General features: G+C 32.4%; 2 protein-coding genes across 2 annotated transcripts; one reads left to right on the forward strand and one right to left on the reverse strand.

Annotated features, from left to right (window-relative positions):
- Positions 1 to 5713: 5713 nt before the first annotated feature.
- LOC139491909 (uncharacterized) lies at positions 5714 to 57932 on the reverse strand. Its single transcript, XM_071279843.1, has 5 exons — positions 57813 to 57932; positions 23183 to 23765; positions 17137 to 17306; positions 7391 to 7608; positions 5714 to 6287 (listed from the first exon to the last, which is right to left on the reverse strand). Exons 1-5 carry the CDS (start codon positions 57906 to 57908, stop codon positions 6113 to 6115), a joined length of 1242 nt encoding a protein of 413 aa, XP_071135944.1. The 5' UTR covers positions 57909 to 57932; the 3' UTR covers positions 5714 to 6112.
- Positions 57933 to 63243: 5311 nt separating this feature from the next.
- LOC139491919 (beta-1,3-galactosyltransferase brn-like) lies at positions 63244 to 64699 on the forward strand. Its single transcript, XM_071279851.1, has 2 exons — positions 63244 to 63354; positions 63553 to 64699. The coding sequence occupies exons 1-2, from the start codon at positions 63290 to 63292 to the stop codon at positions 64532 to 64534; spliced, it is 1047 nt and encodes a 348-aa protein (XP_071135952.1). The 5' UTR covers positions 63244 to 63289; the 3' UTR covers positions 64535 to 64699.
- The last annotated feature ends 7390 nt before the right edge of the window (positions 64700 to 72089 follow it).

Below are 72089 nucleotides of genomic sequence, written 5' to 3' on the forward strand. Positions count from 1 at the left end.
CAATTCTCCCGGGTGAACCCAACCTTGGTTTATTCGATCGTCACTAATCAGTCTTTTGCAGACGAAAAGTGCGTCTGACATACATAATGTAAGCATAGATTCAAAAAAAAATATAAAAACAAGGTGTGGTATGAGTGCCGATGTGACAACTCCTCACGTAAGACCAAATGACACATAAATAAGCAAGTACAGATCACCTCCCGGCTTTCAACAATTAGCAACACCCATACCACATAGTCGGCTATAAAACACCATGAAAGCACAAATTTTAAAACAATTTAAATCAGAAAATATACAGCATTTTTTTTATGTACAAAAATATTAGTTTAAACATATCTATTCGTCATCATTACAAATATATCATCATACAAAATACACAATAATACTAGGATTCAGATTCAGATACAACTCCAATCAGCGATTACATAAATATAGCAGACAATGTTACAACGACATGGAACAACAATAAATAAGGAACTCTATAACAAAAAAAAAAAAAAGTAGAAAAAAAAAATATTTGAAAATAATGAATATACAACAAAAGAAGAAAACAAATTAGAGAAAATCGGAAGAAGAAGGCAAAAAAGAAAAAAACCCACCTAAATACTACACAATATCAATATATTCAAGTTTGTGAAAATTGTGAATAACAATTTAACTTGTAAATCTCTTGCACTTAAGTAAGAATTTTTGTACTTTTCCAAAAATATCTTTGTGTAGGTCAAAAGTAAGAGCTTGTGATCCAAATTAACTAAATGTAAGTTCGTGTTTAGTGTGACTGGATAATCAATTGAGAAAATAATGTCATTACACAATGTGTCATATTTTTTACCATGCAATAAAAAAGCTGTAAACTCGATTAGACCACACGAGCAGTTTGAAAAATCTACTAGATTTCAATACTTGACCCATTATTGAACCAGTGTAGTAAAAATTATGGTAGTTATCATTTGGGTTTTTTATTTGAATTTTAAAAATACTTATAGACGTAGAATTTCGCATTTGATCTGGTAACTCATTCCACAACTTCATAAACGGACAAAGAAAATAATCGGAGTATACATTAGTTCTTGTGAGTATTTCCGAAGTATTTTGAAGCTGACGAGTGAAATGATTATGTAAATTACCTATTTGATTTGGAACCAAGTTTGGTAAATACTCTGGAGTTTTCTTATTCACCATTTAATAAAACATAGTGAACTTGTGTTTTTCACTTTCTTTCTGAAAGTGTTTCCATACCCGTGTCCTCATTAAGAGTCTGTACCTAAGTTAATTTTCTTTACAAAAACATAAACGAAAAACAAAAATGTAACACATAAAAAACTACAATCATCGAATTACAGGCTGTTGACTTGGGACAGGAACATACATACATAATGTGGCGGGGTTAAACGTGTTTGCGTGATCCCAACCCTCCCCTAACCTGGGACAGTAGAAAACGGTACAACCTAAGAACGAACTATTAAAATCGGTTGAAAGAAGCTTCACTCAAAAACACAGAATGGACGTGACCGGCTACTTGTACATCCCAACAACAAAAAGACGTTTAGTACAGCTTTGAGAGAACTTGCGGTTATTGACAGCTAGTGCAAAGCCAATAACAACTTACATAAGAAAAATGATGCATCTAAGACCAAATTATCATCATTTCACATTCAATATGGGAAATGCAAATACAGAATATGGTGGGATTAAACATGTTTTGTTTTTTGCATTAAGGTCAGTTTGTTTAATTTTACCATCACTTGATGTGCTCCACGAAACCTCGAGCTCTTTCTAAATTATTAACATCTATTTTATCAGCAATCAATGACGGGCTTCAAAGTTATTGTGAAACTGCCTATTCTAGAGGTGGATGAATCAGATGTGGATACTTAAAAATTTCAAAGATCTTTTAGAGTACATACAATCTAACTCTCTTTCGTCTTGTAATAGTATTTAAACATTTGACTTTTCTACACTTACACAAGTATTCCACATTCCAACTAAAAGACAAATTGAAAGAGTTGGTATTGCTTTGTTTCATAAAAAAGAATGGCAAACGCAGATACAAGTATTTTGTCTTAGGGAGGGATAAATCCTATTTTTTAAAGGATCACTCTGATTCAAACAAAAAATTCTCTGAAATTGACATTATCAAGATGTTTGATTTCTTGATTGACAACATATTTGTTACGTTCGGAGGACGTGTTTTTCAACAGACTGTCGGTATTCCAAATGAGAACAAATCGTGCCCCTCTTTTTGCAGACTTGTTTCTCTATTATGCTGAATTCATACAGGAACTTCTTAGGAAGAAAGATAAGAAGTTAGCAATATCCTTTAACTCTACTTTCCGCTATATAGATGATTTTCTTTCACTAAATACTTCAAAATTTGGTGACTATGTTGAACGCATCTATCCCATCGAACTAGAGATAGGATACTACATATACAGTTAAGTCGGCCTCATATCTTGACTTACATATAGAAATTAACAATGAGGGTCGGCTAAAAACAAAACTTTACGACAAAAGAGATGATTTCAGTTTTCAAATTGTGAACTGTCCATTTCTAAGTAGCAATATTCCAGCAGCACCTGCATACAGGGTATATATCTCCCAATTGATACGATATTACCGTGCTTGCATTGCCTATCATGAATTTCTTGATAGAGGTTTGCTGCTCACAAGGAAGCTATTAAACCAAGAGTTCCAAATGTTGAAGTTGAAATCATCCCTTCGTAAATTTTACGGGAGCCATCACGAGTTGGTTGACCGTTATGGAATAACCGTTACACAAATGATATCGAATATGTTCCTTACGTCGTTACTACAATCCCCTTCCTTTTCATGAATGTGACACTGAATTAGACTATCTACCGGTTTTGTTATCACATAAGCATCATGACGGGTGCCACATGTGGAGCAGGATCTGCTTACCCTTCCTGAGCACCTGAGATCACCCTTAGTTTTTGGTGGGGTTCGTGCTGCTTATTCTTTAGTTTTCTATGTTGTGTCATATGAACTATTGTTTGTCTGTTTGTCTTTTTCATTTTTATCCATGGTGTTGTCAGTTTATTTTCCATTTATGAGTTTTACTGTCCCTCTGGTATATTCGTCCCTTTTTTACAAATGTACATGTTATTATAGTAATTTGTGTGTTTAATTTATCAGTCATTGAAACAACCACGATGCATTTATGATGTTTACATTGTGTTAACTTAATGAAATAGCAGCATCTAAGTAAATTGGACAAATTTGAAACAATGAGGCTTCAAATTAAGAAGTTACCTATTTTTTAAAGAATTTAATTGCATGAAAGATAGGCGAAACATATCATAAGGACATTCAACCTAATGAATCGAAATTAAACTGACAAAAAACCAGTTATATAACACATACCACAGAAGACTTAAGTCCGGGCAACAAGAACAACACAATAATCGACAGTGATATCATGTGTTCTGAAATAATGAGCCGATCTTGCTTAAAATATGTCACCTGTCGTGTTGCTTTTTCAAGATAAAAATAAAATCTGAGTTTGTAGGTCACGTTAAGGTAGCACAATACAAAGATTTTTCATCCCCAATTGGACATCTTTAAACTGATGTAATTCCACTCATCTTTCTTTAAATTTTATAAATGAGGTACCAAAAGAAAGAAGAAGGATTAATCTTTTAAATTGTGATAATTTCATTTTGACATAATTATTACATCATTAATTGTTATGTAATTAGTTGCCATATTGTGATGTCTATACTTGAATGAATTTAGCTTCTTTGTTATTCATAGCATCCAAAAATATTTTATAGATTCTTGTACAACACAGTTTGACCTCCAAAACATTGTCTCAGATTTTTCCTATTGTATTTCATTCTCTCATAAATCTTCAATGAAGTTTGCAACATCAATTCATAAGAGACCACTAAATTCAATTGGGTATAAAATTTGTTCTATTGATGTTTTTGGAAATCTGAGACACAGTTTTAGAGGTCAAGCTGTGTTGTACAAGAATATATAAAATATTTTGGGATGCTATGAAAAACAAAGAAGCTAAATTCATTCAAGTGTGGACATCACAATATAGCAACTAATTACATAATAATTAATTATGTAATAATTATGTCATAATGAAATTATCACAATTTGAAAGATTAATCTTTCTTCTTTCTTTTGGTACCTCATTTATAAAATATAAAGGAGGATAAAATGAATTACATCAGTTTAAAGTTGTCTGATTGGGAGTGACAAAATCTTTGTATTGTGCTACCTTAAAAGTGTACGGGATTGTCATAACGACAATTTGTAAATATCCGTCGTCATCTGCGAAACGGATATTCTATTACAGTCAACCAACTTGCAAAATAAAAATACAAAGTTCAAAACTGGACAGCTGAAATCATTTCTTTTGTCGTAAAGCTCTGTTCTCAACCGACCCTAATTCATAATTGTCTAGATAAAAATCAAGGTATTAGACATACTTAATTGTTTTTGATTTATTAAATATTTCAAGTTCAACAGTATAAATTTAAATGAGTTCAACATAGACACCAACGTTGAATTATAGCGAGAGGACATCATCTATATAGCGGAAAGTGAAGTTAAAGGATAAAACCCCATTCTTTCATTATCCATAAGAAGCTCATGCATGATATCAGCCTAAGAATAAGACAATAAAAGAAGTACAGTTGTCTCCGAATATAATGCTCGGCCTTCAAAAGGAACAAATATGTTATGAATCAATAAGTCCATCATCTTGATAATGTTACTGTCAGCAAGTTGTTTGATTAATTCAGAGTGATGATTTATGGAGGACGATGCATCCCTCTCTAAGACAGAATACTTGTATGTACGTTTGTCATTCTATTTTTTTTTTAAATTCCACAGATCTTTTATTTTGTCTCTTAGTTTGGAATAGGGACTACTTTTGTTCAAGTAGAAACATTCAATTTAATACTACTTCAAGATGTGAGTCTCAGATTGAATGTCCATAACGATTCTTTGTATTTTATAAGTATCCACATTTGATTCATAATCCTTCTACATTGGGTAGTTTCACAACAAGTTTGAAAACCGGCTTTGATTGTTGATAGCATTGATGTAAATAATTAAGATATATTTTGCAAGGAGCACTTGGACGACTAAGCAATAGTGCGTTGTTTGTGAAGACGCCTGTGTAATTAAGGTATCCATTACAGTGAAGGAAGACGTAGTCCTTCATCTTTGCCTGATGCTTTAAAAAGTAAATAATGATCATCATGCATACATGAATTAATTATTTAAATATTTGAGGAATTACAAGAATGTAGAAAAAAACCAACACGATTCCGACCAAACACTGGGTGATATCAGGTGCTCCGGAGGGTAAGCAGATTATATAGAGAATAATACATGGCAAAATCCGTATCATATGCCGTGTCATACCGAGATACCAATATCACCCAGAGGGCCTTTAGGACCGAGGGATGATATTGGTCGAGGGTGATACAGCATGTTATACGGATTTTGCCATGTTTTATACGCTTTATCATATATTTCAACAGGAGAGTATATATGAACAGCTTTCTGATCCATAGCACCTGAATAACCTTCAGTTCTACTTTTGTCTTGTTTTACAAGCTTTAAAAGAACTGCTAAATTACTCATCCGAAGCACGTCGGTTACCTTACAATATTTGCGTGCTGTTGTTTTAAAAATATTTTGTTTATTGTATTTTTTGTGTGTTTTGTATGGTATTTCATTGAGTTCTTTTTTTTATAGTTGCATTTCATGATTTCCAAACAATGACTTCATTCAATAAATTGCGTCATGCCCGAATTTTAGGACCCATTTTGAGGACAAAAAATTCTGAAGAAGCTTGCATAAATTAAAACGCAGTTCAGAGTCAAAGGATCCCTCATTCCAGAAGTCCTTTTAATTTTACTTAATCTCTCTTTTGCAATGTAAAAATAAGAATCGAGTCGATGTTAAAGTTTACTCTTCGGTTTTATTTCAATATATATGACAAATGTTAATACGAAACCCTCATATATAATTTGCAGCATGCCCAGGTCTGTTCAAATCTATAGGCATCATTTTAAACAGTTAACCAAAGAATTTAATTTAATTTAATAACCCTTCTGCATACTAAAAATCAGAGGATACCAATTAGATTTTTTACGGCCATCACATTCATGAGCAACTTTGACATCAATTTAAACATCTTCTTATCTATAGTTGGAGTTAAATACATGCAATATATCCACTTCCGATCATGTGGACATTTTCTATAGTGATGTAAAACAACATTGTGGGATGTGAGGAGAATTCTGAAAGGAAAAAAACATAATGAAAAAATTATAATTATTACTTATTATTTATTAATGCTATTCAGACAAGGAATTGGGCTTCCTATAACATTTTCATCTTCATATAGACATGGTTAAATTTACGATAAAAATATCCATCTCTTACTTCTTGTGTCGCACCAAACATAACATGAGTCGTCAATGTATATTCGATGTTGTTAACAATGATTTCATAACGAAAACTGAAATGTCCATCGCAATGATAAACTCTTAGTCAGTTAGCTATGTCTATCTTATTCATTTATTCGCGCTAATTCTACTAAAAATTAATAATTAAGATCCATCATTTTATTACTACCACTGGGTCGATGCCTCTGCTGGTGGACTGTTAGTCTCCGAGGGTAACACCAGCCCAGTAGCCAGTACTTAGGTACTGGCATGAAAATACGGATTTGTTGTGTAATTAAAATTTGCTGTTACAAAATATTAGAAAATATTATAAATCTAGGAATGTATCTCCCTCATGCAAAGCTCTGATTCCTTTCACGGATTTGGCTATACTTTTTGGACCTTTTGGATTATAGCTCTTCATCTTTTATTTAAACTTTGGATTTCAAATATTTGGCCACGAGCTTCACTGAAGAGACATGTATTGTCGAAATGCGCATCTGGTGCAGGAAAATTGGTACCCTTAATGTTATTACATCTGATTATCAGTTTATTTTTACAATCGCCATGACAGTGCACAGTGTTTGAAAACGCATCTATCACATTGAATTTTACATATTATTACATAAAACATAGATATATTTATTCTGCCTCAGATAATGACCACATGTAAGACAGGAAAAATGAATGATGCAACATGTGGATTATGATTTAATAATCCTCAAGAAACACATTAAATCACCCCATACTTTTTGGTAGCGTTCGTATTGCTCAATATTTAGTTTTCTGTGTTGGTTGTGTTTTGTGTACCATTGTGTGTTTTTTGGTCATTTTGTCTTTGTTTTGCAGTAGATAGTCAGCTGGTTTAAGACTAGTGAACTTGAATATCGCATCTTTCGTCCCCTTCTTTTGATCTAACATTAAATGTGTTCGCGGATTTAATTCACGAAACATACCTTTTGTATCCAGGTTTTGCATGGACATAATGTGTATTCACATCCTGAGTTCTTTTTGGGATGTACATTGTTTTAAACCGCTCATATCGAGGACTAGTTCTTTTAATGTATCGACTTGTTAGTAGTGGTTCTACTCCCGAAACTCCCCAGTCCGTTATGAAAAAAGATACATTGAATGTAAATGCTGCAGCCAGCGGATACAATGGCAATAATTCAGACTGAAATAGAGAAAAATATAAATACTAGTAGTCAAGTTATAAGTTTACGATTTTAAATAAATATCATAAATGAATAAAAAAATGTTATGCATTACATTCATTACAGCTTACCTATCTGTCCTGGACAACGTTTTTAAATAAGGACCAAAAGTAAGTTTACGTTTGTTCAATTTTGAGTACATCCATCAAGTGAAAGTAATAGACACTAGGGTAATCATTAAACGTGTTATTTGTTTTTTAAAGTTTCAACACGCATTGATAAAAATATATGAAAATACGGAGTACTAACACGGCAATAATTTTGTATATAATAGGTTTCCGTTAAGAAAATTATTGTAGACCTACTAAATATGTATAACCACTTATAACTTGCATCTAATATTATGAGGTACATGTAGCTAACTGTAATTCTTAGTATTCGAAGTATCAAAAAATGTCCGCCAATTTATATTGAGCTAATGATCGTCACCGCTGGAAAAAAATCACTTCCTGTCTAACCAATTCCAAAGATTACCATAAAACAAGTTCTGATGAATTGTGTCCAAAAATTCAAAGTAGGTGGTCACAAAGTATATGAAAAAGTGTTCGTTTGTGTATTCTTTTCGTTGGGTTCAGCCATATGTTTCTTTAAAATTACGTTTGAATATTTCAATATGTACAATGCGTACATCTTCGAAAGTTCTTAGCGATCAACGCTGAATAAAAAAAAAATCAAAATATATACCTCGACATGCTTTTAACAAAACAATGAGTGTATCAATCCCCAAATTTCGATGAGCCATCATGATTTTTTAAATTGAAGGCATAACAGGTACAGATGTTTTTATGCTGCATCTTCTTGTTAAGACCATAGTCCTGAGATTTAATTTACACGACAGAAACTTCCATTGAAAACTATAGTATTCATATTGATTGGAATAGAAAAGGTTGACCAATTATTGCATACTAAAAAACAAGTTATACTGTTGAAAAGCTCTAAAACAATTAAAACTCGGGTAAAAAGAAAAAATATATGCATATCTCAGGACAAATCAGTCCTGTCTTTTTATATGGTCATGTCCCTTGAAAGTTATACATCAAACTTCAGGAATAACATGTACAGTTCTTCAAAGAAAATAATAACAGCATGCAATTGATGATGCAATACTCGCAAATGCATTTCTGTTGGTGTCATATTTTGAATGGGAAATTGAAACCGTCTCGACTGTAAAAATATCGTTTCTCTTATTCGCATGCTGTTTCACATTTCTCGATCGTTGTGAAAAAATCCTTCCTCTAATGTTTGCGCTTTTTTAACATTTCCTGACCGGTGTGAGAAAAAAGATTTCTCCTCACTAGTGAAAAATCTGTTTTTGGCAAATGATTGGTTGAAATTTATAATTGTGACGTTAAAATTTCTTGCTTTCTTCAGATTTTTTTTATTGTAACGTCACGAAAAAAGGTGACCTTGCTTAATGACGTCACATCAAAAGTACACAACTTTCCTTAAATCTTTGAAAAGGAGAGATAAAAATCATAAGAGAAACAGCTACCACCACTGCAACTCGTGTATTACGATATTTCTCCACTCTCAACAGTTAAATTTTAATTATTTAAAAAGCTCGGCAAGCCTCGCGCTTTAAATATTGAATTTGTACTGTCTCGATTAGAGAAATATCGTAATACACTTGTTGAAGGTGTAGAATCTATATTTCTCAACTTTTTCCTCGTGTTTTAAATTTTAAGATTAAACTGTTTCGAGTAGATAGATATTGTTACACACTTGATGAAGTGTTTGAATCTAAATTTCAAACGATATACAGAGAACAATTTTCTCTCCTATTTTATTTTGTCTGTTGATCTTTTTACAATGTAGATAGCTTTACAGTGAGTTGACTGTTAGTGTTTCTCTCCACCAATTGCAACTCATTCAAAATTTTGACCAAGTTGCAATTTGTTTTATTAAACCAAATTGTTCAACTGGTCAGAAAATTGAACACATTGTTCAGTCAAAATGTGAAAGTGCAAGGTGATAAAATAAAAGATACTTACAATCCTATAAGACTTTAACTCCACTTTAATGATGTTGTGACAAAAATTAGTTTATCAGTTTGTATAGTTATATTATATTCATTTCCATGCTGAAGGGGAACTGTTTATTTTGAATTGCTATTAAATTGTCCAAACTAAGCTTTCATATAGTTTTTCTTTCTAAAAGTATTCTATATTTATAAGAATCAGATATCATTTTAAATAAAACATCATATATTCAGTAAAATATGTGTGAAATAACAATATGCTATTGATAAATTTTCAGGGGAGATAACCTAAAATATTATTCTTTTGAATAAAGACTTTTTGAAAGAAAAGTTATTATCTCCCCCATGGAAACTTCCAACAAACATATATTGCAATTTTACACATATTTTACTGAATATGAAATGTTTTATTTAAAATGATATCTGATTCTTATAAATATAGAATACTTTTAGAAAGAAAAACTATATGAAAGCTTAGTTTGGACAATTTAATAGCAATTCAAAATAAACAATTCCCCTTCAGCATGGAAATGAATATAATATAACTATACAAACTGATAAACTAATTTGTCACAACATCATTAAAGTGGAGTTAAAGTCTTATAGGATTGTAAGTATGTTTTATTTTATCACCTTGCACTTTCATGACTTGGCTGTGGTTTTCTACAGCAGTTGGTTCAAATTTCTGACCAGTTGAACAATTTGATTTAGAAAAACAAATTGCAATTTGGTCAAAATTTTGAATGAGTTGCAATTGGTGGAGAGCAACACTAACAGTCAACTCACTGTAAGATAATGATATTTAAGTAAATGTTAGTCAATATGCCGGTTATGTACATTTGTGAGCTCAATTTTGATCTGAAGAAAACGTTGGGTATACCATTCTACTAAAACAAATCTCTTATACAAGTGGGGTAAAAGATTTTATAAGGACATTCAAACTCAAAATCGAAAATAAAAACAAAAAGTCAAACAGACAAACAATAGTACAAAACACACAGCATGGAAAAGGATTGACTAAAACGAACCCCAACAGAAACTGGGGTTGTTCTCAGGTCTTAAGTAAGGGTTTTTCAGATCCTGCTCTACATGTGGCACCTATCATGTTGCTCATGTTATAACAACCCGGTAATAAATCTTATTTGGTAAGTCATATCGTTAAAAGGGAACGGGATAGTAGTTACACTATAAGGAACAAATCCGCTATCATCTGTGAAACGGATATTCCAATACGGTCAACCTTCTCGTGACAGTATCCGTACAATTTACAAAGGGCTGATTCCAACTTCATAATTTGGAACTCTTGGTTTAATAGCTTCTTATCAAAGAAAACATGATAGGAAATACAAACCCGGGAATATCGTATCAATTAGGAAATATATGTACTCCGTATGCAGGCGCTGCTGGAATGTTTCTACATATAAATGGAAAGTTATATAGATATGTTAATATGTCAGTGTCATTAGTGCCTCTGCATAAGTATGACAAGTTTAAAAAAAGAAAAATACAATTAAAAACCAATTGTTCAGAGAACAATTGCAGGTCTTTCCACAAAAACCATGTATTTTATTATAAAAGTAGTAAAATTAGGTTTTAAATGTCATTACAATCGTCAAATGATATCTTATTGTACGCTGATTCCAAAAAGATATGGTTTCTATACAATTTGTATAAATAAGGGAGGTAATTTGTTACTTCCGGCAGTGATCTGGAAGGATTTTTTCTCTATGGGCCCAGGGCCCCTCAAAATTAAATTCAAGGGGCCATTTTAAAAAATAATGGCCATGTTGTCAAATGAATGGGCCATTTGAATTGACTACAGTGAAAAAAAATAAAAAGTGTATATCTCGGCAAAGAGATGGTGGTACTTACCTTTATGATTCTAAATAATATCATGGATATTGTGCCTGTGATTTTGTTATTTCAATTTCAAAGAATGTAAAATAACTTCTTAACCAGACAATATTTAAGATAACCTTTATTTACAATGTTTCTACTGGTGCTGTTATCTTGTTCATGTTCATGGTTTTTTTTACATTAAATTTGGGTCTTCGTCGATACCATACTTATTCCCGACGTTCCGTATTAGAGGACATTTCTTGTATTTCCTCTGCACTTCTTGAATTATAATTACTTCATTACGATGACAACAATAACAATAGAGAGTATCATTAATTGATAAAACAAAACAACAAATCGCTGAAGGCATGTTTACAAAATGTCAATACAAGCCAAAGACCAAAAAGTGACAAAGACAGTTAGTCGCCTTTTATGGAGACAAAAACCATATTCATAAAAAGGCTTTGGGGTTTTTCAATCGAAATAATAACAAGCTGAACTAACTTAAAATATAATAATTAGAGACAAATCTCGTCTGTACTAGCCTAATTTCACAAATTTAAAGTTGTAAAAAATCATATCATGAATGATGGTTCATTACGTTTTTTTGGGTAATCAGTAACACCCAATGGTTCTATTTTTCTATAGGAAAACACCCGAGACGTCCCAAAAATATATAGGTGCTCCTATCATTGGAGGAACATTACACAGTTGTGTACACACACATGGCGGGACGGAACACGATCGGAAATCCATTTGACGATAACTAAACGTATCGAAACGAAGTGAAAAATATCGTGCGCCACGTGGGCGCTTACATAAGTCACTCTATGCGCCATTTCTGGTCGATATGCGCTATAGGCGCAGGGCGCACGTCCTTCCCGATCACTGCTTCCGGTTTGAAAAATGTTACTTCCGATACTATTTAAATATTTACTTGACACTGATTCCAAAAATATCTGGTTCTATATACTTTTATACTAATCAAGTTAAAAAAATAGTTACTTCCGGTTTAAACAATGTCACTTCCGATTGTATTTTTCAAGGTTAAATGGTTTGAAACCTATTGCCAACAGTCTCATGGCTTTATCATGTATACATATGAGGTTAAAGCAAAGGTCAAAATCTAGAATGTCAAAATTAAGCTATTACCTCGAGAATAATTTCAAGGTCATAAACCAAGGACCTCAAATCTAAAGACCATTATGTTTGGTTAATGAGTTATATCATCATACGTGTATTTTTACAAACAAGAGGGGAGAAAATTCCCTTTAACGTTCAGCTTACCCTTGAACTCAAAAGTTTCATGTTACGACATGTCGCAAATAAAAATTTTGTAAAATATTTTTTGTCGATGTCTTATAAGGTTTTTAAAAATAAGTGAAAATAAGCCAAAATCTAAATTTAGAATATGACCTTGACATTTGACCTTGTCCTAATTTTCCTTTGTTTTGGACCAAGGGGGCCTCAAATCAAAAGATCTTAGGTCTCTATCACTTATGGTTTACAAGATAGAAATGCATATCACTTATATCAAATGCATTACGGGCAATAACTCTCATATGGAGTGTTCATATCGCTTCGGTCTAAATAGGAAAAATCATGCGAAGGATATAACGAGCAATTTGAAAAATAAATTTGTCGCTTTCTTTTGCGGTTATGGAGAAGATGGTGTGACAAGAAAAATAGTGTTCGGGGAGATTATTCTTACAAAGAAACTTGTTCTGTAAACAATGGGTGAAAATAAAAATCGCATTAACTGTATGATACTATATACAAAATATCTAAGCGACATATTGCGAAAAATGATACGCGAGAACAAAATTAGGCGGAAGAAAATAATAATAATAATAAAAACAGAACAAATACAATAGGTCTTTCCACAGAAAATTGGAAAGACCTAATTAAACTAAAAAAACTTGTTACTCTATAACTTAGGGAAAATTGTACATTCATTCCATTTTAAAATATATTTAAAACTAAAAAGAAACTTATACATAATCTCATAAAATACAAAATTACAAAGTTTCATTACTTTAAGATAGATATAGGAAGATGTGGTATGAGTGCGAAAGAGACAACTCTCAATCCAAGTCACAATTCATAAAAGTAAAACTTGACAGATATCACATTCACAACAGTCAGGTATACATCGTAACCAAAAATAGTGGTCTTCCTTATACTGTGGTTTCAATGCTTTTTGTTGAATACAAATTTTCGTACATTCTTGGTAACAGCGGAACCACGAATTTAAATATCAAACGAATTACTAACTTACTATAGGAAGATATGCAGATTTCCTCCATCCGCGAAATTAACTATCCACGAAAATCGGTACCAACGAATATAAATTAATCCACAGTATGTGTTGTTTCAGACTTAAGAATATGATTATCAGAAAAATAAGGGGTATATTTTTAATTATTAATTTTTCTTGACTTCAAACATACTTTATAAGATTATATATTACAAGACAAAAATATTGTGAATAAACATACATAAACATACATAACCACATTACTTTAAGTGCTTTTTGCTGAGGTAATTGAATAATAATTTCGATTATTTCAACAAATAAATCGCATTTAGAGATACAGTCAAACATGCTTAAGATGGTATGATACTAAACCCCTAACGGGAAGGATTGTGCCTGATGTACATATGATGAAATCATAATCTTTCAGTCAGTTTAATTGAAGTCTGGAGCTGGCATGTCAGTTAACTGCTAGTAGTCTGTTGTTATTTATGTATTATTGTCATTTTGTTTATTTTCTTTGGTTACATCTTCTGACATCAGACTCGGACTTCTCTTGAACTGAATTTTAATGTGCGTATTGTTATGCGTTTACTTTTCTACATTGGTTAGAGGTATAGGGGGAGGGTTGAGATCTCACAAACATGTTTAACCCCGCCGCATTTTTGCGCCTGTCCCAAGTCAGGAGCCTCTGGCCTTTGTTAGTCTTGTATTATTTTAATTTTAGTTTCTTGTGTACAATTTGGAAATTAGTATGGCGTTCATTATCACTGAACTAGTATATATATTTGTTTAGGGGCCAGCTGAAGGACGCCTCCGGGTGCGGGAATTTCTCGCTACATTGAAGACCTGTTGGTGACCTTCTGCTGTTGTTTTTTATTTGGTCGGGTTGTTGTCTCTTTGACACATTCCCCATTTCCATTCTCAATTTTATTAAGAGACAACATATATCAAACAAAATTCTGTCTAATGAGGGATTAATTTAAGATTTTTCTAGAGAGTAAATACGTAAATTGAAGTTTACTTGAAAATAATCTATCTATAAAACCACGTTTTTGCCTACCAAACAGGTTTCATTGTATTGCTGAACAAATCCGTACAACAGGACATATCCGTAAATAACTGATCGTATTTTTGAAATAACGTAAACGAGTCGTTTATTCCCGAATCCTTGCATACAGCAGAAAAGATGTATTTTATCGTTTTGTAGAAATATCAATCAAGAACAGAAATTGTAAAAAGCAATTACGTCAAAAAATGTAACTAAGATATTCTTTTGATGATGCTACAAATATAATACAAGTCATAAACCTTCTCTGGGATTAACTTCTATTTCCACATAGATACCATTCTTTGCTTGAAAAGCCTTGGCCTAATTGTTCTCAATTGTGAAAAAATGTTTTTCTCATGTTTGTGTGAAACGTTAGTCTTGTTATTTTAGTCGAATTGCTTAACAAATCATTTACTGCACTTGCAACATATAATAAGGAGTATTTTAAAATTTGAATGAAAATGAGACATTTGAGTACTTTTTTAAACTAATGGTTCCTTATATACTACTCATAAAAGTGGAATTTGAAAGGGACATTGTAAACGAAATATATCACAATACTCAAAATTATCATTGTTCATTCTTTATCTAAGGAAGATAAAAGGAAAATATGTTTGCAGCAGATGCAACATGGAAAGATAAACTTCATAGAAAAATGCCTTACAAACAAAAGAAACATGGGAATACATATTAAAGATTATGGCCACATTCAACGACCTGTTCTTGGATAAATATCTATAATGGTTATATTTAAATGTGTAGTAGAAACCTTACACAATGGAGTTCCAATTTCATGCAGATATCATGAAGTGGTAATTTTGTGTACTGTGGATTCATTATTATTCGTTGGATACCAATTTACGTATCTTTCGTGTCTATAGACGAACCACCAAATTAAATATTCAACTTAATAATAATTTTTTTATAGGCTTGTAAGCAGACTACGAGAAAACCACGAAATCATAAATTCACGAACATGCAAGTTTTCTTTGATTCTTAAAAATTGGTACACACAAAAAAAAATAAGTGAATTCACAGTAACACAAGTCCAGTTTTGTGTCAAAGAGTTTAACAATATCAAATATATACCATTATTGATAAACAGATTAATATACCCGATAATTCAACAACCGAAAACGAAAATTTATTTTCCAAAGCATGGGAATCACGCCCGGCACGACATTGCCAATGAGACAACATTCTATCAGATTCAAGATTATGCACGAGTTAGTTATAAAGGCAGTTGCAGTAACAGGATTCTGAAGAAGACAATTTTACAATAGCTGGTCAATCTATTTACTTGTCTCTGGACGTTCAACATCTTGTTTTCGATAGACAGATTGGCCTTCGACAAATGAAAAAAAAATTGCTACGCAACCTTTCATTGTTTTTGGTTGTCATATCTTCAATTGACTTTGAATAATAATCAACCCATTACAGTTACAAGTCATTTATTCATATCCCGCGAACTTGAAAGTCCGTAGACAAATGTATTCTGTTGATATCAATAAACTCATCTTAGATCCTAGGATTAAAATTTTATTATTTGCTCCAGACGCGAGTTTCGTCTTCAAAAGACTCATCAGTGACGCGCGAATCAAAAATAAAGTACGAAGTTGAAGAGCATTGAGAACTTAAAATTCCTTACAGTTTTGTGTTCGTGCAATATCTATGGTTGAACTTTTTGATCGTGTTGATGTTGTTGTTGAGTATCAAATTAGATGGTGTGGTGAAGTGATACTTTTGACGAAGTAGAATCCTGACTATATATCAAATCAAAGAAACTGATTTATCAAATCAAAGAAACTGATTTATCAAGTCAAAGAAACTGATTTATAATGAACGTTGTTTGTATATAATAAAACTTATGTCATTGTGCATTCGGTATTGGATGATGGATATCATCTTTAAGAAGAATCGAATGCTTCTTTTTGTAATATCATTGGGATATAAAATCGTTGACTAAAGCATATTTTGTATGAATCGATGAAGCGCTGCTTTTAAAAATGTGTCCACGGTCAACGCTTTTACAACCCTATGATAATACTTAAAGAATCGTTCCTTTACTTATAATTACATTTTTCTGTTATGATCATGAAAACAGGATAAAATTCAAGTTTTTCTTATATTTACATGTGCACTTACATGTGTGGAAACAAGGGTCATCATGAATGTTACAATTCATTTTAAAATGAAGGTTAATTTACATTATGACTCGAGATTGATGTTAGACATACAAAACAGCGTGCTATAATGAAACATATATCGAATGTTATTATTAGGTAGTTTGACGTTTACATCAAGTAACGAAATTCTGAGAATTACATACACAGTAAATTTACCTTTTTAAAACATAATTGACATACCTTTAGCATGGTTTTGTATGATATTAATTCATTTTGCACAATGAATTCGTCAAAATCGATAATCGCAACTAATTCATATCCTTGAAAATATGCCTGACATGTGTAAACAGCAACCTGTTCATCATGAACGCTTTGATCGAAGTGCCAATTTGTTGACTCAAATCCACGATCTAAAATCATAGTATAATCTGAATAACAAACTGCGAATGAATACATGAGACGTTTAGTATATGGGTCATTATCAAAATAACATGTAAAACTATGTTATTGGGTCTTTTTAAGTCACAGACATGAAAATATATCAAAACAACACTTGCATATGTTAGAGATGAATGTTTTGTGATACACAATATACAGTTTACAGTATGAAATGTTATAAAAACATCCTTAATGTTTTCTTAAACCCTTGAAGATAGCCAGAATTAACTGTTATTTTTTACTATAAATCCTTTCAGACTTGAAATAGGAATATTATTCATATCATTTGTTATTATGATTTATCACTTTTTATTGCATTTTGATACATACAAACATGTTTTAATGATTTAGGAGGTGTATGTTGGTTTTATAATAAAAAAAATTCACCAAAAGGAAATGTAACATTTTTTAAGTCAATGGTGTAACCAAAGGACAAATTAGTAGGATAAGAGTTATTTTTTGCAAAATTTTGGCATTTACAACAGATTCTCCCTTAGCAATGTTACATTTGTACCTGTAAGCATGTTATGCAAAAGAAAACAAACAATTATGTTGAAGATTTAGTGAAAAAATCGTAAAAGTAAGTAAAGCTTATATCGTAATTGGAAATCGTGTCCATGGTGTACCCTTTATAAAAATCATTTTTTGAAAACATTTCCTTAACTTTGAATAATGAAATATATTGATTATAGAAACATGCACCAGTAACAACATATAGAATAGGGGAATGGAGCACTTGTTTCGTAACTGAATCTTAAAATACACCTTAAATCATTGGTGTTACTGTCAATGGTGAGACCATTTTGATAAAATAACACCATTGACCAGTTTAGTAACACCACTGAATATATCATGACAATCAGCATTGTTTTGTGTTTCTTTCATTTTTAAAGTCATAAGAAACGAGTGACGGGTGAAAAATAATGTTTATCCAGTTCTTGAACCAATGCATGTATATATCATAAACTTAGTCCTCTGTGCACGATTTTATCATTTTTTACGCAAATATATCGTATAATCGTCAATTTTTTTTCTCTCTGTCTGTTATGATTTAACAAATATGGCTACTCATTAAATGCCGTGTTTTGAAGCCGACGTTTACCGATTGTCACCTTATAGTAAATAATCAAAAAAAAGCATGGGTATTTAGCACGTGTTTAACATATACAATCAGGTAATTGTTTATTTTAATGACAGATTCATGCGTATTGCTATCACCGGATTTTTACGAAGAGGGTCACGCTTAGGTCACTATGCATGCAGAAAATATGTCGGCGAATTGCTTCCTGGCAGCAAGCAATTAAAAATAAGTAAACTTCTTCTAAATGTGGACGAATTAAAGAATTTTCCTCATATTAAAGTATATGTACATAAGTTGTATAATGAAAACTATCCATTTAGTTTTAAAAAACATATGCATATTTTTTTTCTTATTTGAGATTTCATATGACTTTAACAAGCGAAACATCATATTATTTATGAAAAACAATACTTATTTAACAAAGTTTTAACAATATCATGTATTACATTTACACAGTTTTCACAAACTGATGTATGCTGGTAACACCAATGACACTATTTAGTAACTATATTGACATTTTTAATTATGGATGTTATGTTATAATTTGAGATTTTTTAGCCTAAGAATTATTTTTTCATCTTTTTCTTTTGCCCGGTGATTTTGGCTTTGTGTTCAGTACTAGATAAAGGTAAAATTTGAAATGTGATGTCAATGGTGATACGTTTGTGTCATTGGAGTTACTGAAGGGTCAGTGGTGTTACTATATAAAAATGCTACATTTTTTTAATGTTTATTCATAAATGAAAGTGTTTTTAGGTCGTGTACAAAGTAGTAGGTATATTATTATCATTTAATCTTATACAATTCACATATATTCAGTTTGAGTGTATTTTTTTAGTATTTACAACGGCCATAATTAGGACAGCCAACTTTTTTACGACAATGTATTCTGAAATTTATGTTTAAATAGAATGCACAGCTATATGAATAATGTCTATAAGTCGTAAGTTAAACCTAAACAACAAATTGGAACAGTTGCTTGATGTTAAACAATAATATTTAGTACCTAAATGTATGCTTTAAATTGGTAACACCATTGACACGATTCTATCAAAGGATGACATAAAATTGTTAAAATTGAAGAAACTCTTCATTTTTCCCATTGCATATTTCTATATATCGTTGCTACCATACTATAGAATAGCGGGACACATTTAAATGTTTTAAACAATGACCTCATTTTTCAAAATATTACCTCGTCGAAATATGCACTTGTTTTGATAATGACCCATATCACTACGACAAATATAGATTCTGATAGAAGGCAGTATAAAAAACAAGTGTAAAAAAAAAGTTATGACGCAGATATAAATTATAATGTGATGTAGGAAAATGATAAGAAAAATTACCATACCCTTTAAGTTGCAAATCAATAAACTTATTCAATATTGAACCTTTTTTAAAATAATGTTAAATGCATTATTCAATGAACAAGTTGACATAATCTGGATATCTAAGTGTAGAAATGTCACTTGTAATATCAAAATATCTTACCACATAGTTTCAAACAAAATAAGGTGGTACCAAACACATTGATAAAACTCAATTTGGCTCGTTTAATTTTTATAAAATGTTAACAAAATATTTACTTTGACCACACATTTTATTGATAACCTGTTATTTAAATATATAGCAGTTCAACGAAGATTATTTTTATTATTAAGAAGCTTGGTATTGCCTTAAAAATAAAATGTAGTTAGAAGTTTCAGCTTATTTTTACATAGTTATTTCCAAGAAGTTTTAAGATCCACCATTAGTCCTTACCCTGAAAAACACATAACTTAGAATTTCATCTCGAAAATGAACGTTTTTTTTCAGTTTTGCATTATATGCAAGTAGATTGAAACCCTAACAAAAAATGAAAGACAAAATTGCAAACTATGAATATTAATTTAAGACAGAGTAACATTTAATAAAATTAATGACAGACTAAAATTTTATGACATTAATGACAGATTAACATTTTATGACAATTATGACTGAATAACGTGTTATGACCATCTGCAAGATATTATTTTGACGAACAATAATACGTTTTTGTTTTCGTATTGGTGGTTCTGAAACAAGACCTTATTATACCTTTCACGGGAAATAAGTCAACTAAGATTTTAGCTCTTTCAAACACGTATGTGTGATGTTAAAATAAATCACAGACCGCAAGGTAAGCTTCTGTTGAATTGAATTCAACATCATTTGCAGTTTCTGTTTTTGTAAAGCGAAACTTTAAAATTGCCTTCCATAAAGAAATTGTGATTAACTATTGTTTTATAACCCGCTATCGCAACCAATTGTTGATTGTTCCAGTGTTGCTAAAATGTACCTCAAACCTTTGGACTTTACCTTTTAACTGTAATCCGTCTTTCACTGTCTTACTCTTTTATATTATCTCTTTTTTAAATGTTTATCTTTTGGTGTTATATTATGATTTATTTTTTATTTTTGGGTCTGCCATTTGTTTACTACAGAAATATAAAAACTTAAAGTTTCTAAAGAAATGAACACTTTTTACTTTTAAAACTGTAGTAATTAACTTTGGTTTTACACATATAAATAAAGCACATAAAAAGTACTGATAATCTATTGGAATATAACATATTGATAGTAGTACAGTTAACATGTAGAATGAATCAAACCGCGATAAAGCTTCCTATTAACTATTTAACTTTAACAAGATGTATATAGAAAATATCTAACACTGATAACATGGATAATGTAAACATTGACCGGAGATTTGAGAATTTATATGTCTGTGATCTCTCATAGATAATTACTTTTAAATTAACAGATTAAAGATAGATACTTTACTACAGAAACTAAACTTGCTACAATTCCCTTTCTATTATTTCTCTCTTACTAATTTATATTTTTACTGATAAGTGTCAGCCTACTGATTGCCCTTATAGAACTCATGCAGATGTCAGTATAATTGTAATCTCCTAGTTATAGCAGTAAAATTATTAAAAGGGCAAAATTGAAAAAAAAAGAAGAAAAAACATAATTAGGAAGGAACATGTAGCAAGTCTATACAGAAACGTATGTTTAATCAGAAATAGTCACAAATGTATTTAAAAATCAGTCTTCATACTTTTTTAGGAGTATCAACTGACATGCACTAGCTTATATCAGACGGACCAAGCATACTTTTGATATGTTATATAGTAAAAAACAATAGTTTTGTTGAGACCATTTTTTTTTAAAAGTGGGTTATAAAAATCACAAAAACACAATACCGTTTTTAGTAAATTGAAAGAAATAAACGTTTAAAACGTTTGAATCAAATATAAATGGTGATTTAACTAGTGTAACAACATTATTATTTGGATATGTTCCAGACCGTATGAGTATTTGGACCGTACGCGTACGGTCTGGACTGTATGCGTACTTTTTCAATATACGCATACGGTCGGACCGTACGCGTACGGTCTGACTCATATTAAGAATTTGGTCAAGTTTATTAGATACAAATGTATATAACAGATCAACATAACTTATATCTCAAATTAACATAAAAAGTGGAATAGTTATTGGATATTCATTAATTACAGCCCAGTATGCTAATTGAAATTGAAGTTATCGGAAGTAAACATAATGTGGGAGGACAATTGTTTTAGAATATTTAGGAACTTTACAAAAAATGCATAGGCAAAGGAACATGCATGAACAAAACATGTTAATGTTAAAAATATATGACGTTCCTTGTGGAAGCAAGTGTCATCTTCGGCCAGAGTAACAAAATAGGATTCACGGATATAAAATTAAACAAAATTTAATTATTTTAATTGTTCGCTTATTCACTTTATCCATCTAATTGTAATAATACCAATTTGTATAACTAAAAATAAAGATTTTGATAAATGTTTGTTAACATTTAACCCATATGATCCCAAAACATGTATGGTCAGCTGGACCGTACGCGTATACTCATACGGTCCGACCGTACGCGTATGGTCGGACCGTACGAGTATACGTATACGGTCCGGACCGTACGCGTACGGTCCAAATACTCGTATGGTCGGGAACAGATACAATATAACTCTAATACTGACTTAATTGTTTGAATACGAGATTTGAAGTGAAAAACGTACGTTCAATCTTGCTTGGAAATCGTTTAATATTAGTGTTAAATAATATTAGTTTATCTGAAACTGTCACATATAAACTGTACAACATATTGGTTTTCTTCTTTTGATTTGTCGCTAATATGACTGTATTAGATCTGTGAGTTGTTCTGTTTCAATTCGCAGCTATAAGCTATAGCGATGGCAGTCATTTGGTAATACACACTGCTCAGGCCATTTACTTCACGTGTGTGCATTGAAATTGTTTATTCATATTTATTTTGTTTGCTATCAGTTAAGATGTCATTATTAGAAATTTTAAGACATTTAATTTTCCTAAATCCTTTAAAAAAACTCAAGGTAGAAACAAATACGAAAAGAATGGCATGAACACAAGACGAGAATGTCTGCATCGACATTGCCAGTGCATCTCTTAACACACTTCCTTTTACTATACTTATTTTATACTGACCGCTCACCTTTATCAACTTTTGATGGTCTCAGTTAAATCCTTGTTTTTTTCTGTTAAGACTTAAAATGATCTGAAAACATGTGTAAATTTGACGTTTGTATTTGGTTTATGTAAACCATAATACCATTATCAAAAAAAATAATATTCTGAGATAACATATTGTTTGCAGAATTTTAATTGTACATTTAAGGGTAAATCTTTTCCTTTATCGACAGACAAAAGGATATATGATATTACCTGTTTTCCCTGGTAGTTCTATTGGATAGGGCAATATTTTCAATAAACCTTTTTGTTCGTAGTACCTAAACACTTCCAAAGCTTCACCATTTATGTATTGTAACATAACAACAACAGTATCTACTTCCTTCATTATCTGGTATTCAAACCATTCAATAAGATACGAAGGGTTCAGATAATTAAAAGCAATTTTCGCACATACACCTGCACCATGTAACATGACTTCGGGATATATGACCGACGTCACTGTAAGACATGAATCACAAGAGTTTCCATTTACCACAAGTCCTATATGTACTGGCTTGAATTTAATGCTCCTTACTGAGCACTTATATGTTTTAGCTATGAGTTCAGACTTCATCGATCTGTACCGAAAAATGTCTTTGACAACTGCCTCTGATCGATGCACGCTAAACATTTTGTCTCCAAATATACAGCATTCAAAACTGGATTGGTATGTAGAACCATCAAGGACATTAATCACAATATATTCAACCGATTTCCAGTATGACCTTGCTTCAGCTATTGCGTTAAATATATGCACAGTATTAGAAAGAGTATCAGAAGGACAATTACCATCTTGCTGTAAGAAAAATACAGATTTTTTCTTCATTTATTAATATTAAATAAACACTTCTATTTTTGTTTTCTCATGTTATATGAGTTAACAATTGTCAAAGAATATTACAGTATAACAATGTTACTATGAAACAATTGGATGTTAATAGTCTTTAATCAACACAGTTATGTGACGTCACTTTTTTCACTTTTCGCGATGAGGCCTTGACTAAGTAGGGTAAGTATATGTTTTGTGTTGGTCTTCGTAATGTATCCGGGTTTTGTTTTCTGTAATTAGTCAATACTTCAGTTTTATCATGTATATCTTTTATATTCATATGATAAAATTTACTTTTTGTTATATAATAAATTGTTCTAAATAATAAGGATGTTCTTATCCAAAGCAGAAAACCCTAGTCATATTTGGCACAACCTTTTTGAACTTTTGATCCTCAGTGCTGTACAACTTTGAACTTTTTTTACTTTCGAACTTTTATATCTGGGCGCCACGATTGAGTCCTGTGTAGACGATGCGCGTTTCTGACGTATTAAATTTTAAACTTGATGCCTTTTGTTAGCTATTATTCATGTGTTTCTTTTTCTAATATGTTCTTCTATTTATTTGTATTGTAGTCCTGTTATGTTATGATGTCATTTTAATGTTATATTTAACATTGCCATTAAAGTGCGAGGTTTGACATGCCACAAAACCAGGTCCAACCCACCATTTTTTTCTTTAAAAATGTCCTGTACCAAGTCAGAAATATGGCCATTGTTATATTATGGTTTGTTTCTGTGTGTGTTACATTTTAACGATGTGTTTCCGTTGGGTCGTTTGTTTTCTCTTATATTTGAGTGTGAATTCACATTACTATAATACGTGTCACGGTACTTTTCTATCCCAAATTCATGTATTTGGTTTTGATGTTATATTTGTTATTCTCATCGGATTTTGTCTAATGCTTAGTCCGTTTCTGTGTGTGTTACATTTTAATGTTGTGTCGTTGTTCTCCTCTTGTATGTAATGCGTTTCCCTCAGTTTTAGTTTGTTACTCCGATTTTGTTTTTGTCCATAGATTTACGAGTTTGAGCAGCGGTATACTACTGTTGCCTTTATTCAAACATAGCTGACGTGCACATACAATGTACGCATAACGTTATACTAAAGAATTTCGGCAGAGTATCCACACAATCTGATAAGAGTAAATACCTTGTAACCATTACCAGCTCTAGTCAATGTTAAATGTTTTGGAAAAGGAAGACAGAAATCATCAGTGTAGAAAGAGTGTAAGTATACTCAAACTAAAACTGTAACGATTCTGTTAAAATTGTCAAAAACGAGTTTGAGGGATTTTAATTATGGATTTTTTTATGCTTACACTTGAAAACCCGATAAAGGTAACTATTTTGAATATGATATGACTGTCATATAAGTGAGAGGTTCCGCGCTATAAAGCCTGGTTCAATCCACCATTTTCTACATTTGAAAATGCCTGTACCAAAGTCAGGAATATGACGATACAATTTTATAGAAAATTTAAAAAAGTAAAAAGGATATACATCATAAAATACCTTTAGAGAAGTTTGAAGAATATTTTAAGAAATGAAATTCAAACCCGGAAATACAACCGCGGGATTTACCAGGCCAAAATGCATGCACTATTTTCGATGAGCTCCATTAACGGAAAAGACGAACAAAAATTAATACGAGACAAATCTACAGGATACGATAATATGATGAACGAGTACATTATTATGAGTAGAAATTTCATTAAACCTGTGTTGCGTAAAATATTTAACTGTCTTTTTACAAATGGAATTTTTCTTGAACTGTGGGTAAAAGTATAAATATCGCTGTATAAAAAGAAGGTGACGTTAATAAGCCTGGAAACTTTCGAGGAATATATCTTGTGTCCCACTTTTGGAAAGCTGTTTACAACTCTCACCAATGCTCGACTTACAAAATGGAGTAGAAACCATGATGTACTATCAGATGCCCTGTTTGACTTCTGACCCGGTTATGGTACAACTGACGACGTATTCACTCTGAATTCTTTAAATTCAAATCTTTGAGATCTGTTGAAAGGTTTTATTGTTGTCTTGTAGACTATAAAACGGCTTTTGATAGTGTCACACATATGAAATTACGGTTACTTACAAACCTGCTCGTGCATTTTTCGTTGTTCTTCAACGAAAATAATTATCTAAGAAACCTGGGACGATCTCATTTCACAAAGGATTTCTATTGTCTACTTATTGTACCTCGAACTTATTTACCCAATGCAGATCTTTAAGTTGAGGTTCAATTTACTTAAAGTTAATCGGGCATGACAAATTAGATACGCCCTCTTAAAATCAGGGGGTCCGATATAGGATCGGGAAAAACACCCAGCAAAATACCTTAATTTACAATTTAAGAATTTGTTTGATTCAAAGTGCTTTTGGTTGCTTAAATATCTCCGATCAATAATCAGGCGGTATTTTGTGGAAATAATTATCTGTCCCGAACAAGGAGATATGTTGGCTGCAAAAGGAATTTATTTATAAAAAAAAGTCCATATCTCATTTACTTATAGTGGCCGTTTTTGATTGTAAATTCATGACGTTTTGTTTATGGCATTCGTCTATCGTGGAGAAAAAAGAGGGAAGGAGGGCTAATACCTTGACTTACGAGTTCGATCATTGTGGTTAAAATCTATTCTATAACGGCATCCGTTTTACCTCTAGCAAACGCTCTGCCTTATTTTAAAAAGTGCCACTCCAAATTTGTAACATTTGCTTCAGATTGATCCACTTTGAATCTAGTCGTGAATATGCATAACATATTTGCCACTTGACACAAAGGATCAATAAATTAATCAGCTTCATTAAGTGATCATAATCATTTGTCCTCAGTTGATTATAGTCTCAAATAGTTTTGCAATTTTTATATATTACATTATTATTTACATTTGAATTTTATGCGTAAATCTTAGCATTTCTTCCCTCATTTTTCTCTTTGTATTTAATCTTTTTTTTTAACATAAAAAAACGTTGTCGTATTACAAATCAGGGGTTACATTGTATAATTTCCAGCAAAACTAATAAGGTAGGGAACAGAACAGAAAAACAATCTTCATTGAGTGGCAATAACTCATATATTGAAGCGTACAACGACGGCTGTCTCGTCTAGGTGACAACATTTGCTATTTCAAGTTTATTTATATCTCAGACTGGTATGATAGTTGTCATAAAAGCAAAAAAAATAAAATGATAAAAAAAGGTTGACAACAATTTATAAAAAGATTCAACTTATTTTAGGCGATTCATTTTTTGATATTGTCTTGCTAATCGATTTTGTTATATTTTTTTCATCTTCTATTGTTCTAGCAAAAGTCACAAAAAATGTTTTTAAAATCAGCCATGCGACTTTTTTGAAAAGATTTAGCTGACCTTTCTTGTTGTTTACACATTTCAATCATTCAACTCGTGCGTAGATCGTCTTTCCTTCTAATGTTTTTAAGGTAAAGATAGCGTGAAATTCTCACTGCACCAGGCATCGGATATACATGTACATTCCTCTTGTATTTTGATCGGACAAAGCTGCGTATTTATATAACCAATAAGCCACACATAACCAAGAGTATACTGTGGGACTGGAGAGATCCAGAGATGTCAATATTTCTATACCCAAGCGAATCATTTGGTTTTGAATAAAAGGAGATAAAAGTATACATTAATGCGACAGCAGCCAAAAGACACAGATAAAGAAAATTATTTAGAGTCAACATTCGGTCTTTTTTTAATAGAAAGATGCTTTTACAGAATAATAAGCCCAAAACCGACCCATGACTAAATTATAGTTATACGGAGTTAATTCTATAATATTTTCCGTCAAATATTATATATCGAAAAGGCACATTAGATTTAATATTATTTACCATCAAAGATATCCCAACAATCAACAGTGTTTGGTTGAACAGTTTCACCTGCCATATTTTAATTTTGATCGGTGAAATTTTAAAAAGTTGTAATATAAACCAGTAAAAGAAAAACACTTCACTGTATAATAAAACGGTAAAATAAATAATGATAATGGATGATGACCAGCGGCAAATAAAATCAATATTCAAGACGATTACATGTAAATATAATAAGAGTATTAACCCCATTTTTTTCTAGACTGACAAGTTGAGTCGTTTTGTTTTTATCGTGTAAGTTCAAAAGATATTAGTTCGCAGGAAGAAAGGTCACCCGAAACGGACACATTTCCGACTCTGAGTCGGCCAGTCTGTGCTCTTACTCTATGATGCGACGTGTTTAGCGTTGAAATAGAATATGAATTAACGTCTTTGTTTGACCCGTTCGGGATTCGAACAAATGACCTTCCGCTCTCCAGGCGAACGTCCCCACACGAGACCAACCAGGAGAGCGGTCGTGATCGGTAGTACAAAATATCATACCAAAAACTAAAGTACAATACACAATACAGTTTCACAGAATTCTCACAGTTACCAAGGCGAGCTAAAGGTACATGTATCTAACCTAAATTGGATGCGTGAAATGATATTGTAAACTACACGTTAACATGGATGATCGACTTCAGGATAGATTGTATGGATTAACGCTCTCGGCAAATTAAAAGCTCTTTCACCTATTATTTGAGTGGTCTGCTTATTGCCAGCTGTTTCAAGTCTTAATTTCTGCCCTTATTCAATAAACCCGCATTTTCCAGTGGTATTTTAAAGTTCACGTCCAACCTCACTCTCGACCTTCTATTGTACGACCTACCTATTGTATTTAAAATTTATGTGTTATAGTCATGAACATGCATGAAATATTTGCTACTGGACCTAAAGCAAACAACAATCAATCAACTTAATTGATTTCTCAAGAAATTGGTGTTTTAGGATTATGTATAAGTTTAAAGAATGTAATTTAGATTTGTATACTGATTTAAATAATGTATTGTGTAAACAAAATATTACGCAGATAGAAGAATTTTTACTTGATAAGTATACAGAAAACTGGCAAAATAGAATATTGACACAAGATGTCGGTAAAAAATTGCGGACTTATAAATTGCTTAAAGACAGTTATGGAAATGAATTATATTTATCTAAAATTTTTATCTAATAGATATAAAAGTGCTTTTGCTAAATCTAGATGAGGAGTAGCTCCGTTGAGAATTGAAACAGGGCGGTATGAAAATAAAAATGTAGACGAAAGAGTGTGTTTTATGTGTAATGATAACATAGAAGACGAAAAACATGTAATACTATCATGTCCTTTATATGCAGATTTGCGCTTTTGTCTATATAGTGAAGCTATGAAATATAATGTAGATTTTAATGATTTGTCTGATGATGATAAATGTGTTTATTTATTTAACATTAATTGTTATGATATGGTTGTTAAAACCTGCTTTGATATTTTAAAGAAGAAATACCTTTTTATTTTCTTTAAATGAAATTATTTTAATAATCGTATGTATTTATACTAGTTTTATATAGAAATTGTTTTACAGTCTCTCATAATTCTTAATAGAATGGTACTTGTATTTCATATTTGTGTATTGTCAGTTTTATATTGTGTATATACTCTGTATGTACTGTATATTTATGTATTGCAAGTAGTGAGACTTTAATAAAATATTGAATCTGAATCTGCTAAATTGTTTTATCATAAATAAATAATTACATGATGTAATACCATTAAATTACCCGTTTTCATTTCAATTTGGTAACTGTTAATGGTATATATTAGTCTGAGTACTGTTTAACTACCATTTAAGTTGAACATTTTTAGACTCGTCCAGGTCAGGGGAACTAGGTTTCTGCAAGTGCTTTTTATGTACTTTTCTTATATTTTTGACGGTTTGTAAGTCAGTAAAAGTTCAATAATTAAGTTAATATTGATATTAACTTATCATTGAACTCTTACTATTACAAAAGAGGGACGAAAGATACCAAAGGGACAGTCAAACTCATAAATTTAAAACAAACTGACAACGCCATGGCTAAAAATGAAAAAGACAAACAGAAAAACAATAGTACACATGACACAACATAGAAAACTAAAGAATAAACAACACGAAAATACAAAGATGTACAAATCCATCACACATGTCTATGGAAGTTCCATTTGAATAATTTACAAAATGTACGACTTATTAGATTAGGTGTAACTGGTAATTATTAAATGTATTAAAATCTATGTATTCAAAACTTAAATGTTGTGTTACATTTGATGGTATTTACTCAAATTTCTTTAATAGTAATGTTGGTTTAATGCAGGGGAATCATTATCCCCATTTGTATACTCATTGTACGTAAATGACATGGAAATAGATCTTTATAGTCAAGGATATTAATCATCTGAGATAAAAATGTTGAACTTGTATGTACTTATGTATGCAGATGACACAGCATTGTTCAGCAAAAATAATGAAGATTTACAAAAGATAGTTGATAATTATTGTTTAAATGTCAATTCTAATTTATTAAGTACAATTTATTTATTAATTACTTTAAAAACAAAAACTGTTATAGTTAGAAACAGAGGTCAAGTTAAAGCAAATGAGAGATGGTATTCAAATGGAACTTCCATAGACATGTGTGATGGATTTGTACATCTTTGTATTTTATTTAGATATAATGGTTATTTCACATATACCCAAACATCATTTGCAAACCAAGGTCGTAAAGCATTATTTAGTTTATAAAGTAAATTGCAGGTTGACTGTTTTAATTTTGAAACTATGCTGCCATTGTTTTACACGTATGCAGCAAGTATTTTGAATAATAGTTGTGATGTTTGGGGAAATCACAAATGTGATGATATTGAAAAAAAAGTAAAATCACAAAAATACTGAAGTTAGAGGAAAATGAATTCGGAAAGTCCATAATCACATGGCAAAATCAAATAACAAAACGTATCAAAAACGAATGGACAAGAACTGTCATATTCCTGACTTGGTACAGGCATTTTCAAATGTAGAAAATGGTGGATTAAACCTGGTTCTATAGCGCTAACCCTCTCACTTTAATGACAGTCTCATCAAATTCCGTTATATTTACATTGATGCGTTAAATAAACAGACACAATAAATAAAACAAGTTCAAATGAACTTATCAAAACTTATGTTAAGGATGAAAGTCACTACTGTTAGTTATTTGGTTTATTGTGAGTTTGAACGATACTTAATGTGAAAAGAAAGATATTGTCGAATGTAAAAATATTGGTTTATTAAAGCTATTATGTACTGATAATACTGTTATGAAGAATTATGGAACGCATCAGCTGCCTTATGATAACAAGAACCATATCATTAAAGGTAAAGATATATCATGAAGAAAATGTTCTATACTATAAAGGCATTTGACTATAATACTCTGTCAATTTGCTATATCACTAAGGTAAATGTTCTATACTATAACGGCATTTGACTATAATACTCTGTCAATTCGCTATATCACTAAGATACATTTATATACTATAACGGCATTTGACTATAATACTCTGTCAATTTGCTATATCACTAAGATAAATGTATATGCTATAAAGGCATTTGACTATAATACTATGTCAATTTGCTATATCACTAAGATACATTTATATACTATAACGGCATTTGACTATAATACTCTGTCAATTTGCTATATCACTAAGATACATTTATATACTATAACGGCATTTGACTATAATACTCTGTCAATTCGCTATATCACTAAGATAAATTTATATACTATAACGGCATTTGACTATTATAATACTCTGTCAATTCGCTATATCACTAAGATAAAGGAGTAGGTCCGGTAAGGGCCGATTTTGGCCTCAATTTTCAAGTTCATCTGACGAAATATTTTAGACACTTTTTAAACACTTAAGGTGGTATGGGTGTCTTCCTCCATCTTGGATTGTAAAAAACAGAGAATCAAAGGTCCAGATTTTCCATCAAGTTAGCAAAATTTGATGCAGGTATGCAGATGTTTAATGTACATTTTCATTTAAAAGTACCAATTTATAAGAATATAACTTCTAAATATTGATATTTTTGCAAATGTTAATTATTTTTGGTTGTTTTTATCTTTTTTAAAAATTGGCATTTTAAGGGGAGATAACTCTAAAAAAGTGCATTTTCTGAAGGATTCTGTATGGAATTTTCCTATTTTGTATTTTAGCTGGAAAAAATGTACGGTGACCCTATCTTTTCTTTTGATATTCTCAAAGCAGTGTCTGAAAGCTATCTTTTCCTGAAGTATTTAACAATTCTATCATTTTGTTTAGTTTCTAATCACAATATGGTGTTTTTCCCTGTATAATCCATACAAAATGTGTCATTTTGTCCCGTCCTGTAGCTTGAGAAAATGCGCGGTGACCTATCATTTTTATTATATTTTTCAACATGTATCAATAGATACAACGTTTTGGCAAAGTATGAACAAATTCTATCATTTTTATTTTAGACTCCCATACCACCTTAAGTGTCTATTTCAATTGATTTAATTAGTGTTTGTGAAAGATTTGAACTGCTTAAGTCATTAAAAACGCTCCGATTCAAGCTTAAATATGAAAAATCTATCAAATTTGCCCAAAATCGTCACTTTTCAGATAGATTTTGTCAAAAATGAAAGTGGCCGCATCCGTGTTCATCCTCAACCTTTATATATATTATGTATTGTCGTCAAATACAACTTGCATTTCAATATTATGAATGAACACGAATGCGGCCACTTTCCTTTTAGACAGAAACCGTCTAAAATTTAACTAAAATGCTAATTTTGTGAAGATTTCAGTAATTTAGCATGACTTTATGATACCAGTTACCCGATATAAGTGCATTGTATTGTCAAAAACAGCCCATATTTATGTAGCAGAATCATTCTACTTTCCAATAAATAGCTTCATGATTACATTATCACAATTTTGTAAAACTGCTATATTTTGGGGCCCAAAAGGGGTCTTACTGAACCTACTCCTTTATATACTATAAAGGCATTTGACTATAATACTCTGTCAATTTGCTATATCACTAAGGTAAATGTATATACTATAAAGGCATTTGACTATAATACTCTGTCAATTTGCTATATCACTAAGATACATTTATATACTATAACGGCATTTGACTATAATACTCTGTCAATTTGCTATATCACTAAGATACATTTATATACTATAACGGCATTTGACTATAATACTCTGTCAATTTGCTATATCACTAAGATAAATGTATATGCTATAAAGGCATTTGACTATAATACTCTGTCAGTTTGCTATATCACTAAGATACATTTATATACTATAACGGCATTTGACTATATTACTCTGTCAATTTGCTATATCACTAAGGTAAATGTATTACCTTGTAAACATCAAAGGAATGCTAATCCAATTCCATCATCAGGTGGAGTCCTCCTTCCTTGGCTGTTTCGGCGCTATTCCACAACAACCTCCAGAGGTGCGCCGGCTCAGGTGATCAATCTGAACTTGGAACTGGATGGCCTACACGGCTCCGATGTCTCAGCTGATGTCATTGCTTTTCTTCTGTAACTGAATGCTGTTCTGTATATCTATATCTGTCCATTATCTACACAATAACTGTTCATTGTTCTATCACTTTGCACTTTTCCACACTTCGTCTCTTTTCCTCCAAATCCATTGTGATGCCACTTCTGCTTCTCTACACACTTCTGTAATCATTTTCTTCCTCTCTGCTCCTACCACTCCCAAGGTCCTAAGTGCCCGCCACATTGACTGTCCTGCAAAGCCTCTGCATCCGACTTCTATTGCCATACACCACGTCCTCCATCCCCGCTGTTTGCAATCCTCTACTAGCTGCTGGTATTTTGCCATCTTTCTTTCATAAGCTTCCTCTATTCTGTATTCCCATGGGACTGTTAGTTCCAGCAAGACCGCCTGCCTAGTTCCCTGTGACCAAATGACTATATCTGGTCTTAGCGATGTTGCTGCTATTTCTGCTGGGAAACTCATTCGTTGATGTATGTCTGCTGTCATCTGCCAGTCTGATGCTGTTCCAAGTATCCCTAAACCTTCTGCCTGGTTGTCTTTCTTTTCTCCAGCCCTCACAAAATTTACAAATGTGATGTTCTTCTGCATCTTTCTCTTCTTTCTCCTGGTGGTATCCAACTTTGCTGCTATTGTTTTCAATACACTGTCATGCCTCCATGTATATCTTCCATCTTTCAGTGCGACTGGACATGCTGACAACACATGCTGTAGAGATGCTGGTTTGTCTTTGCATAAGGTGCATGTTGGGTCTTCTATCAACCCCCAGGTATAGAGGTTTGATGGGCCTGGTAAAACATCATACACTGATCTTAGGAGAAAACTCAATCAGTATCCCTCCATACTCCAAATCTCGCTTCAGGTCAAAGCCCTGCTTCTAGCTCCTTGCCAATTCAACCAACTACCCTGTTGTTTCATTCCTACTGCCTTAACATTCCTACTCTCTTCTTCCATCTGTCGTATTTCCTGTTGCACCAGTTCCCTCCGTCCCTTCTCATTTGCTGTATCCCACCTTGGTTTTGTTGTCATACCAAATCCTTGTCTACCAACTGCTGTTACACCAACGATGACACTGTGCTTTAGTCTGGTCTCCTCAGCTTCCTTAACTGCTTCCTCTGCTTTCCATTTTCTTCCTGTCCTGATCTTTACTTTGGCTCCTCTCACTTTAGCATCTTTGCTGTCTCTCAAAGTCATAACCTGTCTTGTCTTTGTAACTTTATACTCTTCTGTCAATGCCTTCATTGGTAATTGTAGCTTTGTTCCTGTGCTGTACAATCCAATGCTGCTGAAACTTCTTGGCACACCCAACCATCTTCTTAGGCATGCACTGATCTTTCTCTCTAAGGCCTCCACTTTGGACAATGGGAACTCGTAAACTAGTAATGGCCACAATATCCTTGGTAAGACCCCATGTTGATATATCCAGGCCTTATATCTTCCTGGGAGCCCACTTTTGTCTATCTTCGTCAGCCATTCTACCAATTGCACTTGAACTTCACCCATGTTTACCATATCTGCTAGTGTTGCATCAAACTTTTTTCCTAGGCATTTCACTGGTTTCTCTCCAACTGTTGGTATCTTTTCACCTGCTAACTCAAATGTCTCATCTTGCACTTTGCCTTTCCTCACTATCAAACTTCTAGATTTACTTGGTTTGAACTTCATTCTGGCCCACTTAATCATCCTTTCCAATTCCTCTAAAGTCCATCTTTCCTCTATGACTGTTTTTGCTGTCACTGTCATATCATCCATAAAAGCTCTTACTGGTTGTTGCCTGACCCCTGATGACAATAATGGTCCTCTACTTGGTTTTTCTACTGATTTTACAATTAAGTTCATTGCTGCTGCAAACAGGACTACTGATACTGTACACCCCGTTAGTATTCCAACTTCAAGTCTCTGCCAAGCTGTGGTGAAGTCTCCAGCTGTGAACCTCATTTCAATCTTGTCAAAATACTCTCGCAGCATAGTTCTGATAGTTGTTGGAACATGATACCTCTCCAATGTCAGGTCTACTAGTTTGTGAGGTATGGACCCATAAGCATTAGCCAGATCGAGCCAAAACACTGCTAAGTCCCTTTTCTTCTCCTTTGCTTCTCTTAAAATCTGTGTTATAACGCTGGTGTGTTCGATGCAACCAGATACTTCAGGCATGCCTCCTTTCTGGACTGCGATATCTATATATTCGTTGCCAAGCAGGTACCTCGTCGTTCTCCTTGCTAAAACTGCCAGGAATATCTTCCCCTCAATGTTCAATAGGGAGATGGTTCTAAACTGTTCAACTTTCCTGGAGTTCTCTTCTTTTGGTATAAAACATCCTTCTGCCTTGTACCATGACTCTGTCATCTTTCTCCTTCTCCAAATTACTTTTAATAGCTTCCACAACCTTCTGATCAATCTGGGACAGTTCTTATATACCCTATATGAAATACCATTTGGTCCTGGTGCTGACCCTGCTCTTGCTTTTCTCACTACGTCCTGCACTTCTTGGAACTTCAGGTCTGACTCATCAAACTGTTCTTTTGGCTCCTCTGGTGTTAACAATTTCTCACATTCTTCCAGGTCTTCTCCTCGTCTCTCATCACTGTGGGTCTTACTGAGATGTTCTTCCACTTCTTCCCTCGAGTTTTCCAGTTTACCAGATCCTCTCGCTCCAAATAATCGCTTCATATACTGAAATGGGTTTGCTGTAAATGTTGCTCTCACCTTTGCCTTTTTCTTTCTATCTCTTCTATGAGTTTCTGCTCTTGTAAGTGTCTTAAGTTTCTCCATAGTTTCCTTTCTTAACTGCTGTAATGGTAATCTTTCATTCTCATTGGCGACTTTGTACCTCTTCTTTAACCTTCTCAAGTCTCCTCTCAATTCCTTGATCTTCTTCTGTCTCCGGTTACTATGACCTTGTTTTGTTGGTTGTTTCCCTTGTGGTACCACTCCAAATCTGTCCTTTCCTACGCAATAAATAATGGACGTCATTGCTGTTATCTTTCTGTCTACACTGCCTGCTAATGTTGCCTCTAAGATGTTTTCCAAATCTTCGTCAAGAGCTTTCCAAGCTGCTTTGTCTGCATTAGTTGGCCATTTGATCTTCTCTTTGCGTGGCTCATTCTCTTCTCTACGGGTTGTTGGTTCTATCCTGTCTTCTCTACGGACTGTTGTTTCTATCCCGTCTTCTCTATGGACTGTTGGTTATATCCTCTCTATCTCTTCTGCCTCGTCAAGTTGTTCTACCTCTGTAGGCTGTTCCTCGTGCTCATCCTCACCCTGGGTCACAGGGAGGCTATCATCACTGTGGTTTGCTTCCTGGATGGTCTCCTCCTCCGTCTGACCAGATCTCTCTGTGCGTTGATTGCCAGAATGGGGTTGCACACATTTCATTCTGCTTTGATGGATCTTCAAACCTCTAGAATTCTTACAGACTTTACCACAAAAACATTTACATCCGTTGTTCTGGTTCGTTGTCCTATATCACTAAGATACATTTATATACTATAACGGCATTTGACTATAATACTCTGTCAATTCGCTATATCATTAAGATAAATCTATATACTATAACAGCATTTGACTTTAATACTCTGTCAATTCGCTATATCATTCAGATAAATTTTTATACTATAACGGCATTTGACTATAATACTCTTTCAATTTGCTATATCACTAAGATAAATTTATATACTATAACGGCATTTGACTTTAATACTCTGTCAATTCGCTATATCATTCAGATAAATTTATATACTATAACGGCATTTGACTATAATACTCTTTCAATTTGCTATATCACTAAGATAAATTTATATACTATAACGGCATTTGACTATAATACTCTGTCAATTTGCTATATCACTAAGATAAATTAATATACTATCAGTCGACTCTCGTTATGTCGAAGTCAGCCGGACCAGAGAAATATTTCGAGATACACGTAGTTCGACTCAAACGAACACCGGAAGTTCGACAATCTAAGGGACACAACTCTTGCATAGCTTGGTAAAGCTAAAATAAATCCGGGTGAATATGGCAAGGGGATCAATATTCTAGTATTCAGATCGATATATTTGTATGTCACAGTCTTTTATTATTATAATGACATTATTTTTACTTATTCAATTGTTTCAATTAAATCAAAATCCAAGAGAGTACATTTTTTTTTGTTGTAATTTCCAATCGATAGTTTCGTTATTCAGGTCGGTTATAGCTGACAAAATTGTTTATTCTCGGATACTAGAGATTTAAGAAAATTTCTATTCATTTTGTTTTATCTCACCATTTCTTTTCAAAAGAAAATATAACAAGATTAAAGACGCCGTTTGAGTAGTTTTTATGTGATCATCAACGGAAGCCATACTCCTCACTTTATACACACCCAAGCGTATTAGTGTAAATCACAAATTAATTGTTTTGTAAACATTTTAAATACTTTTTCATGAACATTAACAATGTATCACTAATTATTTATAAAAATTCTATAAAGGATAATATTAGGTAAACACTCATGGAAATAGCATGTCATAAATCAATACAGTGGTCAGTGACCGGAAATCTAATTACACGTGTATTGTCAGATTAACTCTTCAATCCATTTAAATCCCTGAGGTCATGTTTTGACATATGTGTATTAGTTCGAGATAAAAAATGAATTTTAAATGCTTTTGTTTATCTTGGGACCGTAAATTTAGTTCGACTCAACCGAAATTTCGACTTATCCAATTTCGACTCATCAGGAGTCGAATTACATACTTTTGTATGGAATAAAGTTCGGGACCACGTGAAAACTTCGACTCATCCGAAATTTCGAGTCAACCGAGTTCGAGACAACGAGAGTTAACTGTATATACAGACACTTTGATACAACAGGTAGTTAACTTTTCATATTATTCTGTCATTTCACTTTGTGATGAAGATAATATTTCATACTATGGAGACATCGTGGTATAACATGGAGCTACATTTTCATATTGATTTGTCATTTTAATCAACTATTATGTGATATTGCTACGTCATAATGATACATTTCAAGCTATAAAGACATTGTAATATAGCATAAAGCAATTTTTCATACTACTTTGTCACCTCAGTATGTTATAACAATACATTTGTATACTATACAATCATCTCGATATAGCATGGAACAGTTTGTCATACTATTATGTCATAAACTATCTTATAACGACAAATTTTAATATCAAACTAATAATTCTTATATCACGAGGTGTCATCGATATACCAGTAGACTATTTCATTACGCTATAAGACCATTTCACCATAACACAAGACCATAAGACAAATCTATCAATAGCGGCGAAAATTCACCGCGAAATTCATCAGCAACATCGATTGTAAAAGTAAAAAAAAAAGACCGTGAAGAAAATTGTTTTGCGGACCCTATGAAATCGCTTTCATGATGAATGAATTTATCGACTTTAGCGATGCGGAGCTGAAAAGACACGATGGGCGACACATACAGTAATAATATAATAAATTTTTTTTTTTAAAGAGGGTAACTCAAGCCACGAATTTCGTTACCACAAATGTCTTCAAACTTTTGCTCTTCCATAGATATAATAAAGATTTTTGAAGTTTGGTTGTGCCTTTAGAAACTTATTTCAACGGGTTAGCACATCCTCATCTTTACGGATGTTGTTTACCGTGCCTTGAAATTTAGAAACGATTCTGGTAAACTTATCGATCCTTTAAATACTAGTAAACCAATTCAAAACTGTAATTTGATCGATAAATATTGTTTTTTTTATCGGTATTAATAATGATTTTGTTATCAGTAAAATTAAAAGCAAACTAAATATTTCTATAAAGTTATATACATATAAACATTCATGGATCTACAATCTGTCGATACCTGTATCATGGCATTGTACAAGGTCATGTTTTCTCTGACTGTGTATGACGTCTTTACACCGACTAAATCCATTGGATGTTGGATGTGTACTGATTGATAATTTAGTCTAAGATGCATGATTTTTTTTATTAGTTGTTAGTGACTTTTGACCTAGCTCTCAGTAACTACGAGTACTCTCAGATCTTTGCTTAGCGTCTTTTTGTTGTTGGGGTGTACAAGTACCCGGCCAAGTCCACTTGTATTTGTAGTATTTGTATTTCTTCAATCCATCTAATGAGTTAAGACTTTTTCAACTGATTTTTTTTATAATTCGTTCTTATATTGTAGTGAATTGTACTGTTATAGCACTGTCCAAGATGGAAGGTTGAGATCCCGCTAACATGTTTAACCGTGCCATATGTTTTATGTTTGTTTCTGTCCCAAGTCAGGGGCCAGCATTTCAGTAGTTGTCGCTTGTTTATGTGTTACATATTTATTTTTCGTTCATTTTATTTGTACATAAATTGGGCCGTTAGTTTTCTCGTTTGAATTGTTTTACATTGTCATTTTGACCATTTCTGCGTTTTTATATCTGACTATGCGGTATGTGATTTGCTCATTGTTGAAGGCCGTACGGTGACCTATAATTTCTGTGTTATTTGGTCTCTAGTGGAAAGTTGTCTCATTGACAATCACACCACATCTCCGACTTCTTTATATCAGATAGTTACAATAAGCGAATCTTCCCTGAGGCCCTCACATACAAGTTACTATACAATCAAACTCAGATATTTACACATAGTTAATTTACAGGCTGGTATCCCTAAAAAATAAACAAACTAAAAAATGAATAACTTACAAGCTTAAAACAAAAAGATGACCTATATTCTTTTCCCCAAATTTTAACATGAAAGCAACCTGTACTTTTTAGATAGTTAACTTTAAGCACGTGTTTGTAAATTATTGACAGGTACGGTGCAAAATGTATAAAAGTGTTCCAACTTTCTCCGTACTCAATACAATTTAGCTGTATTTTTTTATATTAGTATTAACAAAAAGCTGAGAGCCAGATTGGTATATGTTTAAAATGACAGTATTGTTAAAATCATAATGATCTGTAGAATGAAGTAAACAAATCAATGCTGAAAGTTGATGAATCTTTACTTTTCTATTTATTTTACGAATTTATCTAGCGTTTTATAGATACCTTCGGGTCAAAGAGGGAGGGGTGCATTTCAATACTAAATTGATAGGGGTGCCGTTGGGGTTCCGGTACCTTACCCTTTTCGTAAAATTAAGATTCTTAAAATGCATAATATTTCAAAATTTGTGTCAAAATTCGCGCATGCGAAAGTGTGATTTTTTTCCATTTGGGTTTGGTTTCATAAGGTGTGTTGAAAAATTGACTACCAAAGTGACAAGAGGGAACACTTGAGGACAGAAACACAGCCATGAACACCCAGATTTTTGACTTTTTATTGAACAAGAAATGACATTTATTTTTAATCTTATATATTTCTGATATTTTCGCCTACCTCTTCTGTTGTTCAGGTCGCTTTTACACTTTCTCTAATGTTAATGGATTTGTGCTGTCACCAGAAAAAAATAATTAATAATCAACTTGAAATGTTACTTATTATATACGTGTCAGTGCAGTTAAGCAGGGAGAGCTTGTCTGATACGAGTAGGAAAAATGCGTCCTGGAAGGATGAAATGTCGTCTTTGCAGACTGCTTTTTGTGCACTTGAAACGTATAAAATTCAACTGTAAGCATGTATGCCTTGTATGAAACATTCTCATATTCAAACCACCATAACTTACTCCTGTTCCGATATGAATGTAATATTTGTTACTGGACCATAAACACTAGCTCATCATTTTCATCCATTTTTGTTTCAATTAACAATCCAGTCTAAAACTTAAAATTCAACGGGATATAGTATATATATATATTTCTCATCGATGTTTAGTATTATATATTTGTTTAACTTTTATTTTGTTTCGTTTATTTTAGTTTTTTTCGTTCGTTTCTATTTTGTTTCAACTTTTACAGGTTCTCGATAGTATCGTTCCGATCTGATGTTGGTGCGGGGATTGTCGTTCGGTTTGGGTACGTAAATCAAAGATTAACACAAAGACCCATTAGTGGCTTTCGGTTATTGGCTGCTCTATGGTCGGGTTGTTGTCTCGGACACATTCCCTATTTTCATCCTCAATTTTATTTAAGCTGAAAAAGGTTTCATTTTTTCAACTTAATAGTATGTGAATAGGTAGATATTATCAGAAATATATGATATGACACAAAAAAGTTCCCATTACTTGTTATTTAAAAAGCACGGTATTTTTTCACAGCCGAAATTGCATGGCTATGTTTCTATCACAAATAGTCCCTCTTCGACACTTTGGTAGTCATTTTTTTAACACACCAGATAAAACCAACCAAAATGTAAAAAGGTTACACTTTCACATACGCAAATGTTTAAATGCTATACATTTGAAAAACCATGATTATACGGAAAGGGTAGCGTACACGAACCCCAGCGGCACCCCTTATTAATTGAGTATTGAAGTGCCACCCACCCCCTTTCTGGTCCGACGATGTCTTTGTAAAACGCTAGGAAAATTCGTAAAATGTAGATAGAAAAGTAAAGATTAATCGACTTTCAGCATTGATTTGTTTACTTCATTTTTTTACAGATCATAATGATTCAACAATAATGTCATTTCAAACATCTACCGATCTGGACTATCTCTCAGCTTTTAGTTAATAATAATATTCAAGAATACGGCTAAATTATTATGGGTACAGGGGAAATTGGTACAAGTTCCCTGTATAAGCAACCATTTTTTTTCAACAAAAAAGCCCCCACCCCCTCCAGTCCCCCTGGATCCGACTATCATGGCAAATGCAACATTAGAGTCGATTAATTCCTTCATCTTGAAAGCGATTCCATAAGGTCCGCTAAACGATTTCCTTCACGGTCTTTTTTTTATAATTAGAATCGACATAATAGTATGACAAAATTGTTCCATGTTATATCAAGGTGATTGTATAGTATACAAATGTATTGTTATAATATACTGATGTGACAAAGAAGTATGATAAAGTTGCTTAATGTTATATTATAATGTCTTTATAGTTTGAAATGTATCTTTATAACGTAGCAATATCACAAAATAGTTTATTAAAATGACAAATCAATATGAAAATGTAGCTCAATGTTATATCAAGATGTCTCCATAGTATGAAATATTATCTTCATAACAAAGTGAAATGACAGAATAATATGAAAAGCTAACTACATGTTGTATCAAAGTGTCTGTATGTAGTATATTAATTTATCTTAGTGATATAGCAAATTGACAGAGTATTATAGTCAAATGCCGTTATAGTATATAAATTTACCTTAGTGATATAGCGAATTGACAGAGTATTATAGTCAAATTCCGTTATAATATATAAATGTATCTCAGTGATATAGCGAATTGACAGAGTACTATAGTCAAATGCCGTTATAGTATATAAATTTATCTTAGTGATATAGCGAATTGACAGAGTTTTATAGTCAAATTCCGTTATAGTATATAAATGTATCTTAGGGATATAGCGAACTAACAGAGTAGTATAGTCAAATGCCGTTATAGTATATACATTTATCTTAGTGGTATAGCAAATTAACAGAGTATTATCGTCAAATGCCGTTATAGTATATAAATTTACCTTAGCGAATTAACAGAGTATTATCGTCAAATGCCGTTATAGTATATAAATGTATCTTAGTGATATGGCGAACTAACAGAGTATTATAGTTAAATGCCGTTATAGTATATAAATGTATCTTAGTGATATAGCAAATTGACAGAGTATTATAGTCAAATGCCGTTATAGTATATACATTTACCTTAGTGATATAGCGAATTAACAGAGTATTATCGTCAAATGCCGTTATAATATATAAATATATCTTAGTGATATAGCAAATTGACAGAGTATTATAGTCAAATGCCGTTATAGTATATACATTTACCTTAGTGATATAGCGAATTAACAGAGTATTATAGTCAAATGCCGTTATAATATATAAATATATCTTAGTGATATAGCAAATTGACAGAGTATTATAGTCAAATGCCGTTATAGTATATACATTTACCTTAGTGATATAGCGAATTAACAGAGTATTATCGTCAAATGCCGTTATAATATATAAATATATCTTAGTGATATAGCAAATTGACAGAGTATTATAGTCAAATACCGTTACATTTACCTTAGTGATATAGCGAATTAACAGAGTATTATAGTCAAATGCCGTTATTACTATACTATATATAAAAATATTAATTTTCGCGAACCATTTAGGTCACGGAAATTCCAAAATATGGCATCAGTAAGGAGAGTTGTGCAAATAATGTGAATACACAGAACCCCCATCCAAATTATCTTTAGCTAAAAGTATTCATCATTTTCTATTTTATATGTACCAGCAACATTCCATTTTTCTATAATTTCGATTGAAATATTCCAAAATCTGAGTTAAAATCGATCGAATGCCCCAAATAAACATTGTCTGATTGGTTGAAGTACTGTGGCGTCAATGATTAGCATAATAAGCCTCGATGTAAAGAATAAGCCTCGATGTAAAGCACACGCTTCACATGAATAAGGAGAGTTTTACAAATAATGTGAATACACAGATCCTCCATCCTATTTATATTTTTCTGGAAATGTTGCAGTGTTCATCATTTCTGTTTTGATTCTGCTCACAACATTCCATTTTTTCTATAATTCCGATTTAAATATGTGGAACCCGCAATAAAAATAGATGGCCTCAATGATCTAATAGCAACGCAAAAAATTCCGTTACCCTGAGTGAGGGTTTGGATGGGGTTAAATGATTAAAGAATAATGCCCTTAAAAAATGAATATTAGAGAATAATGGGCCAAAAAATAGAAGATTAGAGAAAAGAAAGGTTCATTTTTGGAAGATTAGAGAAAAAAGGGGTTAATTTTTTAAAGATTAGAGAAAAAAGGGGTGAAAATTAAATGTTTACAGAATAACAGACCCCCTCATCCAGACCCTCCTGAGTTCTACGATGTTACATTAGACTGGGATCCGGCCCAATCTAGCTGCGCGTCGTAAGGTCAAGATTAGCCAGGATCCCAGTCTAAATTATGTTACATAAACCCAAAACCATATCACACAATTACAGAACTTTGCGCTCAAATGTAATTCTTGGGGAAGTATACGGGTAACTTCGTTTACGAAAATTTATACACACTTTATCATTAACATATTACCTGGCTTTTGCATATTCACTATTTTTTATTCTGAACTGTAGTCGAATTCAATTCTATACATTTTTTTTTACATGAAGCAATAGGAGTAAGAATATTTATTTAGCGCCAATTTAACCAGCATCACAACAAAATTATTTACCGGTATTTTTGTGAAATTTCAGTTCTATAGGTTATCAATTAGAGAAATGTTGGCAAGTATTACTTATTTATGTTAAGGTTCTACTGATGTGATTCTCTAGACCTTTTTGACGGTCCGTTTTATCCCTTTTATCTCAATACTATCTCCGATGACAGGAATGTCAACTCGACCTATTCGTGTCGAAAGTGAAAATCCACTCTATTTGATGAAATAATTTCTTCTTCAACGGTTCATGCATTATTTTTGTATTATTTGATAACCAATCACATTCACGTTGCATGTTTGCATGAAAATGGTTATGTACATGTATTAGTGAAGTGTAAGGGCGATGCAGCATGCGAGGTCAGTGCGCGATCACGTGACATTATTATATGTAAACAAACATGCTCCCCGTGTAACACGTGTCTGAATTATCCTTTTAAAGTGTTATGAATCTTTCAATCACTATTTTATGATATTTTTCTTTTTGTTTTTAGGTTTGCATATCAGTAGTCCAAGTGAATTAGAAATAGTTCCGAGTTGTGTGTGTGGTTTTTTTTTAATAGTCTATAGAATTAGAAGGTAAGTCTACATAAGTTATATTTACATGTAACTAAAGTCTAAAAAGATGACTCCACTTTCCCTCTATATTTAAAACCCGCTTACCAATTTAAACAGCATTTGCTCCCCTTGAAAGCTAATTTGCCCCTTCCCCGTCATTTCCCTTTAAATTTGCTCAAAAGTCATACTTATAGTCCATTTACATTAACGGCTGATTTGTGATTTTACCAAATTTTCATATTGAACACATTTGACCATTCAGTATGAGTTCCCATGTTTTTTTGTCTTATATGAAGGAGGTTTTAGGTCATCTTTTTCTAAACACCTTATTGCTATTTGTCTGTCTGGATTGTTAAAACCACAAAATCAGATAGTGATGAATATGCAAGTTTTCAACAATCCCGGAAATTACACTATTTAATTATCGCTATTTAGTCCAATCTGGGAAAAACAGTAATACACTGTATGTACAACTTTCTGTTTGGGTCATGCGACTGAAAATAAAGGTTTTTTACTAGAGAGCTGAGGGAGGAAAAACTTTAGAAAGTGATCATCAAGAAACTTTAATAGTTAATAATCCACTATTTTTCGAATTTGAAAATTGAAGTAAAAAATTATTTTGTTTTAAGTATTTACAAAAAGTTAAAACGGGTCTCATTAAAAAGTATTGTGCATGGTGAATTGTTTCAACGGCCCCCAGATAGCTTCAACTGGATGAAAAAGTTGTGTAATTTTAGAATTCATCCGGTATGGAATAAATAGCGATAAGGTGTATTGACATCCACGAAAAAATATAGGAAGTAAGATACATGTAACTCCCCTTTAGGTTTTGATAAATATTGGATATGACATTAAGAAGTTATAAAACTGTATTCTTTGAATATGTTTCTAGCGTAACATGCACGCTTAGTACTGCTTTTTATACGTCCGTCAAAGACGGGACCTATTATGGTATACAAATGTCAGGTGTCCGTCTGTCTGTCCAGCGTAAACATGTGGCACCGTAACTTGAGAACGACTTATCCAAATTTCATGAAACTTAATATAGATGTTTCTTATGATGGTCACATGATCTGTATACTTTTTGGTGAAAATAAGATTAAAACTTTTTGAGTTACGGCACATTGTAACTTAAACAGGGGGGTGTTTTTTTCACATGTCACACCGTATCTCAAAAACAATTCTTGATTATGGCTTAAAACTTTAAACACTTCTTAGTTACATTAATCTAAATATCTGTATACTTTTTGGTGATGATTCAAAATTTCATATTTGAGTTATTAAGTATTTATCATGTTTTTTCCAAGTCCGGATCCATAAATAGTTTCAAAAACCAGAAGTGTGCCATTTGGCCACAGACCACAATTAATTTCTCTATCATTTCTTTAGAACATTTTGTATCATTAAAAAAATTGCACCATGCACTTTTGTCAATTTTTTTGTGTGTCTTATGTATAGCACTAGTCCAAAAATATATCCAAAATTCAGAAAGATTGAAGCAATTACTTTTACAAATTTAGCCAATATACATCCATACCCCTATGGACAAGTCAAGAGATGTTCCGAAAACTGTAAATATGACCTTTTTGCACTTGGCCTAATCACTCATTCCATATCAAAATGAGTTTAAATACAACATCCAAAAAATTATTTTACCTCTCATCTTTCATTTCCACCCAATAAAATCTAAGAAATGAGTGGGGAAGGGAAAGAAAAAAAATTAAGGAAAAATACACTCTAATTAAAAGGAACTACATTCGTGAACAACGAAAAGCGGGGTCATTAATTGTGGTCTTGGGCCATTTGCAATGTTTTTGAAGCACCTGCTGTGCAAATTTCTTGGATTTTAATCTATTTGGAATACCTTTTGACATTAATAAAATGTTTTACTGGCTTTCTATGCAAGAGGAAGCAAGAGAGAAAAAATATTATGTCATTTATCAGAAGCCTGTGTCAAAAACAGGGTCGGTTGATAATTATTATTGTTTTTTTTTTTTTGAAAGATCCAATAAAAAAGTTAGGGTCGGGGCTAAAAAACAGGGTCGGTCAGGTTACCTGAAACACAGATTTTTTTTTTCTCGGCCCAAGGAGAGTTGTTAAAATAATGTGAATACACAGAACCCCCATCCAATTACAGTTATTTTTGGAAAACAAATAGTGTGATTTGTCAAATTCAGCTGATTTTTTAATCGTCTTGAAAAAAGTGTACATTTTATGAGGGGGGATAATCCCGAGCTTAAAAACACCCGATCCCGGAGTCCCGATAACGGTCCTATCCCCCCTCTTTTATTGTCATGTCTAAGAATTACTGTTTAATCTTCATTTGGCAAGAATACTTCAATAAGATACCCCCATACATGTATATGGACAGATCATATGTTATCCTCTGTCATTTGAAATTGTGATGCCAGAATGCATTCCCCCCCCCCCCCCTTCTTCATAACCACCATCTTGACCATCTTTTCTTGACCATCTTAAATGAAAAAGTTTAGACGGTAAACTATGCTTGAAACACGTGTCACTCAAACGACTTTAAAGTAGTCTCCCTGATCAATTACTTACATCAAAGTCAAAGGATAATTCAAGTTTTAAATCGGAGATTTTTCTTGCCCTTTAACATTTATTGTCACAACAACAACTTTCTTTTCTAAACTATCTTTACATGGAGAGGAGACGTCAAAAGAGTTCTTCAAACACATGAGTTGAAAAGTGGTAAATAACTCCTGTATGTGACATTTAGTGGAAGTCATTCAACCATATCATTTTGACAAACAATTCAATCAACACCTTTATTAATTAGTCCTTTGTTGTCGATAGCTGTAAATTGCAATCAGCTGATAATTGATTTTCTGTCAAAATCTTAATGAGGCCAAGGTGAATTCCGAGTATTGTCTGATAAGTTAAAGTCTGAGAAACTCGAAAAAAGTAAATAAACAAGAAGGAGGAAAATAAATCTTTCTATATATTTCTTTCGCCAAATTCTTAAGCAAATGACGAATTTTCATCGCCACAAGTATTATTTTTTCGCAAATTGGGAAAAATGGCGACGGCCAGCGGAAACCCTGTGTGAGGACACCCTATAAAGCTTGTGCTCGTGTTGTGCTAAAACATTTTTAGTATGCTGAAAAATACCAACATTAGAAAAATAAACAAATAATTGATATTGTAAAATATCATTGGTTGAAGAGCCAATGATTTACATACATGTATATACATAAATATATCAACCATAAAATACAACTGAATTAATTTACACCACAACTTTTGGAAAAAACCTTTATGTCTATCATGTATATAACTTATCTCATTCTAGTCCATTCAACTGACAGAATCAGTGTAAATTTCATGAATTCTTTAATATCATTATACATGTATAATCATGGACTATTCTTTTATATAGCAATATCTGTTAGCCATTTAGAGGTCTTTTGCATTTAAAGTTCAGTTTAAGTGGGCTTATTTTGGGAAAACGAAGTCAATTTCCAGATCATAGTTTACATTTTCTTTATATTTTGCTGTGTCAAGATAACCTCAATATCAAGGACAATATATAGACCCAAAAACCGTTTATCACATTCTACACATGAGATTTTAGCAGGAAAGACTGTGATTGGAGTATTTAACCATTGCAACTTTTTAATTTGATCTCCTCCACTAATTGAAGTAGAATATTTAATGAAGGTGTGTCCACAATTTAGAATATGTTTATATATGTACAGAAATGATGTTGAACCTGTTTTATAAATTGAAAAGGTTACATTTTCCCCCTTATTTCAAAATCTAAGCTTGAACCTCTGCGGTCTTACAAAGTTGCCCCCTGCCGGGAATCTGGTTGTAACATGTACAACAATCAAAGATCAACCCACACTAAACTGAATGTAATTGAAAGACATCTAGAGGTTGATATTAGAGGCAGATTTAGGGGGGGGGGGGGCTGCTTTTTGAGACAAAATTTGGTTGCTTATATAGGGAATCACTGAATCATGACTTGAACGAGCCCCCTCTTAGGTCAGTCAGTGGGCCCCCACTTAAAAAAAATTCTGGATCCGCCACTGGATATACAGTATCTAACAGAAGATGAAAAAGGGAACAATATGGTGAATTTTAGAGATTTATATTATTTCATGTACATGCATTTGAAATATATCAGATATATTGTTTGATTTTTTTTAGTTCTAAGTTCCAAGGTGACCTAGCTTCCATTTTAGAAATCGGATTTAAATGCTAGTCTATCAGAGGGATTTTTCCTTTTAATTGGTTGTAGATATGGAATCTTATTTTACCATGAAGTCAGATTTGAAAATGACTTTGGGAATGAAGATGTTGTAAAGACTGAATGTCAGTTTTAGTCTTATATACAAACATGTATGTACTTTATAATTTTAGTCTTGCATGTATATAATTATGTGTACAATACATATATCACTGATTCAGTGGCAATGGTAAATAGACACTGACAAGTCTTAGATCTATAATATTTTATAGTTTTGAATGTTTTGTCCATTGACTAAAACTAGGTGGAGGTTTGTGTGTTCTTATTTCCAACAGAGGTACACTCAACATATCAATATGTGCATTAAGCAAATTGATAGTTGCTAGATACGGAATGATTATACAACAAGAAAGTTTTAACCTGTGTATATATATACTTAAAATATGTTAAAAAAAATCGTGTCTTTTTCAGGACTTCCGAATCCAACCATGTAGTATGGAATGTCGTTGAGATGTGGTTTTGGTCAATGGATGTTAATGAAGGACCAGTAGTACAAAGTATATCACTGGATTTAGCTCTTTGTCTAAGTGTATTATTAAAGTACTTTGCTTTGAGCTCAGTTCATTGTTATGCAATTCATTCTTTGTGAAATAAAGATTTGACAGAAGACTCTCATGTACAAGGATTTGTCAAAGTAGTACCACCTCTATTTACAATGTAAGTATTAGGGAGATAAAAGCATTCTATTTTGATTTGAACCAAACATATTATATAAAAAAAGAACAAATTTACCCAAGAATGCTACTCCCACTACTAGCAATATGATGCTAGGTTGTTTTAATACATCTGTAGACTTTACTGCCTACTTATGACTCAGTCCTGAGTGTAAATGGTCCTTCAACTATGTGGGGAAAAAATTATAAGGCCTATCTAGGCTTATCAATTTTGAAACTATATTTCATTGTACATATTTGAAATTTTTATACAACCACAGAAATTTTTGCAGTTGAAATACATGTAGGTATCCTGTCGTCGTCTTCCCAAGACGGATGGTTTCCAGATAATAACTTCAGTATAAGTAAAAAGGAAGCCATTAAATTATAACATAATATTTATAATCATAAAAGGAAGCTTGGGATTGTTTTGGGGCGGTTATATATATATAGTCCCTAAGGTTTATGAATAAGGGTTCCAAAAGTGCCCAAAACAAGCATTAATCTTGTGTCAGTACAAAAAGTTGTGTATAAGTATTTCAATTGTTTTGAAACTGTACCATAATATTTAATACCATAAGTAGAAGTTTGGGGTCTATTTTGTGGGTTATGGGGCAAACAGTCGAGGAATTGAGGGCCAAAAACAAACATTTTTGTAGATTCAAGGCAATAAATTGGAGTTATCTTTCTTTGTCCAGAATGGTTGTTGAATTAATATTACCTAAAACCATTGCTTTATGAAATCTTCTTTGAAAATTGGAGTTATCTGTCTCTGTCCAGAAAAGTAGTTGAATCGACTTAAAATAATGCTATGTATACAATATACAATGCAAAATTCACTTTACTACCAACTGATAAATTTAAGCAGTCTTTAATAGCCATTCAGTGATTACAAGCACTTTGATTATCATTCTAGGGTTATCCCCTTTCACAAATGGAAAAATTTCTCAAGTTTGTCTCAACTAAATTTAGTGAAATGTGTATACAAATGCTTATTACCGGTACCTCTAAACTTGGTTTAAGTTCAATTTTTAGCAGCTTCACTTTTACAGTTCTTGATTTATGTACCTTTATAACGTTATATGCTAGCGGAGGCATCATCACCATGACTGTATGACATTTACACTTTAATACTTTATGATGTATTAAAATGAGTAGTTGAATAATTACTGTTGCAAACTCCATTAAAAATTTGATTTGACATCATTTTTATACAACCGCAAAAATTGAAAACTTTTTGGTTGTACATTGGTATCACGTTGGCATCATCGTCTTCATCCAAAGACATTCGGTTTTCGCACTCTAACTTCAGTAAAAGTAAAATGGAAATATATGAAATTTAGACACAAGATTTATGACCATGAAAGGAAGGGTGGGATTGATTTGGGGTATTTTGGTCTCAACAGTTTAGGAATAAGGGGCCAAATTAGCATTGTTCTTGGTTTTTGCTCTATAACTTAAGTTGGTTAACAGAAATCTATGATATTTTAACATAAGGTCTATGGCCACATAAGGAGGGTTGGGATAGATTTTGGTAATTTTAGTTCCAACAGTGTAGGATTTAGGGGCCAAAAAACAGGCCCCAAATAAGCATTTTTCTTGGTTTTTGAACAATAACTTTAGTATAAGTTAATTGAAATCTATAAAGGTTTATGACCACAAAAGGTAGGTTTGGATTAATTTTGGTCCCAAGGAATAAGGGGCCAAAATTAAACTTTGTTTGATTTCATCAAAAAAATGAAATACGGTATTGTGCTTCTTTGATATGCCAAATCTAACCATGTCCAAATTCTTAATTTTAGGTCCTGTTTTCTAATTGGTCTACATTAAAGTCCAAAGGGTCCAAAATTAAAATAAGCTTGATTTTAATAAAAATTGAATTCTTGGGGTTCTTTGATATGGTGAGTCTTAACATGTACTTAGATTTTTGATTATGGGCCCAGTTTTCATGTTGGTCCAAATCGGGGTCAAAAATTATTATACTAACTGAGTATTGTGCAATAGCAAGAAATTTTCAATTGCGCAGTATTCTGCAATAGCAAGAAATCTTCAATTGCACAGTATTGTTCAATACCAAGAAATTTTCAATTGCACAGTATTGCACAATAGCAAGAAATCTCCAATTGCACAGTATTGTGCAATAGCAAGAAATTTTTAATTGCACAGTATTGCACAATAGCAAGAAATATTCAATTGCACAGGATTGTCCCTTTTTCAAATTGGTTTACATTAAGATCCAAAGGGTCAAAAATTGAACTTTGTTTCATTTCAACAAAAATTGAATTCTTAGGATTCAAACGCATTGATCTCAGGAATTTCTTCACTGTCGTTCCCTCAATAACTGCATAAAACAGTTTCTAATCATTATTCATTTGAAACCATTTTATTATACCAATGTCTCACACACAACATAATATAGTATACTGTTGTCTATTAGTCCATCATCCACACTTCAGACAATAACTAGAAAACACTTCCCCCTACTTTCAAGAAAATTTGTTGAAATGTTTATATCTATTGACATAAGCTCCACATCGATTTTATAAATTTTAGAATTTTCATTATCATGTTATGAAGAGAGATTTTATCCTTAAAAAAGAGAGAATTTTCCAATTTTGAACAATAACACAAAAATGCATCCATCACCTTTAATTAAACTTTGGTGAATTGTTTACACCATTGACCTAAGGTCCCTTTTGATTGTAATAAATTTCAGATTATACATTTCTGTGTTATGAATTTTTATATATGCTAAAAAAAAGAAGGGATTTTATAGTTTTTGGACACCTTTAAGTGCAGGAGTTTCTGGCTACATTGAAAACCCATTGGAGGCCTTCAGCTGTTGTCTACTCTATGGTTGGGTTGTTGTCACTTTGACACTTTCCTCATTTCCCATCTCAATTATTCACATAAACACTTCCACATCATTTTATAAAACTTGGGTGAATTGTCTATGTCTGTTGACTTCAGCTACATTCCAAAATTTAAAACAAGATTAACAACTACAGGTCCCCAAATAGCCTTCAACAATGACAAAAGCTCATACAGCACAGTCAGCTATAAAAGACCTTAAAATGACAAATATAAAACAACTGAAATGAGAAAACAAATAGACTAATAATTGTACAAAACAAAATAGTTCAACCTTTAAGCAAGCTTAAAAGGAATCAAGACATATCATGCGCTTACAGTGCAGCTATTTATTAACAAACTCCATATTCAAACACTCAAACAACTAATTCACAGAGAGGGGTGGAAGTTGAAGCCCCCCTTTTTTGTTATCAGTCAATGCATTTGAATGAAGACATGTACACATCAACTCAATTTGTTAATACACATTTCCAGTCTAGCTTTCAATACATTTGTAACGACCTTTAACCCCACTGACAATTTGCGTCTGTGTCCATACTTGTAATATATAAATATATCTTAGTGATATAGCAAATTGACAGAGTATTATAGTCAAATGCCGTTATAGTATATGCATTTACCTTAGTGATATAACGAATTAACAGAGTGATATCGTCAAATGCCGTTATAGTATACCAATTTATCTTAGTGATATAGCAAATTGACAGAGTATTGTAGTCAAATGCCGTTATAGTATATACATTTACCTTAGTGATATAGCGAATTGACAGAGTATTACAGTCAAATGTCGTTATGGTATAGAACATTTCCTTCATGATATATCTCTACCTTTAATGATATGGTTATTGTTATCATAAGGCAGCTGTGGCGTTCCATAAAGAATGCTATAGAGATGTAACAAGAAACCAAACGACAAATATAACTGGGCGTGTCGAAATAGAGAAATCATATACATGTATAGGTTCCAGGATGTATGGTTACAGCAGGGTCTTCAAAATGTATGTTGAATAGATATGTATTTGAACCCAAAATGTTACAATTTTATTTAGATGAGGCTATAAATTATATTAACAAACCATTTATATGTAGATACCGTATATCTGCTCATTGTTTGAATATAGAAACTGGTAGACTTTTTAATATTGAGAGACATCTGCGACTTTGTAATATGTGTTATAAACAAGTAATTGAAGATGAATATAATTTATTTTAGTATGTGAAAAGTATAAAGAACTTCAAAAGAAATTCATCAAACCATATTATTAGAGAAAATCTTCAAATTTTAAAGTTGTACAATTGCTATCTGATCATAATTTTAAGGTATTTTGACTCTACAAGCATTTGAAAATGTCTATTCGTGTCCATAAAACTGTATTTAAAATATTATGACGTTATTTTATTGTTGTACCGGTTCTTTATATCGGTGATTGGACTGTTTTACTTTACCTGTAAGAAACAATAGTGCTTTGTATGAATGTCCAATTTTTTTAAGGGAAACATTCTTCTTACTTTAAGATATTGGATAGCTAAAGGTCGCATAATTAATTCTTACAAGTAAATAGTAGTTCAAGGACTGAAAAAGCTACACCAATTCATCCAATTTGTTTCTTCCTATTATATAGCATCAAAATAAAAATTACTTTTGGTTATTTCCAATGTGTGTATGCACAGTTTCAAACACTTCACTTAATTAGTTTCAATCCAAAAGTAAAATTAATTAAATACAATGATTATAAATCGAGCACATTACCAAGGGGTTATATGTTCACTTACCATGTTTTGTTTTGAAAGAAGAAAAAAAAGACAGAAAGCGTTAGGAAAAGGAGGATAAAAAATGTAGTTCGGTAACATGAGAACACACCAGTTCATTAAGGGACATGCAGTAATCTGGGGTTTTAATGGTGAGCAATTTAAGTGTTTAAATAGTTGTATAACTATATTATTCATATGTCATGACAAAATACCGCAATCAATCCGAATAGAAGGTATAATTATCAAATGTTCCATGTGTTTCAATAAAAAAGAAGACATAAATTTAAATATATGTTATGTATGTTTGTATATCTTGCATACAAATACTACCAAGAGGTACAAACAGTACTTATTTGTAAATGCATAACATGATTTGCAGTTACAAGAAGAAATGTTGCCGATCTAAATTTCATCCTGTCATATATTTTCGAAACAGCTGTATATTTAATCAAATAAAATTGTTAAGAAACAAAGACTAAATTAGTACCAACGTTTTACTGTACCCTTGAAATTCTTATATGTATTTAGAGTTATCCATCTTGTGGTACCGATCGATACAATAATTTAGAAAAGGAGGAGTCAATGCTTTGAAACTCAATCTATTTGTTTTGGAAATAATGATCCAGCTTTAAAGTTTACTAGAACACACCCGCGAAATCGAGGACATTAATAGTGTGGTGGAAAGTATGTAAAGTGTTGAAGGAAGAATTTTGTAAAAGATTTAATGACTTAAGAATTTCAAAAATTCCCATTTTTTTGTTTCTATTACTTTCATTATAAACATACATTTAGTACATTATGAACATTCAAGTCAGGAGCCTGTTATTCAGTGGTTGTCGTTTGTTTATGTGTTACATAGTTGATTTTCGTTCATTTTTTGTACATAAATAAGGCCGTTAGTTTTGTTTTACATTGTCATTTCAGGGCCTTTTATATCCGACTATGCGGTATGGGCTTTGCTCATTGTTGAAGGCCGAAAGGTGACATATAGTTGTTAATTTCGGTGTCATTTTGGTATTTTGTGGAGAGCTGTCTCATTGTCAATGATACCACATCTTCTTTTTTTGTATGATCAATGAATATTTGTAAAAGATTTAATGACTGGAGAATTTCAGAAAAGGTACTTTGAGACAGGATAATTGTTTTTCTAGCTTGGCTCCTCCTTTTTCCCCAAAAATTCCTATTTTTTGTTTGTTCTCTATTAATTTTAATAACACATGAATAATTTTAGCGCTTATCTGTATATTATGAACATTCATTAAGGAGGGGGTGATCCTGATCCCGATATCCCGGGCTTAAAAATATGAAATCCCGAGGTCCCGAATTTAATAAAAATTAAATATCCCGACATCCCGAAATTCGAAAGGTAAAAACACCCGATCCCGACGTCACGAAATAGGTCCTGCCCACCTCATGCATTATTGTAAATAAAGTGTATTTTCCTTTTACTTTCAATTTTCAGTTTCATAATCGATCCACGGCGGTCATTGATATATTATATAGACCCTCTCTATTTAATATTTAATAAACTCTGTGACCGCCGATGATAGTAAACTTGAAAATGAAAGCAGACAGAAAATACACTTGGGACAGGGTATTACATCTATGTTAGTAGTATATGTATGTTCAGGGAAAACGGTAGTATTTGTTGATACATGTCAACTCGTACTTTCGGCAACTCGTACTCAGCCAACTCGTACTTTCGGCAACTCGTACTTCTACCAACTCGTACTTCTACTAAGTCGTACCCAATATTTTTTTAGCATTATAATATAAGTTTTCTACGTTTATATCAGTAGATATGGATATTTTAACTCCCTGAAGTATCCCAGTGCACCCTGAGGTAGATCCATAGAATATGAAAAGGATATTTTTTACTGAACATTGCGTTGAACATGTCTTAGTTTTTTCGTGTTAGTATTTTTTATTAGATACTATAATCAATAACAGATAAGAATAACAATACATTAAATAATTTGATTTATCTGAATCAAATTCATTTCATATAACTGTTCATCTCAAAAAGTTTACATGTTCAATAAATGTTCAATACTGTTCAATCACATAATTAACCACTGAGCGGTTTTCATTCAGAAAACGAAATGTCTTTTAATCCGCAGACGGACCGTTCAACAAACCACACATTCGGACAAGTTGATCATACATTTCACCATAGTTTATATATTTTTTCTCTAAGCTTGGTTTTTACTAACACAACATATAACTGTTTTATCCAGGTTTTTATCTTAAAAAGTGGTAAATTTAGAAAATGTTAACATTGTCGCCTATGGCAGAATAAATAGTACCGTTTTCCCTTCAAAGTATACAGAAAAACGCAAACCGGAAGTCTAATCTGACTTAAAATTTCGTCCAATGACGGAAACATATCCGGACGCCTTTTTTCTGGTTTTTCTCCCAAAATAACTCAATCTAAATAATCATATGAATGGATGACAAATGCAACTATGCACTGTACCTATAGAACACAGAGGCACGATGATTGATTTATTGTGGAAAGAAGAGAAGCGACACACAAAATGAGGTCTTCTCGTTTAATAGTATAGATAATTTACTTTGATCAAGAAAACATCGGACGGCTAGCACCACTCACAATGTGTTTGTTTTAGAAATTTAAATCCTACCCAATTATCTGTTTGCGTTAAAATGTTTCGCTTAATCATAAAATAAAATTTTCACATCAAAAAGAGTAAGAAAAATATGTATTATTGTCCTTTTTACGGACCTTCAAGATGTGTCATACAAGTTGTTGGTGTAGATTTTCTTCGGACAGTGCTTGTACCAAGTCGAATATGACAGTTGTTTGTCATTCGCTTCTTTTGCTATTTTAGTCGTGCATTTGATTATCTCAGATTTCATGAAACTTTTGATTTACCTTGGAGTGCGATATTTGTGTTAAGACAGTTTACAGTATATCATAATCATCAAGTACATGTAACATTAAAAAGTTAGATGCCCAGACATTTCATTTGGGTGTTCTTTGTATGTTCATTGGTATATTGATTAGTACATATGTATCTGTATAAAAAATAGTTATCATGTTCTGGCATAGTTTTATGCTGGTATATATCAGGTGTTAACCAAAACAAAATGTAGGAATCATATTGAAATATTATACTTCACAGAGTGGAACCCATGTTAATGCTGTTAATGCTGTTATTAAAAAGTGCATACGTACAGTTTTATAATTATTCATTCTCAGCAAGCTAGTGCAGATAAGTACTGCTAGGCAGAGAATAACATTCCTTATCCTCCTACATTTTGTCCTGATCATACTGGCAGTCAAAACTCAACTAACCGTAAAATACAAAATTGTCGAAAATGTCAATAAGTGTCAATTTTATGGTGAGATATCGATTTCACTTCCCAGTTGTTATGTGAATTTTTTTTAGAGCACTGAAGATGCAAGCAAGTACGTTTTTTTCTAATCCTAATATTAGTCATGTATACTACTAGTCCGAGATTACTCTGACGTCCAACGTCTGTTTTGCCAGACAAGCTGGGGCCGTGGGACGTCAGAGCTCGTCCCATATCAAAAAGTGGATATTTGCCCACCCAAAATAAATGTGCTGCTTCGTCGCTTCTGGTGCCGATTGGGGGCCTTGGAATTATATAAATCGGGCATCAATCTGTTCATTTTTCATTTATCTCTTCATTTATGTAAGTTTCACCTACCTGCCAACCTTTATTTTTCCATATTTAAACAGTTTTCACAGAGACCTATCGATTACTGCATTTTGACTTTCACTTTCAAATGGACGTCAAGTTACGAGAGAGTTCGTGGCCTCGAGACTCTAATATGCAAATATTTATATTTTTTCACTTCCTTTATAGGAGATCGATGTTTAACATTTAGAAGCCAACCACGACTTTTCACCTCCTTTACAAGAGATCGGTTCTGAGCATTAAGCTCCGACCACGATAACATTCGGAAGCTCTCGTACATTTAGATAACTTGCATCGTAAATGAACGAGGTGTGACATTATGGTCATTTGCACTGTTTTCTCGTGGTCACGTGATAATCTTTGAAAATGAAAGTCAAAATGCAGAAATCGATGGGTCTCTGTGAAAACTGTTAAAATATGGAAAAATAAAGGTTGGCAGGTAGGTGAAACTTTCATAAATGAAGACATAAATGAAAAATGAACAGATTGATGCCCGATTTATATAATTCCAAGGCCCTCAATCGGCACCAGAAGCGACGAAGCAGCGCATCTATTTTGGGTGGGCAAATATCCACTTTTTGATATGGGACGAGCTCTGACGTCCCACGGCCCCAGCTTGTCTGGCAAAAAAGCCGTTGGACGTCAGAGTAATCTCGGACTAGTATACTACAAGACTTTTAAAAGTATATTTATTAAACAAAAAAAGTAAAGGACTTTTAGTGTATCAATCATAGAAATGAGTGAGCAAACCAATTATTAGTACGATGTGTCAAAGATGACTGGTTTTATGCTCTAGATCTGTAGAGGTCATTACAAGATTCCAACAAATACAGTATGCAGCATGCCGATCACGTGTTGTATTGAAGAGGTGAAAATACAGGGTAATTAAAGATCGACTCTTCAACCTAAAGACACCACCCCAGAAAATACAGTGTATACTTGTGATTGAACAATGTGACTATTCTTGTTGTAAATTTCAAAGACATGTGTGCTAAATTTATTTTCGATTGTGATTAGTGCTTTGATATTTATGTGCTTTTTTCTGATCTTGAATATTATCTATATGCTGGATCAATTTAACACAAAAAAATATATATAACTTATATAAGCTAGCATTTACATTGATTGAGCTAAACATAGAAGTCACTGAAATAAACATTTTAAACAAACAAACAAAATACATTTATTGCAACGGAACAAGACAATAAATTATTAATAACTGAAATATCAATTAGGAAGCTCGGTTTTCCCATGCTACATGCACAGATTATATGTGCTGTTTGTTTTTACTACACTTAATCTTAATAAGACACTTTCACTTGAAAATCTTCACTTTTCCCTATATTTTAGAACTGATTTGGACAGTTCTACGTCTAGAATTGATAAAAAGTCAGTTCTATCCATGGAACATATTTTTAAGAAATCTTTGACTTAAATATAAATAAGTGAAAAGAACTAATATAATATATGTCAAAAAATTCTCATCACAGCACTGTTTTAACATTTCTCGCTACGGAAAATGTCATTTGTATAACTGTTCTACTATTCGGACAGGTTTAGTCAGTTCTATGGCTAGAATAGTTTTAGACAGTTCCGCTGACAATTCTACGGACAATTCTACGTTTAGAACTCATTCAGTCAGTTTTGCTGACAGTTCTACGGTGATACGTAACTGATTTGGTCAGTTTTGCTGACAGTTCAACTGGTTTGGTCAGTTCTACCTAAAACTGATTCTGACAGATTTACTTGGAACACTTCTGGGATAGATTATTCTGACAGTTGAAACAAGAGGTTAGAAGTGATATCCACAGTATTGGAACCCTGTTTGCAAAGGCTTACCGAATTTATTGTTTTAAAAATGCTATTAATAAAATAATAATAATAAAACGAATTAATGTATAAGAGCTTGGAGAAAGCATCTGGCAAAATAGAAATTAAATAAAATTCCGCGAAAGTCTGTTTATATTTTTGGCGCATTAAATTAAAAGAACTAAACTGATTTTCTTCTAACGGTCATTCACGAAATAATCAAAGCAAGCTACAAATTTGATTGTAAAAGTTATCTTCTAAATCACTGTTATTCTTATGTGCAAATCTTCTCCGCAACCGCTAAAGATAACAACAACATTATTTTACCAATTTGCTCGTTATATCCTCAGGATCTCGAAAAATATTTTGACCGAAGCAGTCTGGAAACTCCATATGAGAGTTATTTTCCCTTCAGTGTTTAAAATAAGTAAAATGTATTTGTTATATTGGTAAACCATATGTGATAGAGACTTAGGGTCTTTTGATAATATTTAAGATAAGAAACTTAAAAACGTTGGCAACTAATGGGATAAATGAAAAGTTCACATATTATTATTGCATAGCAATATTATATTTCCCACCGAAAGTAACCAAAAGTTAGCGTTAGTGCAATTAATCTTCAGTATTCAAGACTTCATCAACGACAAAATCTTAGTTTAAACCAATTTTTACTTTCAAATATTATATTTCTATACAATAAAAGGGTTATTGCATGAATAGTGGGGAATATTGTTTCTCGTAGAACATATATTGCACTCGCAAGCTCGTGCAAAATAAAATTCTACTCGGGACAATATTCCCCAATATTCTTTCAATAACCCTATATTACTATACAGCCGCCGTTGTTATTTAAGGATGTACTTAGGTGATATTTAAAAAATCAAGAAATTAAAATTGATACTACATTTTGAAAGAGTACCAGTTAAGGAACAAAATAAGCTAAAAATATTGATACAATGTAGGTCATGGACCTCCTTTTCGAGATATTTGAGTTTAAAAAAAAAACGGGAAAAGGCTGACTCGGACTTTTACCTTACATTTGCATTGATATTATTTGGGTCTCAAATCCAAAGAACAAAAATTAAGAAATTGCTTAAATTTTGGAAAATGGCCTTTTATGAGCTATTGAAGTCTTTTATCCAAAGAAAAAGGGGTGTTATGGGGCAAAATATTTTACCCTGTATTGATGGAAAAATACCAAGAATCCAAACATTTACAGTTCATATTGCAAAATATAATGTATAGTAGTATATATCGGTCAGTTTTGGCAACCCAAAAACTACAGGGCGCAAGAGCGCACCCATATATGCGCATGCCCCGCCTCAAACAAAATATATAGCCCTTATTACGTCACCGGAAGTAAGGAAGATGAATTACGACGGATGCATGTTGACCTATTTGGATATAAATATAACAGTATGACATAGAACCATGGTATTTCCATTAGTCAACCCGAATGCACGCCTGCAACTTCAGGACCTGTCAGCATTATAGGGACGGTCATTAAAGAAAAGCATGACCTTCAATTTTGATTATACAATTCAAATAATTCAAATTCAAAAATTCAAATGAAAAAATCAAAATTTTAAAAAGTTAAAAAATTCAAATAGGTCAAATTTAAAAAAAAAAAAATCTAGTATTTAACAAAAATTGAAAGTTAAAAAAAAGAAAAAGAAAAATTAAATTCTTAAAAAAAATATAAAAAAAACATTCACTGCCTAAATTTTAACGTCTATAAGTGTGCCTGAAGCAAAACTTGTAACTAGAACAATGGACGAATTTTACCGTCACGTATCGAGCGAGAATTTTCTTTCGCTTGTTGAAATGAACAACTGTGGCGCATTCAGGGTTCAACTTCACAAACGCTACACATTGCACGGATAATGGGGATGTATACTGTTAGAGTTATCATTCGTTTCGAAATTTCCGACGCCAACAAGACAGACTGAGTCTTCTTTTGCTCGGACTTTGCGAACGACACGTACGCCGGGGAAATGTCTCTACCGATACTTCAATCGACAGGGTTTTGAACGAAGATATCGCGGACATCATATATGAAAAACTGATTTACCTCAAAGTCACCAAAACCAATTCAGTTGTACCCTATCAAATTTTCCTTGAGGGACGAAAATCTAAAGATATGTCGCCCGTAAGATGACCACCTGTTTTGCTTGCTGCATTTTCGCCAGAAACATATAAGAGGATGGTATACACATGCAAAAATGGTGAAGATGTTTCAGTGCAACTTATGTCGAAGGTTGTATGTTTGGCCACATGATCTTCGAAGACATATGAAAAACAAACATCTAAAATCAATCAGTACATATCCAAAATCGAATGCATTTAGTTTGAAGACGTCATTATCAGTCAGCAAAAACCATAACCTTTTACAATGTCAAAATAAGTATCGACAGATTGTACATTTGTGTAAAAAAGCAAATACTCAAGTATCGTTTTTGGTATGTGATACTCAGAACTACAAAAAGTTACTCGTATACTAGTACTTCGTTGGCATTCCTTTTTTATACCAATAAAACAATATTTTATGTTTAAATTAAAGCGCTGAATAGGTAACAATTTTTGAATATGTTTATTAAAAGTATTGTTTGTCATACCCGGATTGTGCCTTAATTTCTGGGCTCTGTTAACCACATCGTCGTAAAAATTAGGATATGCTGTTCCGTTTGAAATAAGTTTCTAAAGGCCAAACTTACAAACTGCATAGTTGTATCTATCAAGGTTTTAAGTAACTTAAGTTAACAAAATCCCTAACTTAATAAGTTATCAATATTACAAATATTACGCTCATTAAAACCCAAAACGTCGGTACAGACACGGGCATAGCGAACAACTTGTACTACATTAAGAAGGTGACAATGGAACGTCAAGTATATGTTTGTTTTATTTAAGCAATGATCGAAAGGCAAATTTTCAAATGTAACATTATACACTACTAGAATTGTATGCGTGTTACATGACCTAATTCAAATGGTCATCATGGATACATAACTTTGAAAATCAGTTTTAATCGAATTTGATTGAACCTATTTACATTATAGTTTCAATTCAAATTTGCTATATATTTGTTCATTGCAATAATTTTGTACATATTCTTAAATCTAAACTCACTCATCCTGAAACATGAAATGGACTAAAGAATCAATCTTTCATAACTGACAAATGCAGTTTACAATGTTTGATTACGATTATGTGTTTACCAAACATCAAATTCAACGCAACAAAAAGTACGTATTTTACCTCTGAATTACTCTATATATCTGATAACATTCAAATCATAGAATATCGAACATCCTAACAGTTTCGTTTTTCTTTATTTGTAATTTACAACGAATTATTCTATTTTAATATCAATACTTTATTCATTGTGCTTTGTTAAATCATGATGACAAGTTTTAGTGCAATTCTGATTTCTTTTTTTCCAGGCGTATACTTTACTTTCTCTGCATTTTAGTCATCATAATATATCTATCCAACGCAAATAACAAAAGAGAAAATTACCACTTTGATTTCGTTTATAGTAATCTAAGTAGAATAATAGCTGAGATCGAGAAAACAGGTACAACATCAACAAAGCCATTAAATAATTTAACTTCATCTTATAGACTACTGAGAAATCCTCGTCATCAACAATGTCAATCAGAATCTTGCCTGACTTTTGATATCATATACCTTATCAAATCTGCTGTCTTAAACTTTAGTCAAAGGAAGGCAATTCGTGAGACATGGGGCAAAGATGGAGATATGCACATACTAACAATATTCATATTAGGATATAGCGGATCAGTGCAATCACTTATAGAGACAGAATCCATAATTCATGGTGATATATTGCAGTTTGATATGCAGGATATATATGATAATCTCGTGTATAAGACAGTTTTCTCTATTGCTTGGTTATGTGATTCGAACATCAATACAAAATATGTCCATTTTGTCGATGACGACCGGATGATTAATTCAAAAAATCTTCTAAAACTAGCATTAAAAAATTTACACAAGTTTGACATGAAAATGATAGGATATAAAGCTAACTTTGAAAAACCTTACCGCAGGAAAAATTCAAAGTGGTATATATCTGTTACGGACTATGAATTTGATGTATGGCCACCATACATAATTGGTGGTACAATGATCACAAATTTGCACGTGATAAAAACACTAAGAGAAGGGATACCATTTTCTAAAGTAATTCGAATCGAAGATGCATACATCGGTATATTGGCAAAACTGCTCAGTATTTCATTGGAACATAATAAACACTTCACGCCATTCTTCATATCAGGATATGAATTGATTAACAAAATATCTAGTCCTGATTACCGCAGCTACAATACGATGAAAAGGGAATGGAAGGTTCTAAATTCAGTCAGCAATCTCACTATCCGCAGGAACGGTAACTCATAATGAAAAAATCAGTTGAATTGAACATCGTGGGAATTACTTTTAGCCCATAATTTTAACAAAATATAAAAAGAAACTAATTTCTTTGTAAAAATAATTCATCTATGTAATAATGATTTGTATCTTCATTAGACCGACGGAAAACAATAAAGACAACTTTTTTTATAATTTTGAGCATGTCAATTTTATCTGAATGGGTCTTCTTTGTTTTTTTTTCTCACTTTATTATAAGACTGAACAATCAATCACTAATTTTCAGATTCATCAGAAGTGTAAAATTCAGTACTGTTAAGAATTGTTTTTGCAGTCAACTAATATAGAGAAAACAACAAAATGTTAAATTTTCGATTGCCTATACCGCATATTAAGCTATCAAAAGCCCCTAGATGACACATGTAAAACAATTCAAACGATAAAACTAAAGGCAAACTCTATCTAAAAATATTGAAAAAAGAAATGTGTAACCAAGCTAACCCTCTCCTAACAGTGATCTCTAGAGATGTTTTTTAGATAATTATTACAATAGATGTATGTTTCATTATAATACTTTATTCTGATTGGCTAACTGCATATCACGTGTTATTCCTCAAGCAATTGCATTACTTAATAAAACTTTTCATTCATGATAACACGTGGTCCCACAATAAAGTGCACATGTGAATTAAATAAAAAAATTATAAAATTCGTGTTTTCATGAACATAGAAATTGTAATTATAAGTATTGAATGCTTCTTTTTGTAACTTCATAGGGTTGTAAAAGCGTTGACCGTGAGTAATTTTTAGAATGAAGCGCTTCCGCGCTTCATACAAAATGTACTTCGGTCAACGCTTTTACACCCCAAAGAAGTTACAAAAAGAAGCATTCAATTATTAATTAACATTAATTTTATAAGTTGCCCTTCCAAAATGATATTTTTCCGTCGGTTGATAAAAGGTAATGATTTTCTGGGAAAACCAACTTTCGTTTTGGTGAATGTGGAAGCATATTCAATTGTATCTAGGTCCAAAGTAGTGTAAAATAAACGTTTAAGGAGGTTCGAGTGTATACAAATTTCAGAAAGAAAATAATATGTTTCTTTCTTTACAAATTTTATTCGTGACCTTAAATAGTTGTTTCTTTATCATATGGTATAAAAATCATTCAAAAAAATAAACTCGTGTTGGCGCCAGATTACTTTTAAAAATGTATATATCATTCAAAACGCTCCAAATTATCTCCCTGTGGTACAAACATGTCATTTTTCGGTATTAACATTGGAATATCTTTTGTAAGTCATCGGTGACCTATATTTTTTTTATTATTATTTTCAAATAAGCTGCACTTAAACTAAACTATTGTAAAATTTGAACGATTTCTGTAATTAAGGTCTATTTTTATTTCGATATTACCTCTGTTTCTCCTGTTAGTTCAACAGTAAAAAAATACCTTTACCAAAATGTGTGCCTCTTTCGGATGCAGATTGTGAGCGTAATTGAACGGTGACCCCATTTTTGTATTTAATTTTTCTAATAAGTATACGATAAAGTTCATTTATAGAAAAATATAGCGAAAACCTATATTTAAAAAAAAAAGCCTTTAGACCTGCGAGCCCCTTTATTGAATTGAATAAGCAGGTTTGGGTATAGTTTTGAATTAAAGAAGCAAGAAAGACTGCAAACGGTGAAAAAGGGGAGGTTTGTGCGTCATTCAATGTGAGGTTTGATTCACAAAACATATCTGGCCTTCGATAGTCTTGTTTTTTCCCCCAAATTTAATTCATTTATATTTTGGATTTAAGTGTGACGTCCATTTTCACTGAATAAGTACACATTTTTTAGGAGCCAGCCGAAACCTGCGTCCGGGTGCAAGATTTTCCCGACGTTTTGACTGTCTATTGGTGGTTTTGGGCTGTTGTCTGCTCGATGATCAGACCATTGACTCTTTTACACGTTCCCCTTTTCCATTTTCAATGTCATTATCTAAATATGCATTTTAGGCTTGTTTCACACACATGCAGGTAAATAGTCGAATAAAAATTCACATATCTTTGGTCATTATCGTTCTTTTCATTATACTACTCATGTTTGATATGAGATGATACCACACACAATGCATGCGTATAAACCATTAAGGTCATAACGATATTTTGCTTTAAACAAGGAAAAAACCTAAGAAACAGTTTAAAATTAAAAAATAGTGACGGCAATTTGAAAGTTTAAAACACCTATATTGAAAAAAAAAATCATATCCTTCTACTTTTTTTTCAAATTATATTACTGCAAAGTGTTCCCTCAACTGTTCTTGTCATACGTAAGCATCAGTTATTCAAAAGACACGTTAAAGATGGTATTTGCCAATCCGTCTTAATAATAAAAATGGAATGATATTGCATATAAACATGCATAGCCTATGACGAAATTTAAAATAATGTTTAAGCCAAATCTTAAATACTATTTGTTGTAAGAATCCTATAATTTCCCCAGTGTAAAGCATTTTGTAAGTTAATCTCATTAGAATGAAACAATATGTTTCATGGACTTTTATCGCTGTTCGAGCTCTCCTTCTGGTTTATTGTGCAATGTGAGCTACTCTCATCCTTTGGCATCTATCGTCACTTGCACAAATACATTTTCTACTCTGACCTGCCTTATACTTGAACAGTCCAAATATAATTGACAAGCAGATCACAGTCCAGATCTTGGTACCAGGATTTAATTAAGTATGACTGTTTTTGAAGTTCTTGTATTTTGATTGTAAGAGTACATATCTAACTTGCTCTGTGTTTTTAAGGACCAGGACCAGGATGAATACTACATCATACTAAATTACCTAAGTACACAGTATAATAGCAGTATATCTTGCATACTTCCTATTTTAAAACTTCACCTTGATGATCGTGATTTTGTATCAAGTAATGCTTCAAATAGTCGTCATAGTATCTTTTGTCGAGGTCAGAACCTTTCTGTAACCATCTTGGTTATCTTACTTTATGTTTTGGCATTAAATACAAATTGAATAGTATTTAGACATCTAGTTGTTCAGTGTTCATTTGGTGTAGCATTCCATGAAACTTTCTATCAGAGATGTTGAATCCAAAGTTCAAAAGAAAATATAGTTTTCGTATTCGAGTATTCTCGCAATGTGTCCTTGATGATACAAAGATTTCGAAATTTTGTATGCAACTCTGATTAAACTTTCAAGTACACAATACATATTGTCTTCATCGTCTTGATGTTTTAGTGTTTCGGTTCAAGTGAGTGAATGTAACCTTCACCATATGTATTCAAAACATGAAATATTTGGTTCCCTAGCTTTTCAGAAAAAAAAAGCAATCTCTCAAATGAAACTAATGATAGTTGTCATTTGTACATTGTTTACAACTATATCCATTCAATATGTTTTTTTTTTTCAATTTCAAACCACTGTTGGTACAACAATACCATGTGTTTTATGTAAATCTGAACGTTCTAGTGTAGCTTGTTCCTCCAGCAACCCAAATCTGCTTTAACTTTACATTCAACAAATGCATGAACGCCATTGGTATGGTAGACACATTGCTATGACAGACACCCAGTAACAGTGTCGGTGGGCTTGTGCTTGAAAATATATCTTTGGTAATTGCCAACGAATTGTCGAAGACCATTGTACGTATTGATGATTTTATTCAGTTTACTGTTTCCTTATTTATCAACTCAGAAGCCTCTTTCCTCTGCTCAATTTCTGTGATAAATTTGGAAATGTCAGTTTTTACAATATGCAATTTCAAAAACATTTATAAGCCTGTTAGAAAACAGATTATCTTGAGAAGGTTTCTTGAAAGTCTAATATGATTGGATTTTGTCTACTAAACTGGTACTTAAATATACTTTTTTAGTCCCATTCATTCTCACTAAAATTCGCCATGTAATTGATATGAAGTGTTTGATAGTTATTTTCATTAAAGGCTTTTTTACCAAATGGCGGTACAAAAGAGATACGAAAGATACCAGAGGGACAGTCAAACTCCTAAATCGAAAATAAACTGACAACGCAATGGCTAAAAATGAAAAGAACAAACAGACAAACAATAGTACACATGACACAACATAGAAAACTAAAGAATAAACAACACGAACCCCACCAAAAACTAGGGGTGATCTCAGGTGCTCCGGAAGGGTAAGCAGATCCTACTCCATATGTGAAACCCGCCGTGTTGCTTATGTTAATATAACAAATCCGGTAAATAGTCTAATTCGGTAGGTCACATTCATTAAAGGGAAGGTGATTGAAGTTACGACGTAAGGAACATATTCGATATCATTTGTGAAACGGTTATTCCATAACAGTCAACCAACTCGTGATGGCGTCCATAAAATTCACGAAGAGATGATTTCAACTTCACCATTTGGAACACTTATTTTAATAGTTTCCTTGTGAGCAACAACCCTCTATCAAGAAAATCATGATAGGAAATGCAAGCACGGGAATATCGTATCAATTGGGAGATATATACACCGTATGCAGGTGCTGCTGGAATGTTGCTACTTAGAAATGGAAAGTTCACAATTGGAAAGCTAAAATCATCTCTTTTATAGTAAAAATCGACCCTCATTGTCAATTTCTAGATATGAGGCCGATTTAAATGTATCTGTTGTATCCTTTATCTCTAGTTCAATGGGATAGATGCATTCGACATTTCTCATCAACATTCTAATATATATTTTCAATTTTCTTTCGATAAAGACCTTTTGACATTTCTGCAGCAATTGTTTTGAAGACAGCAAACTCATTCATATAATTAAAAATGTACGTTTTAACACCCCGAAAGGTCACAAACGTGTAAGCATCTACAGTTCTGATTTTTTTTCTTTTTCGAAAGTTATAGTTTTTGGTTATCTTTTTGATGGCATTATCTCCTTTTTACAGAGGATGACCTTGAGGTCACTCCGATGTGTTGTTATCGCTTAAATTTCCGTCATGCATAAATTAGTCAAATTAGTTTTGGGTTTTCAACACCAGTGAAAAAAGTGCATTTTCATACCTGCGATTTCTGTTCTCCGGTTGTACGATGTTTCAACAAAATATGGAATCATTTCAGTTGTTGATTTAGTGGTGAAAATTTGACTGAATTATATCTTAATAAATACGATTTTATATGTTTAATTGGTATTTCAGAAAGAGGTCAGGTGCTCTTGTTCATTCATAAAATTATCGTTCATTCATAAATTTATCGTAAAATAAAAATCACTACACAGGTTATACGTGAAATGACCACCTGTAATCTAAAAATAGCGGTCTCACTAATAACGACAAGAAGAATTTTAGCGACAAGAAGCGTCAAGAACGGACAAGAAGAATCAATTAAGCGACAAGAAGACTATTTAGCGACATGAAAACTTCTCGTATCGCATGAGGATGACACATATCAAAAGAACAATTATGTGTGGGACTTAGTTTTAAAAAATGATGTCAAAGTAACACTATGAAAATATTTTTAGTAAGCTGAAATATATATTTATTTTTTACATGTTTATGTCTTGTAAGTTATTTTATTTCTGTCCCATTTTTCAACATTAGCGTCTCGAAAGGTGAAATGTTTTAACTGAATGGTTAATTTAAATTAATTATGAAAATTGTTAAAATTAAATAAATAAAAGTAATTATTGCCCAGTTACAAACACTACCAGGGGATAATCCATGATTACCCCCAACTTTAGCCTGGTAAACTTGTTGTCTCCTTGTGAAATATAAAACATATTAAAAATGATTTCCTGCTTAAGTCTTTTATTGATATAAAGTCAAAACCTTCTTGCTTTTCACTAGAAAACCATGTCCTGTCAGGTTTAATTCTTATATATGTAGATGAAAAATAAAAGTCCCCAAAACATTAACATGCATATGGCAGCAATTGCTTTAACAGCTTTTAAGGCTTTGATTTTTTTTACAGAAGAGTGTCCACCATGCACTTGCACTGCACTATAATAATAGTAGTATAGAATACTCATATACAAATAGATGAAAATTATAAATACATGCAATCGTAATATTAATAATATATATAACAACAAACCAGTGTATTCTCTACGACTCTTATTATATAAGTATAATAGTCCAAGGTATACTGATTTCTTGTACTACAATATAATAGTTATTACGGTGAGGTTGAATTTCCTGTCATTTATTCATCATCCAAGCACGAACTTGTATCAGAAAAAATATCTCTGTAAATTAACCCAAGTTTCAGGTATAGAGATGTGATCTGTTTCTGTGACATGTGCTTTTGACCATCCACAAGAACCTGCGGTCATCCGATGTTCAGTACTTCAGTACTTTGATTTATATATGTTTTCTAAGAATCTTGACTAACCCAACAACTTTAAACACTGTTTCGTTGTTATCTTTTTTCAAATTAGACTTTTTGAAACTTTGGTACTAGAACTTCTATTTTATAATCTGAAACAAAAACACCTTTTATTAATTTAATTGTACAATGTAGGGAATCTTGAACATAATAGACAAATGTCACTTCCTGAATACTGTATGTTGCCATTAAGATGCTAGTTTATTTGATGTATAATTTTTCTCATGTCATTAACATGATATATCCACAGCTCTCATTTAAACCCTCAACAGGGGCTTGCTATCGGTGCAGGGGGCCGAGGGTCTAATCCATAGCCAAATAAAAATTTGTATTAGCAGCTATTAGTGTCTTTTTCGCTTAGCAGTCGATACTACTGGTTTTGGTTTATTCTTCAAAATTCCGCCAAAAGCCAAAGACGTGCCTATACTTTAAGATCGATTATTAATAATAAGAATTCATGAACCTTAAGAAATCTGACATACCAAAAATTTGCATTTCTGACGCGAAATTTTCAATTTGCATTTATCCGTATCAGATCCGTTCATCATCCGTTTTTTCCGTTATACGTCCGGTAGAAGTCCGTTTCTCATCAGTTCAACATCCGTTTTATCCGTTAAACGTCCGGTAGAAGTCCGTTGGTGAATTTATCTTCCAGACCTCCAACGGATGTATAACGGACACGTAACGGATACAAAACGGAAACGAAACGGACGAGTACCGTACATAACGGACGCCTAACGGACGTTCAACGAACATTTCATCCGTTGGACGTCCGTTCAAAGTTTTGAACATGCTCAAAATATTCCACCGGACAGAACGGACGCCGACGGATAAAACGTACGCTTAACGAACATGCAACGGATATGGACGGACGTCTAACGGATAAGAACGGACGTCTTACAGCATGAACGGATTGAAAAAAAATTATCCGTTAGGCGTTCGTTCGAGCTATCCGGTAAGGTGTGACCGAGGCTTATGTAAAACATTTATTGAATTGATATAAATAAGATAATAGATAACGAGAATACTATAAATTGTTTCCATAAACATTGCATCAGTTCCAATTAATATTTGTCTTATAAGAAACAGCAATACTATTTTTGCTATATTTAATCATACAATAAAAACAATTGAAGGCATGTAAACTTTAGTGTTCTTCTCTTGAATATATCTCTTATGTAATGCATTCTTTTGATTTTAAAAACGATTTTTCTCATTAAGATTTATTTATATGAAAA

This window comes from Mytilus edulis, chromosome 1, assembly GCF_963676685.1.
Source record: "Mytilus edulis chromosome 1, xbMytEdul2.2, whole genome shotgun sequence".
NCBI classification, from domain to species: Eukaryota; Metazoa; Mollusca; class Bivalvia; order Mytilida; family Mytilidae; genus Mytilus; species Mytilus edulis.

Excerpts from the sequence above, each read along its gene's own strand:
- LOC139491909 (XM_071279843.1), bottom strand. The coding sequence starts at position 57,908 with ATGATCAGGACAAAATGTAGGAGGATAAGGAATGTTATTCTCTGCCTA. Across the intron at positions 23,766-57,812 it reads GAATGAATAATTATAAAACT|CAAGATGGTAATTGTCCTTC; the intron begins GTACGTATGCAC and ends TTTTTCTTACAG. Across the intron at positions 6,288-7,390 it reads GCAAAACCTGGATACAAAAG|AATTCTCCTCACATCCCACA; the intron begins GTATGTTTCGTG and ends TTTTCCTTTCAG.
- LOC139491919 (XM_071279851.1), top strand. The coding sequence starts at position 63,290 with ATGCAGTTTACAATGTTTGATTACGATTATGTGTTTACCAAACATCAA. Across the intron at positions 63,355-63,552 it reads CAAATTCAACGCAACAAAAA|GCGTATACTTTACTTTCTCT; the intron begins GTACGTATTTTA and ends CTTTTTTTCCAG.